Source organism: Adiantum capillus-veneris, chromosome 15 (assembly GCF_014529385.1).
Source record: "Adiantum capillus-veneris isolate H3 chromosome 15, ASM1452938v2, whole genome shotgun sequence".
Lineage (NCBI taxonomy): Eukaryota > Viridiplantae > Streptophyta > Polypodiopsida > Polypodiales > Pteridaceae > Adiantum > Adiantum capillus-veneris.
In genome coordinates, this window is record NC_140945.1 from 116,730,999 (window position 1) to 116,803,087 (window position 72,089).

At 43.7% G+C, this 72,089-nt stretch overlaps 1 protein-coding gene and 1 long non-coding RNA gene across 7 annotated transcripts; both read right to left on the reverse strand.

Annotated features, from left to right (window-relative positions):
* Positions 1–4,273: 4,273 nt before the first annotated feature.
* Positions 4,274–15,805, reverse strand: LOC147441337 (uncharacterized). 2 transcript variants are annotated; one of them, XR_015184313.1, is made up of 4 exons: positions 15,683–15,805; positions 5,027–5,216; positions 4,803–4,832; positions 4,274–4,607 (listed from the first exon to the last, which is right to left on the reverse strand). It is a non-coding gene; the product is annotated as an uncharacterized LOC147441337 (long non-coding RNA). The 2 variants fall into 2 exon arrangements; XR_015184312.1 differs by having other exon boundaries at positions 4,274–4,832.
* Positions 15,528–46,928, reverse strand: LOC147441338 (protein TIC 20-v, chloroplastic-like). Of its 5 annotated transcripts, none has more exons than XM_086483007.1 (2): positions 46,188–46,928; positions 15,528–15,807 (listed from the first exon to the last, which is right to left on the reverse strand). In XM_086483007.1, exon 1 carries the CDS (start codon positions 46,860–46,862, stop codon positions 46,206–46,208), a length of 657 nt encoding a protein of 218 aa, XP_086339133.1. In that variant the 5' UTR covers positions 46,863–46,928; the 3' UTR covers positions 15,528–15,807; positions 46,188–46,205. The 5 variants fall into 5 exon arrangements, with proteins under 5 accessions (XP_086339133.1, XP_086339131.1, XP_086339134.1 ...); XM_086483005.1 differs by having other exon boundaries at positions 15,528–15,810; XM_086483008.1 differs by having other exon boundaries at positions 15,528–15,817.
* Positions 46,929–72,089: the final 25,161 nt, after the last annotated feature.

Genomic DNA, 72,089 nt, shown 5'->3' on the forward strand with positions numbered 1-72,089 from the left:
GCCCACCTCCTTGTTGAACATTTATGTTCAACCACAAACAGGCTTATTCCACTAAAAAAATTGCCACACCAAAACAAACTCTCTGCACACCACAAAACCACCTAACATATGTACAAAACCTGGCATCTGTCACCCGCAACATTTGAGCCTGCACGTTGGCCAACCCTCTACTTTACCTGTCCTTATCCGCCTGGGTCGAACACCATGTACTGGTCTCTTTTGTCCACCTGTAACACCCTTGCATAGTGCCATACCAAGGCACATAGCCAACTGCATACCCACACCGCCAGTAGCATACTTCTATTATTCCATGCACCCCATGGCATACTTCCCGCTCACAATAAAGCACCTCCAAGAACACCAAATAGAGCACCATCGTACTCACCATCCAAAGACATACCTGCACCATCGCTCGCACCGAACAAACCTGGTATACCTAACATACTTAACTAACCCTCCCAACCATGTAAAGCTACATCCTCATCAAGCAAATCTTGTACCTGCTCAACATCCCACTACACAGCTGCATTTATCAGCATCCCCTTCAACCACCATTCACAAAGCTCCTTGGAAATCTTAGACACCGCCTTGGAATCCCAATCACTTGCAAGAGATCAAACTCATCATACCTTGACTAGGAGGACTCGGTCTCCCAACTCGTGTCAGCGTTCATAGAGCTACTATCACTTGACCCAGTCTCCCCCCTACATATTTGCTTCGAAATGCCACCTCTAGGGCTTCACAATTTGTCTTTTCTTCATTGCATAGGCCATCGAACCATAGCCTCGCTTTACCACGAACCAGCAGCGGGAACACCTGTACCGCACCGTCTTCTTTCAACAAACCGCTTTCTAGCACGAACAACCCATAGTCTTGGAGCCAGGTCTCTGCATCTTTGACCCTAGTGAAAATGGGAAATCCCGCCCAAGCCACCACTAGCAGCACTTGCTCTTCAAAGGTCGCACCTTGGCATCACCAAAATCACCGCTTCGACATCAACTAGGAGCATCAGACAACTCCTCAGTGGGGGCACCAGAAGATGGAGAGAGGGAATGGAGAACACACCCGACACACAAAGAGCTGCCCCTATATAGCTCAGGGTATTCACAGCACCCCTGTCCTCTCAAAAACACCTTCAAAACAAACAACTTACACAAGCAAGGCCTAGTCGGCACTTTGCCCAATGCACTCACGACCTACACAATTGCTAGACAGCGATCACACCGATCCTGTCCGCTTCCAGCTCTTCCACAATTGAACACCTCTCTCTCTTTCACACATACACACACTAGGGGCCCGGGGGGATGCACACGCTCACACACACCAGCACCACACACCTTGGAGACAAGCAAAGAAGAAAGGGGGAAAGGGGGGAGAGACGATGCCAAAAAATTGACAATGACAGCTTCTTTACACACCATGTACAAAATTCATATGTCTTGCTTTGGGTCGCACCATGGCCATCACAAATCTATACTAAGAGGTATACACATCCCTCGCCACTGGAATCCGTCGGCACACACCTCGACAGAAAAATTGACTACTGGCTTTGCTTGCATAACAGCTCCTCCTCTTGGTAGCCCTTGCTAGCTTCCTTTTCTATAGAGCTCTCGCCCTTTTGAGCCTCTTCGCAAACAACGCATGACGGCCTCGATCGTTGAGCGCACAAAGATCTCCTTCTTCTCCCAATTCCCTTTCGATCCAAAAGAAAAACCCCCCCGTCGAAAACGGTTCATCCTTACTTTTTTCTTCCTTCCCTTTTTCCTCACTTTCTAAAAACATCCCACTTAGCAATGGCACCAGCGCCACTACCTCTTGAATGAAAAGAGTTCCTCTTTTTTTATCCTCAATGAACTTTATTTCCCTACTCCATCCACTTTCTTTCTTTTACATTTACAACTAAAGGATTCTTAAGAAAGCATTTCCCACATTATCCACGCCCGAGTCCGATGATTTTGTAAATTTCCAAGGAAGCTCACTATGCTCTCGCCGCATCTCGGCTTCTTTGTGACCTTGAACAACGAGCCCAAAAGTTGTCGAAAACCACCCACTTGCACTAGGTGGCCATGACTCCAATCATTGAACCATCAATTTGGGCTAACTCCCCACCTCCCATGCAATTTTCCAGAATCTTGGCGAGCTCAAGGAAATCCATGTCAACGCGCTTACCAACATGGCCCGGTGAGCACATACCCGATCCCTGGCAAATATTCCACAAGCCCGTAACTTGCACATCTGAGCTCCAAATGGCAATCTGAAAAGATCGGCATGCTCCACAGCTCAAGGTTACATGTGTATCCATTGATCCCAATTTTGGCCACCTGTCTGTACCTGCCTTGTCTGTCGGGGATCTACTATCACCTTGTGAACTTAACTGCTAAATTACGGATTTTATGTTTACTATGTAGCTCATTTGCATAGAGAAAGTGTAAACATAAATTATAGATACATGCATTGTTAACATAAAAGATATCTACTACTTAAGCCTATGTAAATTGTTAATCAAGAAACCTTTGGTTGGATACTATAACAATAGGGGTCAGATGTGGTTTCAAATACCAAAGAAATGTCTTAACCAAATCATTCCCAAGAACATGATGTGGACACAAAGAAGTAAAAATTGGCTCCTTGTTTGACCTATTTCTAGTGATGATGAATGTTTACTGCACAGGATTTGTGAGGCTAAAGAGGATTTGTGAGGCCTTTAGCCTGGGGAGTTCACTAAAGTATATGTAACATAGCACATGTGTTTAACAAAAGGGATTTTATATTCTTGTAAAGTTACAAAAACATGTGTAGATAAGGCCTATAAGGGGTGCTTTTAATCCATTTTGGTTAATGCACATGATATAGGAAAATTTTACATAGTGAACGCTCCGGACCTTTGAACATAGAGCACAAGGGGGGGGGGGGGGGGAGGGTTGCTCTAAGTACATCAAACACTACACCTCTATCTCATGGCCATGCATTCAAAAAAGCCCCTATTTGTCATTTTAAAGCCCTAGGGAACCTCAACAAGAGGGAGGCACAAGGGTGAAATGGCCAAACAGAGACCCTATTTGGCCATTTTGTGCGTCCTTGTAGCCCCTCTTGTTGAGGGTCCCTAGGGCTTTAAAATGACAAATAAGGGCATATTTTAGTTGTTTTTCCATCCCTTTACCAAGACATTCCCAAGAACAGGGGGTGGATACAAGGAAGTAAAAAATGGCTCTTTGTTTGGTTGATTTCTAGGGGGATTTGTGAGGCCTTTGAACACATAACAAAATGGGGGGGGGATAGGGGAGCTCTTGCTCTCTGGACATCTAACATTACATCTTTATCTCATGCTCATATACAATAATTTTGTAAATTTTTTCCATGTAAAGGCTCCTAGGGCGCTCAGCAAGAGTGGCCACAAAGGCACGCGAAATGCCCATCCAGGACTTTTAGATGGGTATTTCTCGCGCCCTTGTGGCCACTCTTGCTGAGGGCCCCGGGGGCCTTTACATGGAAAAAATTTACAAGATTATTGTGTATGAGCATGATACAAGGTTTAGGTTTTTTTTTTTCAAGCGTTGAACTTTTAGGTTGTTTTCAACATCTTCTAGCTTCCAATTGGCTCTGAATCTGTCTGAATTTGTTCATCTCGTCGCACTCTTCGACCATCGTGTGATAAGAAAAAATCATATCTTGCTCAGATTCTCCAAAAATCAACGTGCAAGTTGGCAATTTGTTTAAAAATGATGTAAAACAGACATTTCTTACTTTTTCCTTAATCTACGGGCTCCAACGAGCATTAAAACCATGGAATCTAAAGATACTCAAAGAACCAATGTTTTTCATTGTGTTAAAGACTGTATTTCCTACATAAAAGACTTTCCCAAAATTTCGTCTTAACACCTTCAAAAGTGGCTTCCAAGGAGTGCCCTCGATCAAAATTTAAAACTGAAAGAAAACAATCAGAATGAACTCCTAGACTGTTGAACAAACTTTAAAACAACCAAAATTTCCTTCAAAAAAAGGTTATTGCTAAAAACTTGAAAATAGACCTCCCTTCCACAACGATAGAAATCTAAGGGTCCAAGGAGAGGTATGGTGTCACAAGTGCATGGTAGGAATCTCATCGAGATTTATTCCGTCGAGATCTCTTGTACTTTATCATGTCTTCTCATGTACAATCTTACCAAACAAAAACAAATTTACACTTTAAATGACTACAAATCTTATTTAACTTATCAAATAATCTAAAACATGGTAGACCTAGAGTGCTCTTACACATCAACAAACAAAAAAGTCCAAATTTCTTCTCATTAACTTTGATAAACATACATTCATGAACAACTTCCAAGGGGCAGTGCGGTCATAGTTCTTACGTCCATTCCATGACATGGTATGCTCATGGGGTGACCTATCACATAAAAATATCTTTGGTGGGGGTGCCCTCAATTTACGAAAGGGTGTGTTGCTGATGAAAAGCTGTTGTATTGTCCTACTAGGGATCTCTCCATGTTAGCATAATGATTTTTGGTATAGTGGGAGCCACATTGATTGAGAAGAGCTTTGTGCCACCATAAAAGCTTCATGTTATGCCAGTTCCTTGAGCCATTCTTGCAAACAACGCCACTCAACTAGCATAGTAAGAGGTCACCTTGTATCATGACGTGTTAGAGACATGTTCTTCAAACAAAAACATATATGAATTCAACATTTGCAAGCTATATAATAAGGAAACTTGTTAAGCATATGATGTACAAGTTTGCAAGTATTTCCATCCAACTGGGAATAAACAATCATAAACTATACATTAGGATGAGATTACCCACCTCTAACAAGCATGGATTTGAAGCACCTACCTGCAAGATATAACAAAGAAGGTTGTTTTAGAGAAAAAGTGGTGACACTTGACCTCTCTAACATGCCGCCTTTCACTATTTGTGCACAAAAGCAACCTTTGTGTCAAGCACTACAAAACAAGTGGAGGCAACACCTTATACTTCAAAGTCTATGATAAGAAAAACACAACCAAAAGTAGAAAGTATATTGTTACCTTGCACAAAGGGGTGTTTCTTTCAAATATGTGATGGTATTGACGAGCTTCATAATGCATACATCCTTTTCCTCCAATTGTTGTTGGAGAGTTTCAACCTCCCTCTTCGAAGAGGCAATACGTTCTTGTAATGCCACTATTTTGAGCTGAAGAGCTTGACATTTGTGCATCCACGAATGCAAAGAAGCACCTGCACCCATACACAACCAGTTGCAATAACCTAACAAGCCTACTTCTCCCCTCCCAAGATATTGAAGAGCCATCAACATTCGTCTCACCAATGGTACGACGTTCCTGGGATGAACTCTACTCACCCTCATGTGTGGCCTTCAGTGCAAACGTCGAGAACAAGCAAATATGTATTCTTCTATTGTGCGTAGTACATGGTGGTGGAGGCATACAATTTGTGATGTCCGTGAGCACCATGGCACTTGTTGCGTGAGGAAGCAAAGGATGAAAAGAGGGAGGAGGGAGGGAGGGAGAGGAAGGAACATGGGAGAAGAGAAGGGGGTAGGGGGGGAGAGAGAGAGGGAGAGAGAGGGGAGGAGGAGGAGAGAAGGGGGTAGGGAGGGAGAGGAGAGGGAGGAGGACAAGAGAACAAAAGGTTGTTTTCTTTTTGGGAGGATTTTTTTTTTTGAAAGGTGGACTTTCAGTGCTTGTAGGTTTAAAAAAAGGTCAAAAAATGATTTTTTGATATGTATATATGTTGAGGGGAGTTTTAAGTCAATAATAAGTAAAAATAATTGTTTTAAAAAAAGCCAAATTTTGGCTCTTAGTGACCCACGTTTTTACTGATGTGACCACACCCCTTTAGTCCCTTCACTTTCAAAAGGATAGAGAGAGAAAGTGACCTCTTAGGTCCACATCTTACATGTGTTTAAAGAAAAGGCTAGAAAAGCCTACTTAAAACTAGCTTCTTGAATGCCCTTGTCTCCTAAACCCTACATAACATTAGCTTTAATTCCTAAAAGTTAGGATTCCTTACAAGGCCCGTGCAAAGTCCATATTTCTCTTAATGAATGAACCCGTAATGCCCTCACTCGATTCTAAAGACAATCTTGTAGATGTCTCGCTTTGCAATCCTTACTTGGTGGTAACCACTCTTCAAGTCAATCTTAAAAAACATGATAGCCCCATTGAAATGCTTCAAAATGTACTCGATGCGAGACATAGGGAACTTGTTCTTGACTATCATCTTATTGACAGTTAGCATACGATATCACAGGTTTACATTGTTGAGACAAAGCCCGAAAATCCTCCTTCGATCGCTTCAGGTACCATGGAGGCAAGAAGCAAGTCTTTAGATTCTCCTTGAACTCCTCTCAACTAAGCTCGAGAGGGGAATGAGGAGAGACTTGGCATGGTCTGTGCGGGTGTCCTCCTCCATCCACTTATCCTTCCACATGATAGCATCACCCATGAGATGCATGGAGGGCAAGAGAACTTTGCTATTATCAGACTTTCTAACACGACAATTGCATCCATCTTTCCATTATACTTATTGAATGTATTCTTCTCAAGAATTGCTTCTTTGATGGTTCTTGTAGCATTGGTCGCCTCCGGGATGATCTTGGCAAGCTTCTCATAGTTTGGCTTTGATGAGGAGGAATCAGTTTGAACAGCAAGAGAGGTGATGAGATCATGCACATGGTTGCCCTCGCCGGCCGTCTAGCCTTTGTGTCTACCTCACACTCCCATCTACAAGCTTAGGCTTTGGCTACCAATTGACATTCCTCTCACTTTTTTGCTTCCACAAGCTCTCATTGACATGCCTCATCTTGCCACATCATCATCTCCATCATCATCAATTTATGGAATGCATGGGATTGGGTGGCAAGGGTAGAGGAGTAGGTGGAGGATTTGGTGGAGTATGGGGAGGATTTTTTGGAGGATCCAAAGAAGAAACTCGCTCGCCTTCTAGATTGTGACAGGTCTCCCTACCGCTACGAGTCTTGACCATGCAAGGATTTTCGTCCTTGTGCTCAAAGAAGGTTGCAGACTATTGTCCTACACGGAATGGCAAGCTTGTTGTCCCAAGAGTGAGAGGATTGTCCCGAAACACTTCAAAACACAACTCAAACACAAGACAGAAATAAACTTTTTTTGGGATTAGCAGATTAGTGCAAAATTTTCAAAGCTCTGATACCAATGTCAGGTGCAACGGAATTGAAATGTTCTAAACTTTACAATTTCACAAATCTTTACTTCTTTGCTTGCTTGAATATATGCTACTTAGCATGCATGATGGTTCCTTTTAGGTAGATAATGAGAGAGAGATAGAGATGTGTAGAGAGAGAGAGAGAGAACACCCCTTGATGGGGTCTCGACTAACCCTATCAAGGGCCCCCCACACCGTTATCGATGTGGTATTTGCTTTTGATTGTGTATATAGAATATACACACATGCAATACCTCAAAAGCAGACTCTACTGACTCGAAGGGAGAAAAGTGCCACTTGAATTTCCCTCCCAATGGGAGAGGAATGAAGGGTTGATGGTTGGCTGCAAAAATTCAGATATAGCTGCAAAAACACATCGGATTTGGCGCGCTTAGTAGGGCTAAAAACGCAACTGATGATGGAGCAGATGATGGACAATGATGAGAGCACTCGATGCAGTGAGGGAATGGTCCTGAAGAGGGTTGATGGGCTGCCAAACTGTCTAGGCTACAGTGGAGAACTAGCATTCGCAGATGCATGGCCTTTCCGACGGGAAACTAAGTCAAAACACCTATAAAAAAGTTGGATAGATCTGCAACTTGTGCCAGGAAAATTGATGAAAAACTGTAGACTGGGTGCTCCTTAATATTGACTTTATTGGTGACAAGTCAGGAAAATGTGTGCACACCTGAAACCATTTGACGAAAGAGCAAGACCGACACATTTCTCTAGCCTAGATCTACATCCACGTTATCACAGATGCCCATCGAAGTGTATTAACATCTGTCAAAATGTGTGCACAAACCATTTATGCAAGAGGGTTCCAAAACTAGAAAACATAATCTAATAGACTAGTCCAAACATGCAATACCTACAAGTGGGCTCACAAAAATTGCCAATATGAATCCTCCTAGGATTCTACGCACTCCTATCTAGAGATATGTAAAGAAAATGCTCTGGAAGTCAATGAAGCATGTCCACATGTTACACATAGACATTTTCACGTGTGACAAGATCGTACTTCATGTAGAATGGAAATCCAATCCTCTTTCGAGTTCGACTAATTGAGATCCACCTAAAATGATTTAAAGTTGCTCTATCTTTAGATAGTGTTGACCTTTGTTTGAAAAAGAGTGTTTGTAATTTATTGGAGGAGTATTTATGTGTTGCGTACACATGTACCCTCTCAACAATGCAAGCTACAGCATGTGAATCTCATGGCCCAAGTATTCATTCGGTAGTTTACGGTTTTATGCGCTATGATTGCATCTGTAATCATATATGATACATCATCATGTGCCAACCATATATGCTCCATATTGGGTGAAACTACCATGGTATGTGATTTTAGTGCATCGACACTCATTTACAGATCAGTGCGATAGCTAACATTGCTATGCCAGAATATTGAGAGTTCGATACAGAATGAGAAAATGGATTGACCATCAGAATGACCCGCGAATTTTGAACTACTTGATTTGAGTTTTTGCAAGTCTAATCACGGATAACTACTTTTCTTCCAAGAGGGGGGTATTTCACAAGCTGCTGACGTGGCAAACCCTTAAGATCTGACCAACTTAGTGAAATTGGTTGAGGGGCCCTAAAACTTAGAAGCAAAAGAAGACCCCTATATTTACAGAGCCTAGCCAAGGGGCCTAAAGACTTAAGGGGGTTAGGGCTTTAAAAGGGGGTTAGGGCTTTAAAATACTAACTATACCCAACTTAAAAGTATTTAGCCAAGCGGCCTAAACTCTAAGTAAAAAAACACACACACACAAATTGCATGAAGGATACTTACGTGGCAGTCCATCCTACGATTCGCCGAGATGATGATGTGGCATAGTACATATTCCCATTTTTCCACTACAACCCTATGGGCACTAGATTTTGGTCAAAGGGTACTCTCTTTGACCATTCCACCTTGCGGGGAAGCATAGGAGAGTCCAAGAGCTTGTACCTTGTTAAAGCAATATAGAGAAATACTGAAAGGGGGTGGGCCACTGCAATTTGAGAGTGGAACTCCACCACTCTATGTGTCTCTCACATGGATTCTCTCTCTTTCTGTTTAGTTGTTTTCAAATGCTAGAAGGCTATTCTAAACCTTTTTTTTGGTTGGCACATGGTACCGTCTCGTTACAACCCGTTCGCACACTTCACGTTTTGCAATATAAATCTAGGCATCCGTATTGGTACGACGTCATCATATTTTGAGGTTACAAACTTGATTGACTTGATCCGACCACTCTTGGGCACTTAAAACAAGTCCTTTTTAGTGGAATAAGCAAGGTTCTCACTTTGTGAAAGTTACCACACTTTCTCATTCAAGGCTATTATGGACAATACCCATTTCACGTCATGAAGCATGTGAGTTGTGATGCTCTATTAAGAATGCAGTGGCATTGTCAGATTGATGATATCATTGCAATACAACCAAGGTGTCACAAACTGGTGAAGTGACAGCCCTACAAAGTTGTCCCAACTAATAGCCAAGTGACTAGGGGACCCAGAGGACACCTAGCAAATACACACGGCACGTTGCCCAGTTGTACGGATGTCAGAAATCACGCTGACATGGCAAGGCATACGAACTTCCGTGAATCACGTTGACTGTACGGACCTCGGCGTTTTGCGCTGACTGTACGGACAGTACGGATTTTCCGCAAAACGTGCTGATAGATTTTGGTTAGAAGCTTTTGGGAACTCTTGCTTTTAATTTTAGAAGCTTTTGGGGCTCTGCTTTTGGGCATCCCTTGTAAGAGTAAATAAGCCTCAGGGGCTCACTTCTCTGGGCATCTGGACGTAGAGATTGAGAGTAAGCACACGCGGGCTCTTGTACTTTGCACACAGATTAATATAAAAAGAAATACCGAAAGGGGCGCCAGTCTTTGGGGCCAACACCACTTGGCACGGAACTACACCGGGCCATGTCGTTTTTTTTTAACGTGAATCTCTATTGTGTCACGGTAGAATTTAGACTTGGGGTGTCCAAGTTTGTTACAGTAGTATCAGAGCACGGCCGATTTCTTTTCTACCGAAAAATTCGATCCTTTTCGCAACTTATGGATTCCAACAAAAATCATTCGACTTCTTCTGCATCTGCTAATGCGAGAAGAGATCACGAACAAGATTCAACCAAATTAACAGAGGAAGAGTACGGACCACCTCGGCCTACTCAATACGAACTTCAAGAGATGGAACGTCGACAGTAGTTGACGAGTGCACGAAGCAGATGATGAAATTTGCAAAGGACCCTCAATTTGCAAAATTTTTGTCTCAACAATGCATCATTGAAGTGCACACTCAGTGGCAGAAAGCCACCAAACTACCCATCAAACCTGCAATCAAGAAACCCCCTTCTCCGAGGATTTTTACAGGACAAGAACTACAAGAGGTGGTTCAAACTCAAATCAATCGGCTTTTGGATGCGAAAAATCAATCCAAAAAGCAAGTGAAAAAGCGCAAGCAGGGGTCTAACTACCCTGGTTATTTGGGCCGTCCAATCTTTTTTTGCATCGATAAGAAAGCAGAAGAAGCGTGTACGCTTTGAAGCACTACGCAGATCTTCTTCTTTCTCTTCTTATGACACTTCTTCTAGCTCATTTGACTCGAGCGAGGAAGACAGGAATGGCAAAAGCGAAGCAAAAAGCAAAGCTTCAGAAAGGGCAAGAAAAAGGCAAAGAAACCCAGATTTCTCCCAGCTTTTGACAGTTCTACAAAGGAGTCATCCTCTGACAATTCGGATTTCGAGGAACATATGTTTTATGCAAAGAAGAAGATTTTTTACAGAGCCAACCAATATGACTTCCTCGAAGACAAAAGCAAGAAAGCAAAAGAATTCAAAGAAGGTGGAAATTTGATTAAATTTGAATCCTTTTCTCGGTTCCGAGATGCTCCGAGGGCTTTGGCCTTCATCCAGCAGTTTGACATAGCCTTCTCTAGAGGGCATTACTCAAAGCACTCCAAGATTAGGAGGGCGGCATCTTTTCTTAAAGGAAATGCTCGAACATGGTAGTCCACCCTTCTTCTGAGGAAGGAAGCTCCAGTCAAGTGGTTGAAATTCAAAAGGCTCTTTATTTCTTCTTGGCTGACTCGGGAGTACGAACAGGATATACGAACCGCTTGGAACGATTATCGGGCAAAGAAAGCAACTTTGACAAATAGAAAGGGCCAAAAAGTTACGCTTGATGTAAAACTGAAGGCGAGTCCGTCTCTATTGCATTGGCTTCGACCATTTCCAAATTAATGAAATCCAATCTTTTTGTTTACTCGATCTTCTTAAAAGAGTTAAATGATGAACACAAAACGAACACGTCTAAACTTGATAGAGAACGCCAAGATTTTTTCCACACTCATGTCGATTGCTTCTCTGAGGGCCTACAAGGCGGGTTGCCCCCATCTCGTCCTGAGGATCACACCATTGATCTGGTTCCTCGAAGCACACCACCGAACCGACCACCTTACCGTGTTAGCCGAGCCGAGAATGAAGAGATTATGAACCACCTTCTGGAAAAGGGTCTTATCCAACCGAGTGCTTCACCCTACTACTCTCCGATGTTGTTGGTTTTAAAGAAAGACAAATCTTGGAAAATATGCATTGATTGCAGAGCTCTCAATAAAATCATCATCAAGAACAGATTTTTGATTCCAAGGATCGATGATATTCTTGACAGACTTCAGAGATCGTCTTGTTTAAGCAGGATTGATTTGAAAAGCAAATTATCATCAGATTCGAATCGCTCGGAGAGATGTCTACAAGACAGTCTTTCAGACGAGCTTTGGTTTGTAAGAATTTTTGGTGACGCCTTTTGGCCTTACCAATGCTCCAGCGACTTTCAACCAAATGATGGATAGAATTTTTCGAGAGTATAGATCATTTGTCGGCACTTTCTTTGATGACATTATGGTCTTCTCCAAGGATGAAGCAACACATAGACACCATTTGCTACAGGTCTTTCAAGCATTACAAGATCACGAGTTAGTTATCAATGCCAAAGAGTGAATTTTTCTTGTCGGGGATACACTTTTTGGGACACGTCGTCTCAGCATCAGGAGTATACATGGACCCGGCCAAGATTGAGACTATACTTGATTGGCCCGATTTGAAGAATGTTTATGAAGATAGAAGCTTCTTGGGTTTGTGTTCTTACTACCAGCGGTTCATTCGAAAGTTTGCACAGGTAGCTTACCCTTTGCACATTCTGACACAAAAAGGAGTCCCTTTCTCGTGGAGACCCACAGAGGTGACTACCTTTCAAACACTAAAAGAGAAATTGATTATTGGACCAGTATTGACTTTGTCGGATTTGCAAAAGTCTTTTGAGGTATATTGTGATGCTTGTGGTCATGTCTGGGAGCAGTCTTAATGCAAGAAGGCCATGTCATTGCTACGAAAGCCGATTGTTTTCAGGGTCAGAATTGACATCAAAGATTTATGAAAAAGAGCTTTTGACAATGATCCATGCTCTTACTCAGTGGCAACATTACCTACTCGGAGCAAAAGTCTTTTGAAGTATATTGTGATGCTTGTGGTCATGTCTAGGAGCGGTCTTAATGCAAGAAGTGCATGTCATTGCTATGAAAGCCGATTGTTTTCAAGGTCAGAATTGACATCAAAGATTTATGAGAAAGAGCTTTTGGAAGTGATCCATGCTCTTACTCAGTGTCGACATTACCTACTCGGAGCCAATTTTATGGTCTTCACTGATCATCAAAGTTCACGCTACTTCCTGTCATAGAAGCAACTTTCGGAAAAATAGATGCAGTGGGACAGAAAAACTTAGTGGTAGATGCTTTGTCTCAGAAGCCCCTCGTCTTGCCTATTTCCACGATTCATCATAGAAGCTTCGAGGCCATGGTCGATCAGTACGCCACAGGTCCGGACTTTTCGAATGTATTCACTCGAATACAGAATGGGGAGGTAGTAGCGGGATATTCCATACGAGATGGCTACTTGATGAAGAAAACGATGTTGTGCGTCATAGAGCCACCAAGAAAAAAGGTTCTAAATAAGTGACAATGTCCACCTTTTACGGGTCACCGCAACATCGACAACACCTTGAAAGGTGTGGAGCGTTACTTCTTTTGGCCGAGACTCAAGAAGGATGTGGACAACTTTGTACGCAGTTGTTTAAGATGTCAGAAAGTCAAGTTTGACAGGCATAAGGCATAGGGATTCTTACTGCCTTTACCCATTCCCACCCACCCCTGGATAAGTATGGCTATGGATTTCATTTTCGATCTCCCGAAGACTCAGAGTGGAGATGATGGCATTTGGGCTGTCATCGACACATTCGGCAAGCAAGCTCACTTCATTCCGGTGAAGAAAACAATCAAGCCGGATTATTTAGCGAGATTGTTCATTGCACAGATTTTCAGACTACATGGCATGCATGAGACAATAGTCTCCGACAGAGATCCCCAATTCACAAGTTTGTTTTGGAGGGCTATTTGGGAGAACATTGGCACGCGGTTGCAGTTCTCATCATCATTCCACTCGCAGACAAATGGGTAATCTGAGATTGCAAATTCAGTTGTTATGGATTTAATGAAGTCTTACATTTCTTATCAAAAGACTCAATGGGAAAATAATTTACCCTTGTTGGAATTTGCCTACAATAACACGATCCACTCTTTGACGGGGAAGGCGCCATTTGAGATCATTGAAGGTGCTCCGAAGGTTCCACCCTCCTTAGCACGAAAAGATGAGATTTTTGAAGCCGACCAGTGCACAAAGGACTTGGACACTACTTTTACCAAGATCCGGGAGGCTTTAACGAAATCTCAAGAACGACACAAGAAGGAAGCAGATCGACACCGTCGCGACTTGAAATTAAAGGAAGACGATTGGATGCTCTTACGTTTTGAGAAGGCACGCCTAAAAAAGAAAAAGAGAAAGGAGCAGCTTTTTCCAAAGCTTAGCATGAGATATTATGGATCTTTCCAGATAAAAGAAAAGATAAATGATGTTTACTTTAGACTAAAGTTGCTCGATACTTGGAAGATTCACAATGCTTTTCATGTGAGTCTATTGAAGCCTTTCAAGGCGATGTGGCCGATGACGAGGAGCCAGATGAGCCACCCGAAGTGTAGGAAAGAGGAGATACTCATTCCAGAACAGATTTTGGTACAAAGGACAGAAAGATAAAAGGTAAAGTGATTAGGTGGTTCTTGGTTAAGTTCAAGAACTATCTTGCAATGGATGTAAAGTAGATGGAGGAGGACCTAGCAGATACTCCTCATATTTTGGAACTTTACCTTGAAGCATTCGGTTTAGGATAGTCTACTCCGATAGAACCCCGATTCAACGAGGGTGAATCTAGTGCAACAGGTTTGCACAAGAGGGAAACGACTCCGCTCCTTTGTCAACGGAGTATCCTGATTTTGAATAGAATCATTGATATCCCCTTTGGGTTTCAAGGATACTAAAGGACTGAGTAGTATTCTGTTGTATAACTTTATAAATGAAAATCCCGAAAATAAAAATGATATATTTGTACTTGACTTGTTTGAGTGCATGAGTTGAAAGACAAAATGACTACAGCATTTCGGTCTCATGAATCTCTATAGACTTGATTGCAATAAGGATTAGTTAATCGGGCATTCACGAGGACAAGAATGGATCTAAGTGCAATTACCAAATATGTTGCCTATTGGTCATGGTCTACGATTTATAATGAATTTGTATGTGATTTGTAATGTGATGTGACTGTCATTTTGTACAAGTGCTAGATGTGTCGTGTCTAGTGCGTCGGTGCTAACAACCAGTGTCTATTCAAACAATTTATGACCTCTATATGTTTGCAGACGTAAACAAGGGTGATTACAATTCTTTCAAGAGGAGGGTATGTCACAAACTGGTGACGTGGGAGCACTACAAAGTTGTCCCAACTAATGGACCAAGTGACGAGAGGACCCAAGGATACCTAGCAAATAAACATAGCACACTACCCAACTGTACAGACATCAAAAATCATGCTAACTTGTTGACGTGGCAAGACATACGAACTTTCACGAATCTTGTTGACTATACGGACCTCCACGTTTTGCGGACTGTACGGACAATATGAATTTTCTGCAAAAAGCATTGACAAGTTTCGATTAGAAGCTTTTGGGAACTCCTGCATTTAATTTTAGAAGCTTTTGGGGCTCTACTTTTGGGCATCCCTTGGTAGAGTGAATAGGCCTCAAGGGCTCACTTCTCTAGGCATCTGGACACAGAGACCGAGAGAGCACCCGCGGACTCTTGTACTTTGCACGCATATTAATATGAAAAGAAAAACCGGAAGCGGCGCCAATCTTTGGGCCAATACCTCTTCGCACGGAACTATGCCAAGTTGTGTAGTCTTTTGTGAACTATTTATAAAGTGAATTTCTGTTGTGTCACGATAGAATTTAGACTTGGGGTATCCAAGTTTGTTACACAAGGCATATTGTGATACAGCACCGTGGAAAGTCTATCACGCTTCAAGCCAGACTCAATGAAAATCCTTCCTCATTACCTGATTTTTGATTTTTTTGTTCCTCTTCAGATAGTCGTCGTAGTTGTTCGAACTTCTTCAATCTTGACCGAGCTTGTTTGGGTCTATTTGAAATTTGTGTGTTGCCAGCGGCATGCTAACCATTCCTACTAAAAACTTAAAAATTGGTGTCATGATAATGTACACAAATGTGTTCAAGGACAATCACTCTTCTTTAAGAGAAATGTATGTGACAAGCTTGCATGTAGCAAATGACAAAACATGTGAAGTAATAACCGAGGCTAGGCCTCAATTGTAAAACAGAACGATGCGTTGCCAGACACATTTGTACACTTTCTTTGATCATAATAAATACCACCAGGAGTGCTCAACCTGAGGCCCAACACTCACACAGTCAGCTTTAAACTTGACCCTTAATCAATAAAGAAATAATGTGTAACTACTGCCAATCAGATGATTCAATCGAATACTTGAAACTCGGGCAGAAAATATAGAACTAAACAAAGGAGATCATACTTGCACTGTGTGGACGACATGGGAGAGGCAAGCAAAAAACTACCAAGCAACCCCGAGTTATCCGCCGCAGATTATGCCACATTTTGCAGGCCCTATAGCTCACAGAAAGGTCCTTTGGTTCTCAACCCTAACTACCGCATTATCTGATGCAGCTTCACTTGCACCATCCATGATTCCATGGAATTGATTGTGGGGCAACGGTTTGTCAATCTCTCTGCAATTTTGTAGCCAGCAATCAGTCCTAGATCCCTCTCACATCGGGTGGGCAATTCAGCCTCAGATATGCGATTAAGAGGCCATAGCCACATCAAGTTGAATGTATCGGCATCATCAGATCTTTCCCAAGGTGCTTCTTCTTGAAGAGTTGTCATGGAGGTAATCTCCCAATGAGTCGAATCTTGCATTGAGTTATCCTCTGTTGTATATGCTGTTATGCAATGGAAAGCAAATACCACTCCAAAAACGGGGTGGCGGGGGGCCTCGTGAGGGTTGGTTGGGACCCTATCAGAGTCTCTCTCTCTCTCTCTCTCTCTCTCTCTCTCTCTCTCTCTCTCTCTCTCTCTCTCTCTCTCTTGGGGCTACAATGTGTAGGCTATGCACACATCAAGGTGGTTTGTACGATGAGTGTAGAATGAACCACTGTGGGGGTGCATAATGCCACATGATGTGGTGATGATCACGACAGAAAAGAACTGATGACCTCGCCGATGTGTGAAGAAAGACACATTGACACTGCTCCGCTGCCTGGAGGAGCCGGCTGAAGAATCCCACTTGCTGCGAAGAGTATGCAGCAGCTCAGTCCAAATGGCTGTCAAAACGGTGGACAAAGGGGAGGGCTGTGGGCCCAGAATGTGAGCACAACGAGCCTTCCGCATGATCCATAGCATGATGCTGCATATCGTGATGAAAACAAAGTCGCACTGAAAGAAATCCAGCTGGTGACTTGCCTCTGGGATCCTCTGTATAGTGCCCAGTCTATATCCGAAAGGAGTAAGCATGAAGACCGGATCTACCGGCAAGCCCTGGAGAAAGGTTTCTGACCCTGGAAATTGCAGAAGGCATGCAACTGCCCCCCCACATCACGAACCCATCGTGCATGCCCACTCTAATCAACAAACAACAAACTGCCATCCACATTGGATGGCTGCGCATATGGACAAATCCAGAAGCAGTGCCGCAAGGACTCCGGCTCTGAAGTACATCTCTGACAAGTCAAATCATGACCAGAGACTGCTGACCAAGTGCCAACAGGCAATCCCGCATGTGCTATCATCCACATAAAAAAACATATCCTACGGCTGCATGACCAAAACTGTCGCTAGAAAGCTCGAAGGACCTGCCATACCTCTGACTGGTGTGGACATGAGGTGGGTGTTGGGTCCACATAAGAAGCCTCCTCCCAAGACAGACATTGTACTCGAAAAGGATAGAGGGCGCTCCACAAAGGTCACTGCCACTCACTAGGATCCTAGTCCAGCTGAACAAGGGGCTTGCCTTGCCAAATCCACAGATCATGTTTTTACTATTGGGGAGGCATCACTTTGGAGCTCAATCAAAATGGCTGTCAAAATGGTGGACGTAGAGGAGGGCCGTAAGCCAAGAATGTGGGCACAGCGTGGAAAAAACAATGATGTCTTGCTGAAAGAAATCCAGCCGGTGACTTGCATCTGGGATCCTCTGTGGAGTGCTCAGACTATATTCGAAGGGAGTAAGCATGAAGACCGAATCTACTGGCAAGCCCTGAACAAAGGTTTGTGACCCTGGAAATTGCAAAAGGCATGCAAGTACCCCCCACATCACGAACCCATCGTGAATGCCCAATCTAATCAACAAACAACAAACTGCCATCCACACTGGCTGCGCATATGGACAAATCCAAAAGCAGTGCCGCAAGGACTCCTCTGACAAGTCAGGTCATGACAAGTGACTGCTGACCAAGTGCCAGAAGGCAATCCTGCATGTGCTATCATCCACATGAAAAAACATATCTTGCGGCTGATCCAGAGGGACCAAAACTGTGGTTAAAAAAACTCGAGGATGCACTAAACCTGCCATACCTCTGACTGGTGTGGACATGAGGTGGGTGTTGGGTCCACAAAAGAAGCCTCCTCCCAAGACAGACACACTACTCAAAAAAGGATAGAGGGGCTCCTTCATTGCTCAACAAAGGCCACTGCCACTCGCTAGGATCCTAGTCCAGCTGAACAAAGGGGCTTGCCTTGCCAAATCCGCAGTCTCCAAAGTGATGCCTCCCCAATAGTAAAAAACATGACCTCTAGAGACAACCTACCACTCTAGAAATTTATTGATATCCAAATAGTATGATAAGCAGAATAGTAGCCGGACGCAATGCAAAACACATCAAAACAAGCCCATGAATAAGATGGTGTCTCCAATTTGCTTAGAAAAGTAAAGATTTAATATTTTTTTGTGGCCACCCAAGAAAGTGGCGGGCTCGACAATGTAAATACGTCCCAACGCGAGCAGACTGACTGAGTGGGGAGAGGCATGGAAACAACGCCATTAATAATGCTCCAGATTGGTCAGAAACCCCTGTTTCAACGCTCATTTTTTAGGTTTAAAATCTTCAATAATGAGTGGCCAATCCAATCTGAACACAATCAAATTTAATAACGTTAAAAAACTGACAGGTAGCGTGAGCCTTTTTATCTCCCACATGCAGCCCATCTCGCAGGGAACTCACTTGCTTGGCCATTTAGAGGGGTAGTGCTACCAATTCAGCCTCTCCCAACAATTTACACTCACACACATAGAGCTCTCTCTCAGCTTTCGGTTCAGCCCTCGCTCTCTCTCTTCTGTGTTTTCCTGCTCTCATTCTCTTGTAGGCCATGCAGAGACCACAAAGCCCACCATGAAGGTGAAAAGCAAGCATAGGAGCTACTTGTGTGCGTCCCTCTGGGGAATAGTCGCACTCAAATAAGCGCAGTACTCGTTGTCCACGCAAATTTTTAGCACTTTGACAAGTTCCAAAAGCGATTTTCACTCTACTCACTTGGGTATCCCCTAAGTGAGCACTTAACAATACGGACCTCTCCCTCTCATAATCAAGCACGCATGGACTCCGCAAAGGTTCAAGCTATTCAGAATGGCCACAGCCTATTTCGGTTCATGATATCCGAAGTTTTTGTTCCTACTACACACAATTTATTTGCCATTTTGCACATCGCTGCACCTCTCCATGATCTCACAAAGAAAAAGAAATCCTTTGTTCGGGAGACTAAACAGAAGGAAGCTTTTGAAAAGCTTAAGTACCTTCTCACCCATGGACCAATCCTGTACTTGATCTACAAAAACCATTTGAAGTACAATGTGATGCTTCAGGCGATTGCATTGGCTGAGTTGTTAATCAAGAAGGCCACGCAATAGCTTATGGAAAGTAAACGACTTCGTGATGCGGAGCTTCATGCTCCCATCTATGAGAAAGAACTCATGGTAGTTATTCATGCTCTCTCAGTTTAGAAGCATCACCTTCTCGGAGCAAATTTCACAGATCATCAAAGTCTTCAATACTTTTTTTCCTCCCGCCTCCAACAACGGTCTCGATCCATGGTGGTGGCGCGTTGTGCCTCTTGTTGGAGCATCATCTCCATCATCGACTTGACCAAAGTCTCCTGTAAGGTGCAGCGGAATGAATGTTGTATTTTCTCAAGATTAGTGATCTTTATTGCTCAAGGTTCCTTTTAGTTCTTAGGGAAAGAGAGAGCTTTCTGTAACAAACTGCTGACGTGTCAAAGCCTAAAGAATGGAGCCAACTTACAGATGAGAGCAGAAACCCTAACCCTAATTTTTGCCAGAAACCCTAACTGTTGAAACCCTAACCCTAAAACCTGCAAACCCTAATTCTAGAAACCCTAAGAAGAACAAGCAACAGAAGAAGGAAGTCCTACCAACTTAAGGGGATCCCGTCCGATGGGGTCCCAAGTGGCATAAAGGCATTAAAAATAAAGCAGAACACACTCAAAAGACTTTGCACATCAAAATATGATGAAGTGGCACCTGTACAGACGTCCCGGAATTCGCGGCAGATTTTTAGGGAAATCCCGAAATTTTAGGAAAGTGAATTTTTGGAGTCAGCTTTTCATATTTGATGCTTTTAGGCTTTGGGCCTTTAAATATGAGCCTTGGGGACCCTCTCTGGCACTCTTCAGCACGCAGATTGCAGAGGAGGTGCTCCCCGGCTGTTGTACTTTGCGAATCAGCAGTAATATAAAGAAATACCGAAAGGGGCGCCAAGGTTTGGGGCCAATACTCTCTGGGGTGGAATTTCGCCACTCCGTGTCGCGTGTCGTCTCTCTCTCTCTCTCTCTCTCTCTCTCTCTCTCTCTCTCTCTCTCTCTCTCTCTCTCTCTCTCTCTCAGTTCAGTTGTTATTGAACAGTTGTTATTGAAGTGCTAAAAGTCTGTTCAGTCTGTTCTTTTCTATTGGCACGTGGTGCCTGCCTTGTGACAGTGGTATCAGAGCAGTGGTTACTCTCAGCACCTCCAAACGACGCAGGCTGCGGTCTGGGGGGCGTTTGGTTGTAAAAGGCCTCTATATGTCATGGCCCGGACCTTTTTAGGTTGTTTGCGGGAGGAGTGATGAGGGAGTCGTTGAACAGCTCATGGCTCGGACCTGGATGGTTATTTGCGGGGGGAGTGTTCATCGGCGGCATTATGTTTCTATGTCTTGTAACATGCATATGTGAGCATTTGTGTTGCATTGTGATGTGTCAACCACTGAATATTCCTAATTGGATGAGATTGCCTGGGTATGTAATTTTAGTGCATCAAGACACCCGAGGAAGATCAGTACGGTCTGGGTGTGATGGCTAATTTTACTACGCCGGAATATCAAGAGTTCCGATTTGGACGAAAGGAGAAGCTAACTCCTTGATCAAAACAGCCGATAGGAGCAGCTAACTCCTTGATCAAAAGAGCAGAAAGGAGAAGCTAACTCCTTATTAAAAGAGCAAACTGATTGTCCCTCGGAATGACCCTCGGAAATTTTTTGAGCTAACTTGAGTTGTTTTGCAGATATGGTGTAATCGCGGACGATTACTCTTTCAAGAAGGGGAGATGTAACAAACTGCTGACGTGTCAAAGCCTAAAGAATGGAGCCAACTTACAGATGAGAGCAGAAACCCTAACCCTAATTTTTGCCAAAAACCCTAACTGTTGAAACCCTAACCCTAAAACCTGCAAACCCTAATTCAAGAAACCCTAAGAAGAACAAGCAATAGAAGAAGAAGTCCTACCAACTTATGGGGATCTCGTCCGATGGGGTCCCAAGTGGCATAAAGGCATTAAAAATAAAGCAGAACACACTCAAAAGACTTTGCACATCAAAATATGATGACGTGGCACCTGTACGGACGTCCCGGAATTCGCGGCGGATTTTTAGGGAAATCCCGAAATTTTAGGAAAGTGAATTTTTGGGGTCAGCTTTTCATATTTGATGCTTTTAGACTTTGGGCCTTTAAATATGAGCCTTGGGGGCCCTCTCTGGCACTCTTCAACGCGCAGATTGCAGAGGAGGTGCTCCCCGGCTGTTGTACTTTGCGAATCAACAGTAATATAAAGAAATACCGAAAGGGGCGCCAAGGTTTGGGGCCAATACTCTATGGGGTGGAATTTCGCCACTCCGTGTCGCGTGTCGTCTCTCTCTCTCTCTCTCTCTCTCTCTCTCTCTCTCTCTCTCTCTCTCTCTCTCTCTCTCTCTCAGTTCAGTTGTTATTGAACAGTTGTTATTGAAGTGCTAAAAGTCTGTTCAATCTGTTCTTTTCTATTGGCACGTGGTGCCTGCCTTGTGACACTTTCCGTCTTATGGAGAGTGCTATCATCACGAACAAAGTGAGTGGATTGTGCGTGCAAGTGAATGAGACTGAGAGAAGGAGAGAGAAGAGATACGACACCGAGAGGTTGTAAAACCCTCCTCCGAAGGTCCCACTCTCGTCGGTGAGAGTGGTATACTTTGATTGCACAAAGGTGTACAATGCGTATGCAATGGACTGATGCAATGGGACTATGCCGATGATGACAACGGTGATGACGACGACGACTGGATGGCTGAATCTGTGATCTTCTTTAGGCTGAAATTCTTGGACTGTTTTAGGTCTGAAAATGACTGCTTTCGTACTGTGCTTATGGCTGAAAATGTATGTCCTTGTCAGGGCTTAGGGCTGAATAAAAACGCTGGCAAAAACCACGTCCTTGGCTGCGTTTTTGGGGGAAGTCCTTTGGCTGGAAAACACTGGACAGCAATGAGATTAGGGCTGAAATCGCTGGTCTATTGCAGGTCTAAGGGGCTGAATTCCTTACAGTGTTTAGGTGCTGAAAACGCTGCAAATCTGCAACTGAATGGTGGCGTTAGTAAATCCCTTTGCTACTGCCAATGAATAGCAAAAACGCCAGGCATGAGGAAGCATGGAGGCCGATGTCTGACTTGGGAAAACACCAAGGGAGAGGGCCTTATGGCGATGGCTGTAGAAGGGGAAAACGCCAGATGAGGGGAGATGGTGGCGATGGATCTGTTGCTGAGGGGGGGGTTTTGCTGAGAAGTTGCCTATTAAGCGGAAAGCTCCTGCTGCCTCTTCTGCCAGAAAGTGTGAACTTTGGTTTGCTTATATATTAACTTAGCAAAATTGCCCTACCTACTTTTGTTGGAAAGTCACTTAAAAATAATAAGTGAAAATACCAATAAATAGGAAAATAGGCTAAATGCACTGGAAAATTCCCCTAAATGATGCTAATGGATTCTGATGGGAATTCCGATGATCATGCTGTGTGCAACCGGAGGATATGCATCTATGCTAAGTGACTGGGCATCCACGGTCTACGAATAGACTCACATAAGTGCCAGATCACTGCTTATCTAGACTTGACTGAACTGACTGAACACTCCTGTGGTGTAGCTTGTCCACGGACACATAGGGTTGGGATGTGTCACGTGACATCCCCTCCTTTTCAAAGTGAGGTACTGGTACTGAACTGTATGGCATCGAGGGAGATCACCAGAGCATCCGGAATCCTGGAAGGGACTCTTCGCCGGCCCACTCTGATGTGTGGGTCGTGCGGTACTTGAACTTCATAAAGGTCTGCAACGCTTGCTTCTTTGGGCCGCGCCGAAAGCGACACAAAGTCTTCTAAATCTCCTTTCTTGCTTCAACTTCATCTAGAGTCATGCTTCTTTCATCTTCAAGAATCTCCATGGCTGAAAATTCCTGAAGCCATCTCCAACACAAAACCATGAACATACCCATTCCATGTAAAGTGAAGGAAAAAAATCTTGTCTTCTCTAAAGACTGTGTATGCAATGTAGATGAACATAGAGACGGAGTGACAACCCGTTCATCAAGCACATGCGAACAATGCGGTCGAATCTTTTTTGTTTGATCGAAATCAATCAATTGTGGCAAATCACAATGGAAATGCCCATGCTTGGTGCTCATACTATCATGTGCTCGTTCAGAAACTGTGTCATGCCAAGGAAGAAACATGGAATGCGTCTTCCTAACATACAAACTTTTCAACTTTTCATGAACAATCCGCATACACCCGTGCTCATCCAGGAGAGAAACGTGCTCAACATACAATATGTCATGCCTAGGAAAAGGGATCACATAACGATGTTGACTAAAATACAAGACACCGTCACGAATGAAACACTCGAACAATGAGTGCGTATCAATCGTGCGAACACACAATACTTCCTTTGATGGTTCTTTGGACAAGGCTTGAGAGCCAAGATCGCTTCTTCTTGAATGATCGAATCGTCCTATGGGGGTTTCTTTGGACCTCGACTCGAAAGCCAAGATCGGATCTTCGTGATTGATCGAATCTACAACGAGGTTAGCTTCGCTAGGAAAAGTATCCACTAACACATCATCCTTGTGAACAATCACATCTTGTTCATGCAATTCATCATGCTTGTCTTTATCATCCAGATCATCATGCAAATCATGGTCAATCAAATCATCATCATGCTTCACACAATCACGCAAATCCTGTGTGTCATGCTGTCATGCTGTGGAGAAAGAGAGACGGAGAGAATCTCCTTATCCCGAATCCTTTCAAGCTTGTCCTGCATATTAGCAATGAGAGATGGAGAATGAGCAATGTCCTCTCCATGAATGACAATAGGAGAATCACTTTTGGCATTGAGAGTTATAGTGTTAGTCAGAAAATCCATGAGAGCGTCATTATCACGAAACCATCGAATGCCCAAAATCATCTCACATCCGGAGAGAGGAGAAACAACAAATCTTCTAGTGAAGGCAGTCTGTTTAATTGCAAAGAACACATCAAGGCATTCCTCGGTGATGACAGCGTCCATACCAGGACGAAAGCAAGAGACCTCGATAGGAGATCTCGAACTAACTTCGAGACGTGCTCTCTCAACAAGAGAGGAACTGATCACATCATGCATACTACTTAGGTCAAACAATATGACAAAACGGTGCCCCGACGTACGACCATAACATTTAATGAGAGAATCATCAATGGGAGGGTCCTGAGAAACTTTGGGCACAATCGTGTTATCATTCATTGCATTGACAGATGTAGTGGGTGTTGTGGGTGCTTTAGAGTCATTAGATTCAAGCTTAGGACATGTTCATTTTATGTGACCCTTAATGTGACAATGAAAACAACGACCTTCCTTAGAATAAGTGCTTTGTTCTTCCGACGTGATGTAATCTCCTACAATTCCTTGTGCTACCTTTTCATTTGGAGTAAGCTTAGGTTTAGCAGTTGTGTTAGCCTTACCCTTAGATTCATTGGAAGAATTCTTTGATGAGATACTGTTAGTAGATTGGTTAGAAGAGTTATCATTCTTACCATTCTTACCGTTCTGAGGAGTCTGTGAGGTACTCGTGGAAGTCTTGTTCTCCTTAGGCTTTCCCTTGTTGTGCTTTATCTCCTGTGCGAGAGCAATCGCTACCGCCTTGTTGAGATCGATTGGATCGAATACCTCGACATCGTACTTGATATACTCGTCCAATCCAAAGAGAAAAGCCTCTTTGCGCTCTTCATCCGACATGCGTAGTTGGGTACCTAGCTGCAAAACACGATTAGAAAAAGACATAACCGGCATACCATTTTGCTTGAGAGCGCGCCAATCGTCCTTCAATCGTGCGAGGTACTGAGGTGGCATTAACCGCGCCTTGAGCTTGTCTTGGAAATCAGCCCAACTAAAAGAGAGGGACGTGAAATCGTCGGCTACCTCTAGGTGCGCGGCTAGCTGTGCCTCTTGCTATGCGTGGTACCAATTGATGGCATCACCGGCAAGGTACATAGCTACCGTCAAAACTTTGCTATTGCTTGTCTTCTTAGTTGTCGCAAAATAAGCATTAAATTGATGCAACCAAGAATGAATAACTGTAGCATCCATCTTACCATCATACTTACTGAAAATCAACTTTTCTGTAACTGGATGGTTGGAATCCGCGTCGTGGCTTGCGCCACTTGACGAACTCCCACAATCTTTGGGTGGTTCGGTCTTCGAGGCTAGGACTTGGACAATCAATTCTTGAGTGCGTAGCTCTCGCCAAGCCTCACGCTAGGCCTCCAAGGCCAATCTATGAGCGGCACGATCGGCCTCCAATGCTGCGTTTCGTACTACCGCTTCTTCCTTCCTTAGTTCTTTTCTTTCTTTTCTTGTGTCGCGCTCTCGCGTTCTAAAGCAAGGCGCTTGTCTTCTTGTCTATCCATCATGGCCATCATTTGCTTCATCATCGTCTCCATAGGGTCTGGCGTAGATGGAGAAGAGGGAGGGTTGGAAAAATCTCTTGGTGGGGAAAATCCTTCGTCGCCTCTCTCATGCTCATCACCTGAATGTGAAGTATCCATGCCGCTTCGGGTGACGACCATGCACTATGATCTTGGGGTCTTAAGCTCGCGAGGAACTTGGGGTCTTGAGGGTCTTGAGGTTCTTGAGGTCCTTGATTCGTGAGAATCTTGGGTTCTTAAGGTTCTTGAGTCTTGAGGGGCTTGGGTTCTTGGGGTTCTTGAGGTTTTCTTTCGCTTGCAAATCGCGTTGGAGAAGGATCTTCTCTTCACACGAGTTCTACCCTTTTCTGCGGGCGCACCCCTTGGCGGCCTTGCGCTCACACCAAGGTTGCTTTTTCCCACCTCGCGTCGATTGGCCGGCCGCTAAGTGCACGGTCCGCTCTCAATGAGTGAAAAGAGACACCAGCGGAGACTGGACAAGCCCTTCTTTCTTGGGATTCCTATAACTCTTCAACAAAACACGATTAGGAATCGCCACGCCCAAGCAAACTTGGGTTCGAGCGATCGCAACAAGCAAAAAAAAATCTTGTGGTTCTTTCCTAGGGTAATGCAAAACACTTCCAAAGCTCTGATACCAATGTAAGGTGCAGCGGAATGAATGTTGTATTTTCTCAAGATTAGTAATCTTTATTGTTCAAGGTTCCTTTTAGTTCTTAGGGAAAGAGAGAGCTTTCCGTCTTCTGGAGAGTGCTATGATCACGAACAAAGTGAGTGGATTGTGCATGCAAGTGAATGAGACTGAGAGAAGGAGAGAGAAGAGATACGACACCGAGAGGTTGTAAAACCCTCCTCCGAAGGCCCCACTCTCATCGGCGAGAGTGGTCTACTTTGATTGCACAAAGGTGTACAATGCGTATGCAATGGACTGATGCAATGGGACTATGCCGATGACGACGATGGTGATGACGACGACGACTAGATGGCTGAATCTGTGATCTTCTTTAGGCTGAAATTCTTGGACTGTTTCAGGGCTGAAAATGACTGCTTTCGTACTGTGCTTATGGCTGAAAATGTATGTCCTTGTCGGGGCTTAGGGATGAATAAAAACGCTGGCAAAAACCACGTCCTTGGCTGCGTTTTTGGGGGAAGTCCTTTGGCTGGAAAACGCTGGACAGCAATGAGATTAGGGCTGAAATCGCTGGTCTATTGCAGGTCTAAGGGGCTGAATTCCTTGCAGTGTTTAGGAGCAAAACGCTGCAAATCTGCAACTGAATGGTGACGTTAGTAAATCCCTTTGCTGCTGCCAATGAATAGCAAAAACGCCAGGCATGAGGAAGCATGGAGGGCGATGTCTGACTTGGGAAAACGCCAAGGGAGAGGGCCTTATGGCGACGGCTGTAGAAGGGGAAAACGCCAAATGAGGGGAGATGGTGCCTGTTGAGCGGGAAGCTCCTGCTGCCTCTTCTGCCAGAAAGTGTGAACTTTGGTTTGCTTATATATTAACTCAGCAAAATTGCCCTACCTACTTTTGTTGGAAAGTCACTTAAAAATAATAAGTGAAAATACCAATAAATAGGAAAATAGGCTAAATGCACTGGAAAATTCCCCTAATTGATGCTAATGGATTCTGATGGGAATTCCGATGATCATGCTGTGTGCAACCGGAGGATATGCATCTATGCTAAGTGACTCGGCATGCACGGTCTACGAATAGACTCACAAAAGTGCCAGATCACTGCTTATCTAGACTTGACTGAACTGATTGAACCCTGCTATGGTGTAGCTTGTCCACGGACACATAGGGTTGGGATGTGTCACGTGACATCTCCATAGGGCTTGGTGCAATCCGTGGCGTAGATGGGGATAGGGGACTCGGGAGGATCGGGGAACAATCCTCAAAGTGTAGGGACTTCTCCTCCTCCAATTCCACTCTCATCACCTTCACGCAAAGTATCCATTCCGCTTCTGGTGATGATCGTGCACTGAGTACTTCGGTACTTCGGATACTTGAGTCTTGGGTACTTGGGTTCTTGAGGTACTCGGGGTTCTTGGGGTACTTCGGGGGTACTTGACTTGCAATCTGCGTTTAAAAAGGCAGTTCTCTTACCCAAGCTAAAATCCTTCCTGCGGATGCACCCCTTGGCGGCCTTGCGCTCACACCAAGGTTGCTTTTTCCCACCTCACGTCGATTGGCCTGCCGCTAAGTGCAAGGTCCACTATCAATGAGTGGAAAAAAAGAACGAGGGGAGATTGGACAAGCCCTTCTTTTCTAGGTTACTTGCCACTCTTCAAAAACACAGATTAGGGATCGACACGCCCAAGTGGTCTTTATGTGCGATCACAACAAGCAAGAAAATAAAATAAACAAATTTGTGGTTCTTTATGCTTCTTTCCTTGAGTGATGATACCGAACACTACCAAAGAGCTTTGATAGCAATGTAATGTGCAATGGAAGAAAATGGTGGTGTATGCTCAGGACGAGTGATCATTGAGTGCTTAAGGTTCTTGAAACCGGCCCGTAGGGCGGTAGGCGTTGGCTATCACCCGAAATTCTTTACTTAGACACACACACAGAGTACTTTGCAAAGGAGACCTGTAACGAGAATTAACACTTAATCACACACACGGCTCGGAAGCTAGAATGCTCCGAGCAGACGCCAACAACCTGTAGGCCCCAAAATTGGCGCCCCTTTCAGTATTTCTTTATTCTTTAGGAGGGTAAAGTACAGAGAAGAGTCCTGGGAATCCTTTGAATGTATCCCACTAGATATCGCCTGTTTTGGCCAAATTTCGGCAGCATGACAACCCCTAAACTTGCGCGAAACCAATTCCCCTGTTGGAACTCGCTTCTACCCTCTGATTCCTGCCTAAAAACAGTAAATTCAGCACGCTGTATTTACTGGTTTTTGCCCTGTTTTCAGCCCCAAACAGTCCCCTAACTATCCTCTGCCAGTGGGGCACGATTCCCAAAGGTTCTGGCGTCCGTATGGCTGAAAAACAGTAAAATTACAGCGCATACACAGCGCTGATTTTGCACCTGTATGGTGAGCTTATGACCCTCACCAGTGCCTGCTTTGGAGTAGCAGCTAGCTACCCCTGTTCCTGCTCAAAGAGGCTCTTGCCACAGCACAAAAGCATGAACCCACACAACTGTACATCAGTCAAATGAGGAGCCCTCTTGTGGGACATCACATAATTGCACGTAGGGGGGGGAGAGAGCAGTGTGTAGTGTGCAGGGCATCACTCCTAGCACCACACTGTACATGAGAGGGAAAGGAAGCACTCCATAGCTCTTAACCTGTGACAAATTGCAAATGAAGGCCTCTCCCAGCTTAAAAATCAGCGTCCATTTTTCTGTAGGAGGAAAGTTCATGAAAATGTGACACTTGGCGCATTTAGAAGCATTTTCCCGTTTCGGGTTCGCCGCTTAAAAATATCCTGACCGGTTGCCCACTTGACTTCGCGGCAGAGTTGTAAAATGTTCCCCTAGTCATACTGGAGGTAATGACGCGAACACATTTCATGGCCCAAAATAGCAGTTCCCTAAATTTTAGGAGATGCTTCCGTTGGGCTCCCACTGGTCTTCTGACCATCTATCCTCATTGGGACCGCATCCAAAAGTGCAATGTGGCCCAACTGTCGGATACTTTTTGTTGGTAGTCCCACCTTGACTTTACGCCTTAATTGAGATCATTTCCTAGTATCCACCAACTTGCTAAGTGCGACGGGGGGACCTATATGATCTTGCTCTGAGCGTAGACATCCTCTTACCATACGAATTCCAGTGCAGACCACTACCCATCTGCGGGTGAAACTACCGTTCACATTGGCCATGCAATGTCCGACCGTTTGCTACTTCAAGAAGAGGGTCTCAAAAACAAAACAAAACCCCTTGGAAAGAAACCAACAACTAAAGTTAGTAGTTGCCACGTCCTCGTGACATAGTTAACAGTTGCCACGTCCCCGTGACATACCCCCCTCTTGAAATCGCAAACGTCCTCGATTGCATACCATAAATACACGCCACTGATGATCTTGTGCTATTAACACTTTTTTATCATCGCATGTATCCGCAAGAAAGGTCATAACATATAGATACAAATGACTTAATGAGGCCTTCATACTTTTGTCATTTCCATCTATTACACTGAATTCATATTTACATTTGATGTATTAGCTCTATCATTACCCCTCCTTTGCACACGTTGGGTTGAGGCATAAGTAGGCTGTAACCCAAAGGCTTCAAGGTAAAGCTGCAATACATTTGGTGACTCTGACAGTTCATGCTCTTCCATCCACTTTGCATCCATAGGCGGATAGTTCTTGAACTTCACCAAATAGCGTCTTGCAACTTGTCCTTTAACTTTTCTGTCCTTATGTGCCAAAACTTGCTCAGGTACCACGATCTCATCAAGTTCCTCAACTTCTGGCTGATCCTCATCTGGCATATCTTCTGGCGCGTCACCCACGAAGGGTCTTAGAAGACTCACGTGAAACGCATTATGAATCTTCCATGCATCAGGCAATTTCAGCCTGTAAGCCACATCACTGATCGCACTTGAAAAGGCCCATAGTAACGCATGCTGAGCTTAGGAAACAGCCGTTCCTTGCCCTTCATCTTCTTTAGCCTTGCCTTTTCGAACCTTAACAATATCCAATCACCACGTGATAGTAGCAACTCACGACGGTGACGATCAGCAGCCTTTTTCTGCTTTGCCTGAGTCTTCTCCAAGGCAACTTTAATCTTCTTATACATCTCATCCACGTTCTCAACATATCGATCTGCCTCAAAGATCTTGTCCTTTGTATGCAAAATGGGAGGAACCTTTTTGCCACCTTCAACAATCTCAAAAGGTGCTTTGCCAGTAGACGAATGCACCGTATTATTGTACGCATACTCAAGCATATGCAAATACTATTCCCACTTGCCCTTATTATCTGACACATAGCATTTCAACAGATCTAAGACAGTAGAATTAGCCTCTTCAGACTGTCCATCAATTTGTGGATGAAACGAAGACGAGAATTTGAGCGTAGTATCCATGTTCTCAAACAATCCTCTCCAGAACAAACTGGTCATGTGAGGATCACGATCACTGATAATCGATTGTGGCATACCATGGTACTTAAACACATTGTACATGAACAAGCGTGCCATCTGATCAGATTTTATCTCCTTCTTGAGAGGGATAATGTCACGAGGACGTGGCAGTTATTAACCATGTCACAGAGATGTGGCAACTGCTAACCTTGGTTGTTGGTTTCTTTCCAATGGGGTTTATTTTATTTGTTTAAGACCCTCTTTTTGAAGTAGCAAACAATCGGACATTGTATGGCCAATGTGAACGGTAGATTCACCCGCAGACGGGAAGTGGTCGGCACTGGAATTCGTATGGTAAGAGGATGTCTAGGCTCAGAGCAAGATCATATAGGTCCCCCCGTCGCACTTAGCAAGTTGGTGGATACTAGGAAGTTAACTCAATTAAGACGTAAAGTCAAGGTGGGACTTCCAACAAAAAGTATCCGACAGTTGGGCCACATTGCACTTTTGGATGCGGTCCCAATGAGGATAGGTGGTCAGAAGACCAGTGGGAGCCCAACGGAAGCATCTCCTAAAATTTAGGGAACTGCTATTTTGGGCCGTGAAATGTGTTCGCGTCATTACCTCCGGTATGACTAGGGGAACATTTTACAACTCTGCCGCGAAGTCAACTGGGCAACCGGTCAGGATATTTTTAAGCGGCGAGCCCAAAACGGGCAAATGCTTGTAAATGCGCCAAGTGTCAACTTTTCATGCACTTGCCTCTTGCAGAAAAATGGGCGCTGATTTTTATGCTGGGAGAGGCCTCATTTCAGCTTTTGTCACAGGTTAAGAGCTATGGAGTGCTTCCTTTCCCTCTCATGTACAGTGTGGTGCTAAGAGTGATGCCCTGCACACTACACACTGCTCTCTCTCTCCCCTACGTGCAGTTATTTGATGCCCCACAAGAGGGCTACTCATTTGACTGATGTACAGTTGTGTGGGTTCATGCTTTTGTGCTGAGGCAAGAGCCTCCTTGAGCAGGAACAGGGGTAGCTAACAGCTACTCCAAAGCAGGCACTGGTGAGGGTCATAACCTCACCGTACAGGTGCAAAATCAGCGCTGTGTATGCGCTGTAAATTCACTGTTTTTCAGCCGTACGGACGCCAGGATCATTGGGAATCGTGCCCCACTGGCAAAGGACAGTTAGGGGACTGTTTGGGACTGAAAACAGGGCAAAAACCAGTAAATACAGCGTGCTGAATTTACTGTTTTTGGACAGGAACCAGAGGGTATACGACAGTGCAAGCGAGTTCCAGCAGGGGAATTGGTTTTGTGCAAGTTTTGGGGTTGTTATGCTGCCGAAATTTGGCCAAATCAAATGGTATCTAGGGGGATACACGTGAAGGATTCCAAGGACCTTACCTTGTAATTTACCCTCCTAAAGAATAAAGAAATACCGAAAGGGGCGCCAATTTTGGGGCCTACAGGTTGTCGGCGTATGCTCGGAGCATTCTAGCTTCCGAGCCGTGTGTGTGATGAAGTGTTAATTCTCGTTACAGGTCTCCTTTGCAAAGTGCTCTGTGTGTGTGTTTAAGTAAAGAATTTCGGGTGAAAGCCAACGCCTACCGCCCTACGGGCCGGTTTCATGGTTCCATTGCCGGGACCTCAATCACTTTTTCCTCAAAGAGTGAGCCTGGATTGTTCAGGGTAAAGGCGCACAGTGCAAGAACGCGGGGATTACACTATGGCCGACAAGGGGAAGGGAATTATGGAAGAAGGTTCCTCTCCAAAGGACGGGCAAGAGATTCCTATGGTTTTTGAGATTGGCGAGAGCTCACTGCCACGTCAGTCTGTACCTCCTGTCAACGTGAATGCCCCTCCAGTAGTACAGGGCTTTATGACAGGGCAACTTGAGGATGATGCGTTTAAGACTCAGTTAGTTGCCGCAGTGAATGTCTTTTCGCAGCTGGTGTAGAATCCGAGGTTTATGGAATTCTTGCAAGCGCCACCAGTGCAACAGCAAAATAGGCAACCTACGCCGCGTACGGAGCTTGTTGAAGCTCAAGCCCAGGTACTTCATGAGGCGCAGGAGGAAAGGGAACACTCGCATGTTGCGGAGTCGGGGGCTCCAAAGCAAGTTCCTCCCGTGCTTGAACAGGTGGCTAGAACGCCTATTCCACAGGTTATGCCAGTTCAGCCCGCCACCTTTCAGAGCCAGCATGCTGTCTTGAATGGACAGGGAGCTGGATACCAGGCTATGCACTCAGTTTTTCCACCAGCCACGGTACATCCTGGGTATTTCGGGGGTGGATCAGTGTTCCAAAGTATGGCTGGTTATGCGTCTGGAAGTCAGCCGTACATGCCAGGAACAGTGTTCGGGGGTATGCAAGGCATCATGACAAACCCCATGTATGGTACTATCGGCATGCAGCAAGGTTTCCACGGCAACCAGGGCCAGTTTGGGGTGCCACAGGGTCATTTTGGCATGGCTGGTTTTTCTGGACAGCAGCCAGATATCGCACCTCTGACGCAAAATGTGAATGGCCAACACGTGCCGATCATGCCTAGTACAGTGCCCATGTTGCAGACCATCCCGTATGACAACTTGGGGGCACTAGAGAAGCCGAAGGCTTACAAAGAAGGTGGTGCAGCGGTAAAGTTCAGTACCTTCAGTGGTTTCGAGGACAAGACCAAGGCACTCACTTTCCTCCAGCAGTTTGATACAACTTATGCGGGAGGAAATTTTACAGAGGCCTCGAAGGTCACGAAAGCTGCCACTTTCTTAAAGGACAATGCGCTTACATGGTGGGCGACATTGTTAATGCAAGGACAGGCACCCGCCACTTGGGTTTACTTCAAGCAAATGTTTGCATCTGCTTGGCTATCAAATGAATTTGAAGCCGATGTCCTGACAGATTGGCACCAGCTTACGGCAGCTTCGTGCAAGAGCTTGCTGGAGTACAATAGGAGGTTTTGTAAAGCATTACTCTCAGTGACCTCCTACAGATTTGTGCCATTGACAGAGCAGATAGAGAAGTATTGTTGTGGGCTGCCTAAAGGGCTTCGCGATTACTGTACAAAGAACAGAGTGGCCACTCTTACTCAGCTTATGGAAGTTGCGAACACTGGTCTTGCCTTGTTGAAAGGAGAAGACAGTGGATTTCCGAGCAGTGACAAAGGAGGGCAGCAAAAGAAAAATTCAGCGAAGAAGCCCTTTGTGAAAACGGCTCTTGATGTGTCACAGGGGTCAGAACAGGCCACCAAAGACATGGATTCAGCTGGGACTTCTGGAGCGCAGGCAAAGAAACAGAAAAGGAAGCCTTTTGTGCGCAAGTCGCTCGAGGAAAAGAAGGTCCTGATGGCTGAGAACAAATGCTTTATATGCGAGCAACCTGGTCACTTTTCTATCAATTGTCCACAAAGGAAAAGGCCAGCTGACTCAGAGGATAAAGAAGACCAGAAAGGCAAGAAGCCTAAACCCACGGCAGGTTTAGTGCCAGACATGGTGGGTGACAGGCCCAGCACAGATGCCAGTGAGTTATGCAGGGCATGGGGTAAAGTTAGAGATCAGACGGCACTCATCTTCTTTGATCCAGGTGCCAAAGCCAACTTTATCTCACCAGAGTTAGCAATGAAGCTCGGCATCAAAGCTGAAGAGATGGGGTACACAGCAGAGGCAGGGTTGGCATGTCCTGGCCACTCAGAGTGTGTTACTCCCATCATTGGAAAACTGCGTCTGCATATTCAGTCGTATGTGGACACTGAAGAGTTTTACATCATGCCGCTGGAAGGTTGTGACACCTTGTTGGGGATCCCGTGGATGTTCCGAGTGCATGGAGTCTTGGATGCCTACAACAAAAAGATCACTGTACAGCATAGGGGCAAAACTCACATCTTGGATGTAAAGCTTAGAGGAGAGTCAGTCCCTATTGTATCTGCTTCTGCTATCACTTCTGTAATAAAGAATCATCTTTCTGTGTACTTAATTTTTGCACGTGATGTCTCAGATAGTGATCAGTCAAATTTATCTGTATTAGATAAAGAAAGGTCAGCATTTTTGCAAAAGTTTAGTGACTGTTTTTCTGATTCATTACCGTCGCAATTGCCGCCAGAGAGACCTGAGGACCATCGGATAGATTTGGTGCCAGGGTGTAGCCCACCAAATAGACCTCCCTACAGGGTTAGTGCGGCGCAGCAGAAAGAGATTATGGGCCAGGTTGAGGAGTTATTAGAGAAGGGGCTGATTCAGCCTAGTTCTTCACCCTTTTGCTCCCCAGTGCTCCTAGTGCAGAAGAAGGATGGCTCATGGCGCATGTGTATTGATTACCGTGCGTTGAATAAGAATACCATCAAGAATAGGTTCCCTATTCCTCGCATTGATGATATTCTCGATCGTTTAGAGGGAGCTGCAATTTTCAGCAGGATAGACCTGAAGAGTGGGTACCATCAGATTCGTATAAGCCCAGAGGATGTGCACAAGACTGCGTTTAGAACGACATTTGGTCTTTATGAGTTTCTAGTGATGCCGTTTGGGCTAACAAATGCTCCAGCCACGTTCAACAGAATGATGGACCGGATTTTCTGCTCGCATCAACAATTTGTTGGAACATTCTTCGATGACATGATTGTGTATTCGAAGAATGAAGAGGAGCATAGGTGTCACTTGACCATTGTGTTCGAAGAGCTGCGCCGTCACAGGTTACTTGTCAATCCTAAGAAAAGTGAATTCTTCCTTGAAGAGATCCACTTTCTGGGCCACATAGTCTCAAAGGATGGTGTAAGAATGGATCCCGCAAAGGTCGAAGCTATCAAGACATGGCCAGACTTGAAGACTGTGCACGATGTCAGAAGCTTCTTGGGATTGTGTTCCTACTATAGAAGGTTTATCAGAAATTTTGCAAAGATAGCATCGCCTCTTCACGCATTGCAAAAGAAAGAGGTCACTTTCAGATGGACCCAAAAAGAGATTTCAGCTTTTAGTCTCTTAAAGGAAAAGTTGACTTAAGATCCAGTTATTGTTTTGCCAGATCTCAGGAAGTCATTTGTGGTCCAGTGTGACGCGTGTGGCAGTAGCATCGGAGCAGTGCTAATGCAAGATGGACGGGTAGTAGCCTATGAAAGCCGAATTTTGCAAGGGCCAGAGAGGACTATGCAAGTCTATGAGAAAGAGCTCTTGGCCGTGATTCATGCGCTTTCTAGCTGGAAGCACTACCTCTTAGGTGCTGATTTTGTTGTCCAAACAGATCATCAGACCTTGCGATACTTCTTGACACAGTCAAAGTTATCCGAAAAGCATATGCGATGGGCAAACATTCTTTCCATGTTCCACTTCCAGATTATGCATGTGGAAGGCAAGAAGAATGTTGTGGCTGATGCGTTATCAAGAAAGCCACAAATTTCAGCTGTGTCAATTCCTTATCATCATGAGTTAGATGACATGAAGGAACAGTATACTGCTGATGAAGATTTTGCAAGGATCTTTGAACAATTACAAGAGGGGCAACATCATGAGCACTACCTCCTCAGAGATGGTTTTATGATGATGCATGGCAGACTTTGTGTCACTAGGCCATTGCGACATAAGGTCATGGAAGAGAGTCATGTCCCACCGTATGCAGGGCATCGTGGCATTGATGCAACAGTTAAAGCGGTAGAGACGTTCTTCTATTGGCCTACCTTGAGGAGAGATGTGGATGCCTTTGTGCGAGCATGCATAGTTTGCCAAAAGGTCAAGTTTGACAGGCAAAAGGCACCAGGGTTGTTACAACCACTGCCGATTCCGGATAAGCCATGGGAAAGCATTGCTATGGACTTTATCTTTGATCTTCCAAGAACGCCAACAGGGAATGATGGTATATGGACCATTATCTGCAGGTTCAGCAAGCAGGCCCATTTTATCCCTGTCAGGAAGAAGATAAAATCTGATCAGATGGCACGCTTCTTCATGTACAATGTGTTTAAGTACCATGGTATGCCACAATCGATTATCAATGATCGTGATCCTCGCATGACCAGTTTGTTCTGGAGAGGATTGTTTGAGAACATGGGTACTACGCTCAAGTTCTCGTCTTCGTTTCATCCACAAACTGATGGACAGTCAGAAGAGGCAAATTCTACTGTCTTAGATCTGCTGAAATGCTATGTGTCAGATAATAAGGGCAAGTGGGAACAGTATTTGCCTATGCTTGAGTATGCGTACAATAATACGGTGCATTCGTCTACTGGCAAAGCACCTTTTGAAATTGTTGAAGGCGGCAAAAAAGTTCCTCCCATTTTGCACACAAAGGACAAGATCTTTGAGGCAGATCGATATGTTGAGAACATGGATGAGATGTATAAGAAGATTAAAGTTGCCTTGGAGAAGACTCAGGCAAAACAGAAAAAGGCTGTTGATCGTCACCGTCGTGAATTGTTACTATCACCTGGTGATTGGGTTCTCTTAAGGTTCGAAAAGGCAAGGTTAAAGAAGATGAAGGGCAAGGAACGGCTGTTTCCTAAGCTCAGCATGCGATACTATGGGCCTTTTCAAGTGCTTGACAAGATCAGCGATGTGGCTTACAGGCTGAAATTGCCTGATGCGTGGAAGATTCATAATGCGTTTCACGTGAGTCTTCTAAGACCCTTCGTGGGTGATGTGCCAGAAGATATGCCAGTTGAGGATCAGCCAGAAGTTGAGGAACTTGATGAGATCGTGGTACCTGAGCAAGTTTTGGCACATAAGGACAGAAAAGTTAAAGGACAAGTTGCAAGACGCTATTTGGTGAAGTTCAAGAACTATCCGCCTATGGATGCAAAGTGGATGGAAGAGCATGAACTGTCAGAGTCACCAAATGTATTGCAGCTTTACCTTGAAGCCTTTGGGTTACAGCCTACTTATGCCCCAACCCAACGTGTGCAAAGGAGGGGTAATGATAGAGCTAGTACATCAAACGTACATATGAATTCAGTGCCATAGATGGAAATGGCAAAAGTATGAAGGCCTCATTAAGTCATTTGTATCTATGTATGTTACGACCTTTCTTGCGGATACATGCGATGATAAAAGAGTGTTAATAGCACAAGATCGTCAGTGGCGTGTATTTATGGTATGCAATCGAGGACGTTTGCGATTTCAAGAGGGGGGTATGTCACGAGGACGTGGCAGTTATTAACCATGTCACAGAGATGTGGCAACTGCTAACCTTGGTTGTTGGTTTCTTTCCAATGGGGTTTATTTTATTTGTTTAAGACCCTCTTTTTGAAGTAGCAAACAATCGGACATTGTATGGCCAATGTGAACGGTAGATTCACCCGCAGACGGGAAGTGGTCGGCACTGGAATTCGTATGGTAAGAGGATGTCTAGGCTCAGAGCAAGATCATATAGGTCCCCCCGTCGCACTTAGCAAGTTGGTGGATACTAGGAAGTTAACTCAATTAAGACGTAAAGTCAAGGTGGGACTTCCAACAAAAAGTATCCGACAGTTGGGCCACATTGCACTTTTGGATGCGGTCCCAATGAGGATAGGTGGTCAGAAGACCAGTGGGAGCCCAACGGAAGCATCTCCTAAAATTTAGGGAACTGCTATTTTGGGCCGTGAAATGTGTTCGCGTCATTACCTCCGGTATGACTAGGGGAACATTTTACAACTCTGCCGCGAAGTCAACTGGGCAACCGGTCAGGATATTTTTAAGCGGCGAGCCCAAAACGGGCAAATGCTTGTAAATGCGCCAAGTGTCAACTTTTCATGCACTTGCCTCTTGCAGAAAAATGGGCGCTGATTTTTATGCTGGGAGAGGCCTCATTTCAGCTTTTGTCACAGGTTAAGAGCTATGGAGTGCTTCCTTTCCCTCTCATGTACAGTGTGGTGCTAAGAGTGATGCCCTGCACACTACACACTGCTCTCTCTCTCCCCTACGTGCAGTTATTTGATGCCCCACAAGAGGGCTACTCATTTGACTGATGTACAGTTGTGTGGGTTCATGCTTTTGTGCTGAGGCAAGAGCCTCCTTGAGCAGGAACAGGGGTAGCTAACAGCTACTCCAAAGCAGGCACTGGTGAGGGTCATAACCTCACCGTACAGGTGCAAAATCAGCGCTGTGTATGCGCTGTAAATTCACTGTTTTTCAGCCGTACGGACGCCAGGATCATTGGGAATCGTGCCCCACTGGCAAAGGACAGTTAGGGGACTGTTTGGGGCTGAAAACAGGGCAAAAACCAGTAAATACAGCGTGCTGAATTTACTGTTTTTGGACAGGAATCAGAGGGTATACGACAGTGCAAGCGAGTTCCAGCAGGGGAATTGGTTTCGCGCAAGTTTTGGGGCTGTTATGCTGCCGAAATTTGGCCAAATCAAATGGTATCTAGGGGGATACACGTGAAGGATTCCCAGGACCTTACCTTGTAATTTACCCTCCTAAAGAATAAAGAAATACCGAAAGGGGCGCCAATTTTGGGGCCTACAGGTTGTCGGCGTATGCTCGGAGCATTCTAGCTTCCGAGCCGTGTGTGTGATGAAGTGTTAATTCTCGTTACAGGTCTCCTTTGCAAAGTGCTCTGTGTGTGTGTTTAAGTAAAGAATTTCGGGTGAAAGCCAACGCCTACCGCCCTACGGGCCGGTTTCAGATAAAATGGGCCTGCTTGCTAAATCTGCAGATAATGGTCCATATACCATCATTCCCTGTTGGTGTCCTTGGAAGATCAAAGATAAAGTCCATAGCAATGCTTTTCCGGAATCGGCAGTGGTTGTAACAACCCTGGTGCCTTTTGCCTGTCAAACTTGACCTTTTGGAAAACTATGCATACTTGCACAAAGGCATCCACATCTCTCCTCAAGGTAGGCCAATAGAAGAATGTCTCTACCGCTTTAACTGTTGCATCAATGCCACGATGCCCTGCATACGGTGGGACATGACTCTCTTCCATGACCTTATGTCGCAGTGGCCTAGTGACACAAAGTCTGCCATGCATCATCATTAAACCATCTCTGAGGAGGTAGTGCTCGTGATGTTGCCCCTCTTGTATCTGTTCAAAGATCCTTGCAAAATCTTCATCAGCAGTATATTGTTCCTTCATGTCATCTAACTCATGATGATAAGGAATTGACCCAGCTGAAATTTGTGGCTTTCTTGATAACGCATCAGCCACAACATTCTTCTTGCCTTCCACATGCATAATCTGGAAGTGGAACATGGAAAGAATGTTTGCCCATCGCATATGCTTTTCGAATAACTTTGACTGTGTCAAGAAGTATCGCAAGGTCTGATGATCTGTTTGGACAACAAAATCAGCACCTAAGAGGTAGTGCTTCCAACTAGAAAGCGCATGAATCACGGCCAAGAGCTCTTTCTCATAGACTTGCATAGTCCTCTCTGGCCCTTGCAAAATTCGGCTTTCATAAGCTACTACCCGTCCATCTTGCATTAGCACTGCTCCGATGCTACTGCCACACGCATCACACTGGACCACAAATGACTTCCTGAGATCTGGCAAAACAATAACTGGAGCTGAAGTCAACTTTTCCTTTAAGAGACTAAAAGCTGAAATCTCTTTTTGGGTCCATCTGAAAGTGACCTCTTTCTTTTGCAAAGCGTGAAGAGACGATGCTATCTCTGCAAAATTTTTGATAAACCTTCTATAGTAGGAACACAATCCCAAGAAGCTTCTGACATCGTGCACAGTCTTCAAGTCTGGCCATGTCTTGATAGCTTCGACCTTTGCGGGATCCATTCTAACACCATCCTTTGAGACTATGTGGCCCAAAAAGTGGATCTCTTCGAGGAAGAATTCACTTTTCTTAGGATTGACAAGTAATCTGTGACTGCGCAGCTCTTCAAACACAATGGTCAAGTGACGCCTATGCTCCTCTTCATTCTTCGAATACACTATCATGTCATCGAAGAACGTTCCAACAAAGTGTTGATGCGAGCGGAAAATCCGGTCCATCATTTTGTTGAGCGTGACAGGAGCATTTGTTAGCCCAAACGGCATCACTAGAAACTCATAAAGACCAAATGTCGTTCTGAACGCAGTCTTGTGCACATCCTCTGGCCTTATACGAATCTGATGGTACCCACTCTTAAGGTCTATCCTGCTGAAAATTACAGCACCCTCTAAACGATCGAGAATATCATCAATTCTAGGAATAGGGAACCTCCCCCCCCCCCTTTAAGGGTATTCTTTATTAGGGAGAATCTTTTTACAAGCACAAGAACCGGAGAAAACCCCTTCGTTCTACATCTCTAACTCGATGGTCGTCCCTTCCCGTAAGGGAAATCCGAGAGACAAGCTCTCAATCCACTTTCCGTCTGTACTCGGAGTTGAGACTCCGCAGACAATTTCCGAATTCCGTTTCCGGAATTCCCAAGCATAGGCCGAAGTCTTCTTGCTTCTCCTTCGCGATGAAGTACCTACAAACACACACGCAAACACACGACAACAATTCGTATGGCGAATCCACAATAGGTACCTATCGCTCTTGCGCGACAAAAGCGACTTCCGTGATTCCGTGCTAGCACTGGCAACCTCCCTTCAGTGAGGGCATGTGGTGCTTTTATAGCTCCTTTACCACAGCGCGAATAGCTGCTCACGGAGAGATCGCGGCGGGGGTTTTTTTTTTTGTTTCTGTTCTATCCGAAATAGGGAGAGAGAATTCGCTGGCTGGTTTTGTTGCTTTATTTTCTAAGTGGCTGCCCACTTATTAAGTGGACGGCCGGCATATTTTTAAAATTGGTATGAATCTACACTTAATCACACACACAGCTCGGAAGCTAGAATGCTCCGAGCAGACGTCAACAACCTGTAGGCCCCAAAATTGGACCCCTTTCGGTATTTCTTTATTCTTTAGGAGGGTAAAGTACAAAGAAGAGTCCTGGGAATCCTTTGACTGTATCCCACTAGATACCGCCTGTTTTGGTCAAATTTCGGCAACATGACAACCCCTAAACTTGCGCGAAACCAATTTCCCTGTTGAAACTCGCTTCTACCCTCTGATTCCTGCCCAAAAACAGTAAATTCAGCACGCTGTATTTACTGGTTTTTGCCCTGTTTTCAGCCCCAAACAGTCCCCTAATTGTCCTCTGCCAGTGCGGCACGATTCCCAAAGGTTCTAGCATCCGTATGGCTGAAAAACAGTAAAATTACAGCGCATACACAGTGCTGATTTTGCACCTGTATGGTGAGGTTATGACCCTCACCAATGCCTGCTTTGGAGTAGCAGCTAGCTACCCCTGCTCCTACTCAAAGAGGCTCTTGCCACATCACAAAAGCATGAACCCACATAGCTGTACATCAGTCAAATGAGGAGCCCTCTTATGGGGCATCACATAACTGCACGTAGGGGGGAGAGAGAGAGCAGTGTGTAGTGTGCAGGGAATCACTCCTAGCACCACACTGTACATGAGGGGGAAAGGAAGCACTCCATAGCTCTTAACCTGTGACAAATTGCAAATGAAGGCCTCTCCCAGCTTAAAAATCAGCGCCCATTTTTCAGTAGGAGGAAAGTTCATGAAAATGTGACACTTGGCGCATTTAGAAGCATTTTCCCGTTTCAGGTTCGCCGCTTAAGACCGGTTGCCCAGTTGACTTCGCGGCAGAGTTGTAAAATGTTCCCCTAGTCATACCGGAGGTAATGACGCGAGCACATTTCACAGCCCAAAATAGCAGTTCCCTAAATTTTAGGAGATGCTTCCGTTGGGCTCCCACTAGTCTTCTGACCATCTATCCTCATTGGGACCGCATCCAAAAGTGCAATGTGGCCCAACTGTCGGATACTTTTTGTTGGTAGTCCCACCTTGACTTTACGTCTTAATTGAGTTCACTTCCTAGTATCCACCAACTTGCTAAGTGCGACGGGGGGATCTATATGATCTTGCTCTGAGCCTAGACATCCTCTTACCATACGAATTCCAGTGCAGACCACTACCCATCTGCGGGTGAAACTACCGTTCACATTGGCCATGCAATGTCCCACCGTTTGCTACTTCAAGAAGAGGGTCTCAAAAACAAAACAAAACAAAACAAAACCCCTTGGAAAGAAACCAACAACTAAAGTTAGCAGTTGCCACGTCCTCGTGACATAGTTAACAGTTGCCACGTCTCCGTGACAGTTTCTTTTGCTGACAAGAAAGGAGAGCCTTCCTTGACTTAATAAGAGATTGTGCAATGACCAAAACAAGAGTGGAAACTGTGAGAGAGTGTTGAGTGGTAGAGAGAGAGAGAGAGAGAGAAGAGACAACACTAGATGGGGTCCCAAACCCCCCTCCAAGGGCCCCCCTCTCTATTGCTAGAGAGGTATTTGCTTTAGATTGCACAAAGTCTGGTACAACGGTTCTAAATGTTGTGATGCTTGACATCGACGATGTCGACGACAATGTCGAGACTAATGGGCTGAAATCTGAAAACGCTAGTGGTGCTAATGGAATCTTGCTAATGCGGCGAGGCTACAGGGCTGATATGTTGTCGTCGGCGACGATGACGGCTGAAAACTGAAAAACCCTAACTGATCCGCTGGCTGAAATCTGAAAATGGTGTCTTGGCCACGATGGAAAAGGCAACCACGACGAGGGAAAGGCTCATCTGCTATGGTACTGCAGCGGGATGCCGATAACGAAGCAAAAACACTGCTGTGGCTGAAAACGTTGATACAAAACGCTCGGTACTGATGGGAAAAACGTTGATGATGATGATCACCAGGTACTTGGTGCTGCTAGCTCTAAGAGGCTCTTCTTCCTGCTCCTCTGGCTTCTGTTGGCGCCCCAAGGGCTGGTTATATAGGTGCATAGAATTGGGTCAGGCAACCTCCTAGCAAACCCCACGATTCTGGAATTTGAAAGGTCATTAATAATTATATTGCCTATAAGAGGTGGTTCATACGCAATTGGGCAAAATTGGTTTAGTGCCGTCAAAGTGCTTATGCTTGATGCAGGGTATTGATGCTAGTGTTAATGGGTTTTGCAATCAGAGGGTATGCAGCTACTCTAAGTGCCTGGACATGCACGTCCTGCGTACAGGACCACAAAGGTGCCAAAACACTTCCTAGGCTGACAAACCCTAGAAGTAGGTATAGCTTGTCCACATGCACATAGGGTTAGATGTGCATGTGACAACGGCCCTCTGAATCTCACATATGCATTCCAAACAAGTGACTACCTCACTAACTCCTCCACGCAAGGTGGGTGCCGATCAAAGGCATAAATCTCTCTCTCTCTCTCTCTCTCTCTCTCTCTCTCTCTCTCTCTCTCTCTCTCTCTCTCTCTCTCTCTCTCTCTCTAATTCATTATTTATTAAAGGGAATCTCCACCTCCACACATAGGTCTGCCTATCCCCACCGAGAGATCTATCTCTCGATACAAATCTCTATTAATTCTGAGCAAGGAACTATCATTAACGCAAGGTCGCATTAACTAATTCAAGGTTTCAAAAAAAATTATAATTATGTTACTACTCGAATCTGTCAAATCTCTCGATTTCAGGGCATCAAGGTCGAGAGTCAAGACTAGATGGTAAAAGTTGGGAACTTCTGCCTCGGAAACTTGAGAGGAACGGATGTGTGTGAGTTTTGGCTCTCAGATTTACCATCTAGTGAGTGAGGACCTCTTTTGTCCGAGTGTGAAACGCAAGGAGAAAGGAAAGAGACATTGGCACGAGAGAGAAAAGAGATAGATGGACAAAAAGCTAGCAAGCCCAATACCTACACATGGGAAACTCTGCGAATGATACAAGACAAAGGACAGAGAGCTCTCTAGGCCACATATATAATGAGCCAAGGAAAGGTCAAGCAAATATCTGTGTCAAATACAACCAACAAAAAAAAAAACCCTCATACTAAAATATGAAAACGGCCAAAACAAGCCTGAGATTGGCAAAGTGCTGGCGCAAACCCTAAATGTGCTGGTGTACATTGCGTCCATACAGTGTACGGTAGTATCCAGCTCGGTTCGGTAGATGTATTCTTAAATGAAGTGCTTCACCCACCCAAAATTCAATTAAGAGATGCATCCATTAAACAGGAAAGAGTAGCGTCACAAATCTCTTGGCTTGCCATTCTTCATGAATACTATTCCTTAAGAATGAATTATTAGGCAGGAAATACGCACAATCTCGACACGATCACCTGCAATACCATCTCTATAAGCATTTATGTCAATCATCTTACTTGACTGAACCCGGAATGAGCTAGCACACTTGCTACTTGAGAGCCCCCTCTTAAGAGGAAGATTCAACTTCTATAATCAAGTAAGACCAGGCAATCAACCTTGAATTCGGGCGACCAGCCCTAGCTAAAGTGGAGAGGAATGGTGATGGCCAAGACGCAAGTAAAACAATGGACCATCCCAAGAATAAGAGAAGTGTCTTACCCAACACTCCCAAATCATTGCTAGATTAACTATGCTTACAGACAATCAAGCCTCCATAAAATTATGACCCACAACAATAGTTGAGGGGGAAGTGAAAGGGGCATTTACTTCCCTTTGTCGGTAATCTTTTTTTTTAGGGATCACAAGTAGACAGAGCTCATCCATACGTCAAAAACAATGAGCAACAAGCATGTACACTACATCAACATGTGCACTATTATTACACAAAGTGCTAATGTGAAATCCATAATCCTTCTTTGAAACAAAACAATACTAGGCAGCCAGAGTGAATAGAACACGAGAGCTTCGAGTAAACACACTTTCCTGCAAAGCGAAAGTTACAAATAATAACGAAAAGATTAACAGCAACTGCGCCCCTGTTGAAAAGAGGAAACATGATCAACTACTTGGAATCGAAAAAGGAGCAATCAATAGCCGTTCAGAGTAAGCATTACGAGACCGTTTTAATGCTTCTTAGGTATCCTAGGATATTATCGAGGTTGATACCTTGCGGGCCTTCTTTCTTGGGAAGGACTTGAAAGGGAAACAGGATCGAAAGTTTAGACATAGGACAAAGTGACATCAAAAGCCCTCTTCCTACAAAATTTTGCTCACAAGAAGAATTAGAACATGAAAGAAGCACAAGAATGCACCTCCGCGTTATCACACTGCTAACTGCTTAAAAGAAGAATTAGAAATACGAAAGAAGCACATGGACGCATCAAGCTTCCTCTGCAATATCACACAGATAATTAGTCCTCAAAATACGAGTTCAGTGAAGCCAGGGCAATGACATGAGCATCAAAACAGAAACCCAAATACAATAAAATAAGTGTGGAAACAACTGGATATACTAAACTTGCAAGCACTATATTTTCTACTTTAAGCTGTTACATAATGTGTTACACAATTTCTTGTAAACTTACATGAAAGAATGGTGCACCTCACATGACCTGAGCATCTGCAGCATCTGCGACAAGAGGAAGACGTGGAGTCTTTCCAAGAAGGCATGACCCACTTCCAATAAGGAAGCAGGCAACCAGATAAAAGAAAACGGTATTGTAAAACACCACCAGAATCTCCAAGCCAACACCGCTCTGTGGATGATAAATGCCTTCTATAAGGCTCGGGAGAATGAGAAGTATATCCAACATGACAGCTTGCATGGTGTTGTAGCGTACATAGCGATTGAAGCTTGGATTCCGGACAACCAGGAAATAGAGGCCGAAGAAAACTGCAACACTTGCAAAAGGGGTGCTGGAGTAAACACGCAGGAGCGGGTAGAGAGGTCTAAAGGCTGCCTGGGCTTGGGGGAACTGTGTGAGAAAATACCGTCCATATTGTACACCATCCAGGAAAGGGAGAAGGTACGCAGAAGCAGCAACAATCCTTTCTGCTGTAGTTATGCCATCCCCACGCCGCCCTTCTGCATACACTGTCAGACGCAAAGGCCTGCTCTTGCTACCCCTATGAGAAGCGGAACTTAATTTCCTTCTTGATTGCTGTGAGAAAAATGATTGGAGGGAAGGTAGCAAGGGAGCAATGGACGAGGATGCTGAGGACGCCCTTGCCATGCCCTCACAGCGCACGATGTACGCCATCGCTCGTCAAAATATCCGGCCTATCTCAATTCATTTTAAGTGAACAAGGTGAAACCAGCAGAACAATACCAAGTCTTCATATCTCATTTCTTTTTAAGTGAACAAGGTGAAACCAGCAGAACAATACCAAACTCATACCAAAAAAAATACCAAGCCTTCACACGGAATCTATTCTTTAAATACACCCACCAAGCCTTTCGACAATGTTATTTTTATTTTTTGGGAAGTATGTGCTACCCATTTTGGAAAAAAAACTACAGATGGAATCTTGCGTGGATGCCTCGAGCGACCAGACGTCTACACACACACACGTGGGGAGAGCAACCAAAGGCAAGGTCGTCGATGCATGTGGCGTAGGTGTGAGCAGCAAGGCTGCAACGTCACCCTCAGCAAGAGGCGGCAGCGCAGAGGGCTTGGGAGGGGGTTGAATCTTTTTTTTTTTTATTACAAGTTCCTCTTGGGAGGCAACGAGTGTAACTTGCTCAGGTGGTTAGCCCAGCAAGCACTGACCTAATCTGTCCGAGTTCGAATATACGTAAGGGTGTTAATTTTGTTGCTCCATGTGCGTCAGAGTAAGCGAGAGAAGGAATCCACGAAGATTCGTGTGCAATTTAATATCGAAGCTGCCAATATGTCCAGAAGGATGTGACGGACCCATTTTAAAAAAACAATTAATTTGTGGGAATCATCAGCAGATACCACAAGTGAAAAAAAGTCTGATGTCAAGGGCTGACAAGATGGCCTTGGGAAGTGACGAGGGGCGGCAGGAGCAGAGCTAGGTTGATGCGAGGCAGATTAGTAAGAGGCATGGGGAGTCGGGCAAAGCATGAGAGTCGCATGAGGGCTCAGACGATTGAGCTAGTTGCTGCAAAATGCTTGTTTAAATACATGGTTTAGTACATATGTTAGAACCACTTGGATGGTAGGTTGGCTATGAGAGTTTCTGCAGAGCATTGGACCAGGCTGGCTACGCTCGATGCCTTCATTTGCCTTTTAAAAGGTTAGAGGGTAATTTTCCCTCCAAGGATGAACTCCAACGTTGAATTCAAAGGAATCTCTCAATGAATGAATAAAATAAAGGGTGAGCCAGTATGCATCTAGTCACTAACGAAAGTGAAACAGAAGTGATAAATTACTAACATTTTTGGCCCACAGGCAGCAAAATGTGTTAAAAAGCATGGAGCTGTTGGGAACAATTGTCGATCTTTAGTTAAAGCTTGTCGATGAGTGCCACATCTAATCCTATAGAAAGGAGTTCCAATAACACATGTCACCATATGCAATGTTCGGCTACTTTTCTCTCTCTCTCTCTCTCTCTCTCTCTCTCTCTCTCTCTCTCTCTCTCTCATTATGGAGTTTGGACTCTTATGTTTGCCTATTCAACATCAACTTTTTATCGCTTTCCAGTTGCCAACTTTTTGAATTGTGGCGAGTTATGTTTATTTGTGGCCCGCCGCACCAACGGTCTCACCCTCTCCTTTGTTCTACGCCACTAGTGTCCAGAGTCCAAACTCCATTCCAAGTCTAGACTCCCCCCTTCTCTCAATCCGACTCTTCCTTTCGGTGCACACATGCATCTCCTATGGTATGGTTTTAATGAAAAGTGTAGAGGGCCCACCACCAAGCGCTAATCGATTGTCTCCTTTATCGGTGTTATCAGAACTTGATATGCATAGAGTAGTCATTCTGCACCAACTGCTTGCCGTTTGGGTGAAATCTTGTAGCTCAGCCGATTTCATGGGATTGACTTCCTACCATCTCCAATTGGAGGTATTCACCAGGTATATGTGCATGCTTAGGGTCGATGGAGGGCGACTGATAGCATATGTATCATTGGTTCTTGATAGCATGTGTGCAACCTATCTACGTATGTGATGAAACCAGGTGCGCCTCCCTTTTTCTCTTCATGCAGGTAAAATCCTTGATGTTGCTACCACTTTCTTTGGGTTTGGGTCAAATATCATATGATAACCCTTCTTCAAAAGCTTACCTCTTCCCTTTTGCATTGCGTCCAGCATTATTGAATAGTTTTTCTTGGGGCTCGTGAGTTTCCTTTTAACTTCAAATACTTACATTTTCCTTCATGCTCATGTTGTGATGCTTATGGAAAATTCTTTCATTTATTAGCAAGGGTGCACGGCCTATGCCAAGCTAGATTTTTGAAGAGTATCAACTTATCAATGGCCAAAGATGGGGAGCGATTGATCAACAATTGAATCAAATAGTGCGGCACAACCAAGCAATCAGAAAGGAGTCTTTTTTATGCTAATTTACACTCTTCTCTAGTTTGTAGTTATTAGCGGGTCGGCATGATCGGACATATGTAGCATAGTTATCTGGCACTAATATAATATGTCAATACTCAGGGAAGTGAATTGGATGGGACACAGAGACTCTTTGAGGTTGTCAGTTCTCAAGAAGTAAACCTAACAAGTAAACCATCACTCCACGATCGAAAAATTTACTTATGTCCTTTCTCGCCGCTCTAGGTCATCACACGATTTTAGTGACTAAACTGATTCGGATCGTCACGAAACTTTAAGCGAAGCTTCACTAGGCCTAAAGGGACAAGTCTACTAAGTCTCATTGCATTCTGACAAGGTACGTGGATCGCGATCCATCATGACCCAAGTCACAGAAACTGTAACGAAACAGTCTGAATAGGTTTCCCTAAGGTCTAATAACGCTCTCCTATGGTCAAAACGTCAAAAAACACTGATTTAAGCACTCAAATATGAAGATTAGACTCGTAGATGCATAGTCACAAACCATAATAGAACTGACAATGCTTACACTTGAATGAAAGAGCAAAGATAGAGGAACACAACGCAAGTTAGAATCAAAAACGGTTTACCCAATCATTAAAAAGTCGATTACAACTTGTACTTGATCGATCGCTTGAGCACTTGTACAGTAGAGCTCTTTCTTCTCTAAAGATAAGCCTCATTTCACATTAAGGTTATCGACTTTTATACCTAGGGCTTTCTAAATGGCCAATGGCTGGCTCACATGGGTCTCTACATATATCATGACAGAATTACAACTCAGGGAACAATGTAGCTACACTAGCTCAAAAAAATAATAGAGTACAAATGTGGTGTCCGGCTAGGTGGGCGCTCGTATACTGAATCTGCCAACATTCCCCCCTTCCTAGCTTGTGTCGTCCCTTTACACGACCATGTGGAAGTTTGTCATTAGGGTTGTCTTCAACATTGTCTTTATTATTTAAGGTTGTTCTTTAGCTGTGAAAGTGCTTTGTCATTAATGACGCTTCCTTGAGTGATCTATATCTTTTGTGTTCTGGTTGCGAGTTATACAAATTGACGAGCGAGTATTTTCAAGCATTAAAATAATCGAGCAAGTCCTTTGAGAAAATCTCTGACAAGCATGAGGCGTACATATGGAATCAACATTGGAGGATACTAAGAACAACTAAAACCCCTTGTGGTTTTGAGAATGTCCTCTCCTCTATCCATATGCAAATCACTATCATCCCCATCATCTCTAGATGACCCAAACTAAGGGGTAATATGAAATGGAACCAATTCCAAAGTTGCCTCTTGCCTAGTTGTGTGAGCAACCATTTCATTCATTGACCCCAAGCAAATGTCTACGCTCTTTCTCTCACCACCATGAAGATCATTGTCATTGAAGTCCTCTATGGTTAACAGATAGCTCACTAAAAAGGGAATCATGAGCTATAGACGCTTTTCCTTTTCTACAAGAGCATCTCCCAATCCTAGGGCTACACACAAGTTTTCGAATAAGAAATAAATAACCCCTTCAATCACTTCACTTCTTAAATAGACAGTGAACTCTAGGTAAACAATAAATTGGATGCCTCCTGATATACTTTGGTTTGGATAGAGAAAATCCTAAAGACTTTTACATGATCAAAGCACTACAAAATTGTATTTGTTGAAGTTAAATCCAAGCACGTGAGCATCTTCTTGAAACACGTGCACACACGCATATAAACCATGTTCCACTTCATTCCCTAATGCCCCCATCTGAGCCACACCTTAATGCAACTCATACCCTCTTCTTAAAACAAAGGACCTTGAAACACATGCACACACGCATATAAAGCATGCCCCACTTCATTCCCTAATGCCCCCAGCTGATCCACACCTTAATGCAACTCATACCCTGTAATTTTCTTCCATGTTCAATTTATAAAAGACCATACTATGCTTACCAAAATTGCAACATGCTCATTTTCATGATCACGAACCAGACATCCCAACACAAAAAGGTAGACAATGAATACTAATCAAAGCTAATGCCTACCACAAAGTGTTAACCTAATAGCCGTCTACCCACACACTACAAATGTAGTTTTAGTGTGTTATTATCTAGTTTTGTATGAGGAGTACAAGAATTCATCAAATCACAATTGTGAAGTACCTTATGGTTACTAGGCGGTACAATAGATTATGGCACTTATGAGGTCTTCCTATATTACATACTATCGAAGTGAAGGGAAACCTTTAGTAGAGAAGTAAATGTCCAACAATGTAAATTACCAGCATAAGGTAAATCCCACAAGAAATATACAGAAATTTTCTTATTCTCGAGCTAATACGCTTTGAAAGTGAAAGTAGCATATGGTATGTTAAAGGAGATTCACTAAATAACTGCCTTAGTAATCATTGGACATGTAGATATGTACCATAATCCAGCTATCCAAGAAACAAAACTATACACTATCCTAATTAAGACAATATGATCCAAGAAACAAAGCTATACACTCTCCTAATTATAAAATCAAGAAAATATGATCATAAAAAGAGGAATCTACTTATTAGGGTCGTAAGATACTTATCCGTATGGCTACCAAGGGGAATTACAACACAAAGAGGTAGACATTCCATAATTGCCAAAGCTAATGTATACCCAATAAGCCAAAACCAAAAATCTTCATGCAAAAGAAAAAAGTGCCCTAGCTTGTCGATGATGTCGGCCAGCTGTCAAAATTGTTTTGCACCAATAATTCTACCCAAAAAGCCAAAACCAAAAAACCATGCAAAAAAAGCGCTTGCCACCTATGCCAGACAGCTGTTGGAACTATCCTGCACCGACGCGGAACAATTCTGATAGCTATCACGCACAGTCGGCAAGCCAAGGGTGCTCTTTTTTGCATGATTCCCTAAGGCATTATTATATTTGAATTACTTGTTTTTTTCATGATTACATAACGCAAAATTTCAAAACTCATTAGGCACCCTTTGAGTTCATTGGAGATTGTAAAACAAAAGAAGTAATGTATAATAGAAAACTATGCTATGTGTTGATTGCTGAAGTGTAAAAAAAGTGCTCCGCCTCGTGCTCCATTGGTGGCGCCATCAGTTGCAACAGCACGTGGTATGCTGCTACAACCAATCCACTCTCCCGCCCTCTAGATAGGCTAAGGTGTAAATTTTTTATTAAAAAAATGCTCCACCTCGTGCTCCGTCAGTGGTACCATTAGTTGCAATAGCCACGTGGTATGCTGCTGCAACCTGTGCGCACTGGACCTCAACGAGGTCGAAAGCTGATTCTTCTATTTGATAGTCAATTTCAAGAGATCAAGGTTGACATAGTTAAACTACATATTGTGTTTCAAAATGGAGATTTTTTTGTGCCCTAGCACATCTACTTTGTGTTTCTTAGAGTCTTGCGTTTGCACTTTGTTGCCCATGACATTGTGCATTGTTGTCCTTGAAAATGAAAGTTGCATGTAGAGATTTGCAGTTATTGCTCTGATTCTTTGATGATGGATTTGAGTAACAATTTCCTTATTGTGAGTACCTAATGTAGAAGGATTATATACAAGAAGATAGTGACAAGTGTTTCTAGATTAAGGTGCATACGAGATTTTTTCAAACAAAAGCATGCAGTGTGCAAGATGGAGTTGATGTGTGCTTCAAGGAACAAGTGTAGCACATGTGACATCAATGGATGTCACAATAACTTCCACATTTCCAAGAAGGGTTTTTGATGTAAAATCTTCTCCACTCATATCTCATTGTGCTCAATGTGTGAGTGTCTCACTTCACTAGACTTAAAATACATAGACTTCGACTCTTATGCTCACCTATACCAGCATGAGTGACACAATGTAAATATGCTAAACTCTTCCAGCTTGAGCAATACCTAGAATAGCTAAGACTCTTAGACCACAGAGAATATTACTTGAATCTTTGGACTAACGCCTCGCTCATTTAGTGGCTTAATTTCCCAAATCCAACGCTTATGCCATGTATTTTTAATGGTGACTTGGACGTACTTGTTCAAGGCTAGAAACCCAATTCCATGGGTTCTTTAGATTGAGACCTCTTTCACTATGTTGGTCTTGGGATACCACCATTTTTTCCAGTAGGTTGGCATATGTCACCTCTCTTACCATATACATGTGGTAGTGATATGTGTGAACACACTTAGGACCGTCGGGGCATTTTTTCCCTCACTAGGAGGTTTTTTCCCCCCGTGCATTGTATATACACCCATCACTCTAGGGTTATCTTATCTTTCCATTTCACACTAAGTAATACATTCTCTATTGTGTGCCTTGAGTTTCCTTCGTCTTCTCTAAGATGTGTGTGTTTCTCTACAACCCTATTTCCAACAATTGGTATCAAAGCAGGTTGCATCCTCTCGGGCTTAGTCGCCAGCACACACCTCCTCACTTTCTCAGATTTTATTGAGCTTCGGCAAGCATCATTAGGTCGACAAATATTTTGGGGAAGCTCGTTGATCTCAGTCTACTCATATTTTCCATTTGGGCTTATTTCGGCCTTAGTTTCCACTACATGCAGTACTACGCAAGCAATTTCATCCTTCTGTGCAGAATTTCTATTAGTGTTGTTTACTGCATAACAGGCAGTACTACGCAAGCAATTTCATCCTTCTGTGCAGAATTTCTATTAGTGTTGTTTACTGCATAACAGGCAGTACTACGCAAGCAATTTCATCCTTCTGTGCAGAATTTCTATTAGTGTTGTTTACTGCATAACAGGTCCCTTACAGTCTTCTTTGGGTTGTGATATATAGCATGCATTAGTCCTGCTTTGTTACTCCTCTTTTCAGATAGTTTTCACATCAGGTGCAGACATTTTCCATGGCTAACAACAACACAGATGTGTTCAAGATGTTTGCTGCTAAGGATGAATTGGATGGGGACAATTACCCAATGTGGGCTTACATGATGTAACATGTTTTTGTGTCAAAGGGAGAGCTGAATTTTGTGGAGGGCATTGATGTACATCCTAGTTTTGAGGATGTAGGCGATGTTGAGAATGTTGCAGGTTTTGGTGGCAAAATTGCTGCTGCTAGAGCTGTTTTTCCTATGACTGAGCAGGCTCCTTGGGATGTAAGAGATGCGTAGGCTCATGCATTGATTGCATTATCTATGAAGTGCACTATTATTACTCACATTCATTCAGCTAAATCTACAAAACAGGCTTGGGATATTCTGGTTGGTGGTCTTTATGCAAGTCGCAATAAGGCAAAAATTGCATTGCTGTGTAAAGAGCTGGAGTCAAAGATTATGCATGAGGAAGATGAAATAGAAACTTTCCTTACTGATAACAAGGATATCAATGAGCAACTAATTTCTGCACGCGAAGTCATTTCCGAACGTTCCCTTATGCAAGTTGTTCTTGATGCTTTGCTAGATTCTTACCAGACTTTTGCTAGTACTTGGAGACTTATGACCCAAGGAAATCCTAAAGTTGTAAAGTTTGATGCATTATGCACATGACTGCTTCAAGATTCACTTTCCAAAAGAGCAGGGCTAAACAGCGTACAGTTGAACAAGCCTTTACTGCTGTCAAAGAAAAAGTGATTACAGTAATGTAGCCACTCCTCATGGTTCTTCTGCGCCTAATGCTTTTTGTGGCAAAAATTCATCTAAAAATTCTGGTGAAAAGGGCAAAAGAAGATGCGTTGCCATTACTGTAAATCTAATGATCACTTGATCAAGCAGTGTCAGGAATTGAAGGAAAAAGAGGCTAAGAAGAAAAAGGCTCGTGCCATTATAAATGCAGCAACTATTGAATCTTTTGTGAAAGGAGATTGTGATATTGATGTAGATATAGAGTGGGCTCTTAGTGCATAGTGCACTTATGATCCTTCTGTCCATGATGCATGAGTGTCAGTTGCTACAAATGCTCATGTGTGATACTTCGACAGTGGCACTACAAAACACATTACCTCTCATCGTGACTTGTTTACCTCTCTCAAGGATGCCCCTCATGGGAATATTATCACTTGTGCAAACAATGCCTCTTATCCAATTAAGGGAGTTGGAAAGATCATGCTAACTACTATGAATGGCAGTTTTTTCACACTTGTTGATGCATTGTATATACCAGGGATCAAAAAGAACCTTTTGTCAGTATCTGCACTTGCTAGTCTTGGTCTTGTTGTGACATTTGTGGATGAAAAATGCACAGTTCATGATCTTAGTTTTGGTGATGAGATTGTTGCATGAGGCATCTTGTGTCATGGGTTGTATAAGTTGACTTTCTATGATAAGTGTGGGCAAAATTATGCAAATGCAGTTGTGGATTCAAAGGTTGTTTCAGATGCAAAGCTTTGGCATGCGTGTTTTGGGCATCTCAATTTTACCAGTTTGCTGCGTTTGCAAAAATCTAATATGGTCGCTTCTTTGCCGCCTCTTGAAGCACCTGTGAAGCATATTTGTGAAGGCTATATTTTAGATAAGATGCAGCGTTCAAAGTTTCCAAAGGATGGTTCAATTAGGGCTACATGCAGGTTGTAGCTTGTGCATAGCGATGTTTGTGGGCCCATGCAAACTCCGTCCTTGGGCAATTACCTTTACTTCATGACTTTCATTGATGATTACTCCAGACATGCATGGGTGTATCCTCTTAAAGTGAAGTCCGAAGTGTTTTTGTGCTTCAACCAATTTTTGGCTATGGCTGAAGGTGTCTCTATATGTACAATCAAGCTTTACCACATTCATTTTGGCTAGAGGCTATTATGTGTGCCACTTATGTACTTAATAGGTGTCCTACAAAAGCTTTTCAATCTATGACTCCATATGAAGCATGGCATGCCAGAAAGCCTTCTATTGAGCACATGCGCGTTTTTTATTGTTTGGCTTATGCTTTGGTGCCACAAACACATCACAAAAAATTGGATGATAAGGCTGTCAAGTTCATTTTTGTTGGTTATAGTGTTGAAAGCAAAGGTTACAGGTTGTACCATCCATAAAAAAAGTGTACCTTGGTTTCACAAGATGTTGTGTTTGTGGAAGATTTTGTTCAACCCTTTTTGTCATGTAATAGAGACAATAATGTAAGCTCACAGGACATTTACGACAGTTTCTTGCCTTTATCCAATGGTGAAAACTTGAATGTAAATTTAAATGAGGCAAATGTACAACCTATGAGGGTTTTTGAAAATGTTACAGATCGCCTATTACTGATGCAAATGTACATGATGTATTGATTAGGGAAGCGCTAAGAATGAGGAGGCTAGAGGTATGTCAAAATTGTTGGTGCATACTTTGCGTGACAGTAAATGGGATGCACCTTTGTCTAGTCGTACTCATTCAGGTTCTTGCTATGCATCTTATGCATCAGATTTTTACGCTTTGGTTGTATCTAGCTTATGTGATGTTGAAGAACCTCTATCTTTTGATAAAGCACAAAATTCAAAAAATTGGATATCTGTCATGCAATCAGAATATGATGCACTTATAGAAAATGACACATGGACTTTATGTGATTTTCCACCTCGCAAAAAGGCCATTGGTACAAAGTGGGTTTACAAGTTGAAAGGCAAGTTGGATGGTGAGATTGATCGCTATAAGGCTTGACTTTTTGCAAAGGGTTATGCACAACAAAAAGGCATAGATTACGAAGAGACTTTTTCTCCCACTTGTCGTGCATTTTCTATGTGCATTGGTAGCTCATTTTGGTTGGGATGTACATCAATCAGACAGTGTTACTACTTTCTTGAATGGTGACATATTTGGGGAAGTTTATGTACCATAGCCTCGCAGTTTTGTCAAGAAAGGATAAGAGGATAAAGTGTGTAAATGTAAGAAAGCTTTGTATGGGTGGAAGAAATATCCTCATGCTTGGTATGAGAAAGCTGACACTCATTTGATCAAACGAGGCTTCCGTAATAACAGTCCAACAGAAAGCACATTGTATGTAAAGCGTGAGGGCGATGTACTTCTCATTGTTGTTCTATATGTGGATGATTTGATAATCACTTGTCCGAATGAGGCATATATTGCTGAATTTAAGGCTGATTTAAATGCTATTTTCAAGATGACAGATTTGGGGTTGTTGCATCATTAGTTGGGCATACAGTTTAAGCACTGTGATGGTGGTATTTCCTTATATGTCAGGCAAGCTACTTAGAGACATTGCTATGTAAGTTTGGACTTGAGGATTGCAAACCTATTGCCACTCCCATGGAAATAGGTTTAAAATTGAGTCTTCGTGATGCTGGTAATCCTGCCGATGTCACTCTTTACCAATGGATGCGTATTATGTATGCAACACAAGGCCGGATATTCAGTTTGCAGTCTCACAGATCATCAGATTTATGCATAGCCCAAGGTCTAAGCATTGGTGGGCTGTAAAGTGGATCTTTCACTACTTGAGCGGCACTTTACATCTTGGGTGGTTTTATCCCAAGGGGGGATCATTGGCGGGCTGTAAAGTGGATCTTTCGCTACTTGAGTGGCACTTTACATCTTGTGTGGTTTTATCCCAAGGGGGGATCATTGCCGCCAAATTTACATGTTTTTTCGAACTCAAATTGGGCTGGTTGTTTTGACATGAGAGTGTCCACAAGTGGTTTTTGTTTCATACTCGGCAGTTCATGTATATCATGGTTGAGCAAGAAGCAACCTACTGAGGCCCCTTCCATATGTGAGGCTAAGTACAGGGCAATCTTCACAACTACAATTGAGTGTGTATGGCTTAGAAGCCTTATGGCTGATTTGGGTGTTAGATAGGACACTGCCAACACTATCTACATTGATAGTCATAGCGCATTCACAATTGCGAGGAACCCAGTTTTTCATGCTCGCACAAAAGACGTTGAGGTGCATTACCACTATGTCAGGGAGAGGCTCTAAGCAAGAGAGATAAGCTTGGCTTATGAGCCAACACATGACAACCTTGAAAATCTTTTCTCAAAGGCATTGTCTCATGAGAAGTTTGAAGCTTTTCGCAAAGCTTTGGGCTTACTCCCCTTTGTGGATTGATCATGTCCTCAAGGCATGGAACTTCCCTATACTTGTGTCAACTCTTGCTCACCGCATCACTCCTAGGGGAGATTTGTTACCATATACATGTGGTAGTGATGTGTGTGAACACACTTAAGACTGTCAGGGAATTTTTTCCCTCACTAGGAGGTTTCCCCCCCATGCATATATATGCCCATCACTCTAGGGCTATCTTATCTTTTCCATTTCACACTAAGTAATACACTCCCTGTTGTGTGCCTTGAGCTTCCTTTGTCTTCTCCAAGCTGTGTGTGTTTTCTTGCAACCCTATTTTCAACAGGCTCCTATTGCTTCGTTTATCGTATGTTGTAACTGCTTTGTTAAAGAGGTTCTATGATTGCAGTAGGCACAAATGGATTCTTAGCTTTATCTCCCATGACGTTGTTGTTGTTTGTGGGTGCTCTGTGCTTGAGTTTTCAATAGCAATTTCAGAACCCACCTTGTTGTTGTTCTATGTGTAAGTGTCTTTTGTATTTGCCCTTTTTGCTCACTCACTTGATAGACACTAGGATTTGGTATCCATATCTGATTATTACCATTGCAAAAGCCTTGCTTCTTTAGTTGAAGATGAGGTATCTATCAAGAGGTTGTAGCACCCTCAATTGTGATTGGCTTCTATTGGCTCTTGGTTGTGATTGCTTGCCTTTGGGTAGAGCCTTGTGCTGCATGATTGATCTTAGTTGTTCCAAGATGAGCTAGTACTTTTGGTAACTAGATTTGAGTGTTACCTTCATAAAATCCTTGTGCTTTGAGTAGCTTGATTGGAATTATCCATTACTTCACCTGTTTTTTTTGGGTAGATTGATAAAAGTTGGACTTCGGTACCCATACTTGTCGCACTACTCATTTCTTTGAAGGTCTCCTCTTTTGCCTTGGTTGTTGTTCTTTCTCCTGAGGTGTTTTGAGATGAGTAGGTCTAGGCTATTACCTTAGGATTTTTGGCCCAAACATTCTTGTTTCCTTGAAAGTAGACTTGAGCAGTGATTGACTCATTTGATGCTACCCAGTTGGTTACCTTCGGTTGTTGAAATCTGTGCTTGGTATATCCAAACTAGGTGTTTGACTTTGATGGATACCAACACTCGATTGATTCTTTTTTATTGCTTTTGGAGGATTTTTTATGAAAGAAAATTTTGTTGATAAGTTTTTGCTTCGATTTCCATTACATTGTTGATGGTTTGGCTTTTGATGTAGAGACTATGTAGGATGTTTGAAGGTAAAGTAGACTAGCGAGTGTTAACTTTGGTCATCCTCATTTTTATTATTATGGAGAGTCATTGAAGGTAAAGTAGACTAGCGAGTGTTAACTTTGGTCATCCTCATTATTATTATTGAGTTATGGGCCGGATTTGTTGGCTCCACACATGTATTCATGGGTGATCGTCGATGATAGGCACATGCCACATTTAGTAGAGAGAGAGAGAGAGAGAGAGAGAGAGAGAGAGAGAGAGAGAGAGAGAGAGAGAGAGAGAGAGAGAGAGCATACTAACTATCGGCCAAGTGTGGGCGTCCAAGTGTGGTTGGGATGACTCACATAAAGACTTGTGACCCTAACTCTTATCTTATTCTTGAATGTATGTTTTGCTTGATCTCTTTCTCTATAGCATAGACTCCTGTTGTGTGTGAGTGTTTGAGAGCATGTGTGTGCGAGCGAGCGACCTTACGATAGGGGCGAAGGCGAACTCCCTCTTCACGACGGTGCAAGATTCCTGCAATGACAAAAAACAAAGGTGAGTGACACACTTTTGCATTCCTGAGCTTCCCTGCACACGAGTTACATGTTTATAGCCTTAGTGGCTCACACACAGCGCACAACAAGTCCTTTGCGATACAACATTTTTGGTGTTGTTGCCGGGGAGACACCTAGCTTGCGATGCACCTGTTTATTGTCCTTTTTGTAGTTTTTTATTTGATACTTTCCAGATCTGTTGTTCGACTGAGGAAAGGTTAGGGTTAGGGTTAGATCTTGTGTTTATGCATCAAAGTTTTTCATTTTCTACAATTTTTTGTTGTTTATAGTAATTTTTTGCATTGTCTTTATTTTCAACAATTTGCGAAATGTAAAATTTGCTTTATCTGTAATTTACTACGTGGGATGCAAGTCTCTATATAATTCTACAGTTTCTTGCATTTTTTTTAAAAAGCTACAAAAAAATTTGACATAAGAAAGCAATCCAAAAACGAAAATAAATTTAAAAAAACTGTGCATTAAAAGAAGGATCAGGATCGGGATCATTCCCCAAGCCCCTAGGCCTCAATCCTCAGTTTTATGAAATTTTAAAAAATTGCTCATTAAAAGAAGGATCGGGATCAAGCCCACTTGATCGAGATCATTCCCCAAGCCCAAGCCCCAGTCCTCACACTTATGATATAGTATAAACTCAATACTATATATATAGTCTACTCCCCCAAGAGGAATGAGGGCATGTGGGATAAGTCCTCCTCCCCCCCCCTTCACACTTGCACCCTTGGACTTCTTTGAGCCTTGTGCCCAACTAGTAAAAGAATAGTTAAAGGATTTCGAGGACGTAAAGTAACCAAATCTAGAGCTGTAAAGCACGCCCGTTCCTTTGACCGAGACGCTTGTTTTGAGCTATCACACACTATATTCCATAGCTTGGCCAGAAAAAAAAACCAAAAAATTAAAAAATTTGAGAGTAAAATGGAGTTGCAAAACACTCAAAAAATTAGGTGATCGGCCTTCACAGGCACTCACCAACACTTCTAGGGTGCCAAGGTCACATGCACCTACGCTCTGGTTGTGTGCTAGAGCATGAGAATATAGAGAGGGCCTTTGCTTACATGGGCACCCATTATCCCTCCACATTAGGCTCTAGGCCCTCAGCGGGAACCCAGGGCAGTACTACTCAAGACCCCCACCTAGCAGCTAGTGACTCTTCCTTTGACTCAGACGTGATGGAGGGATCTCCTACATTTCAAGTCAAGACATACATGAAATTGCCCCACGGCACGGGTCTAGCGTGTTTAGCCGCTTAAAAGAGACCTTTAGTCGAGCCACTCGTTCGGAGCCCACAACTAGTGAAGTGAACGAGGCCAACGGGGAGGTAGATTCGCCTTTCAATTCCCATGTAGACCCTGTACTCCCCAAGGGTGACCATGTTACTCCACTCATTAAAGAGTCTACTGAGTCAACACCCCCTGAGGTTCTACTACCCGATGGTAGGAGTTTTGCCAAAGCGCAAGAAATCGAATGATATATGCAAGCAACGAGGGAGAGGGAAATTGAGAACCTATGAATGCTAGAACAAAGCCGAGCCATGAAAGCAAAGACCCCTATGAAAACAACCATGCCAGCTGAGCAACCGAGTGCTTCCAAGATAGTAGTCACGGAGGGTCAGGCGATGGGGAGCCATAATCCTTCCACTTCAAGGGGAACCTCCAGCATGCCAAGCTTAGAGGGGATATTTCTCATAGAAAATTGGGAGTATGACCTACAAACTGAGACATTGACCGACCTGTACACATGCTGCACATACCTTGTGGGGTGGTTAGAGGTGGTACAATCCACGTTTGGGGCCACAAGTTTAGAGGAGCAGTAAATAGATGATATGTGATGTCATCCATGGTGCCATCCAGTTAGGGAGGCAACTTGCAAGACCAGGAAATTGATATTCCTTCAATGGGTCCTACGAGATACTTGGATATGGGAAAGGCCAAACGACCAACCCTATCACAAATGGAGACTCCCTCAGTGAGTCCCATTGATCCTTCATATTGTTAGGAAATAAGACATAGCTAAGTAGATATTTGAGTAGCTTACTTAATGGAAAGAGACAAATTATCACACACGAGAGATTATAGAGTAGAGAGAGAGAGAGAGATCACACACGATATACGTGGTTCACCCAATGTAGACTACATCCACGAGAAAGCAGCCACTCAATGGCTTTAGTACTTCAAACAAGAAGAAGGTTAAAAAGGTATTATACCCTTAATAGAGCTCCCGCCTTGCTTCACTCTCACCACCTCACACCCACCTTGTTGCCTCAACTTCACACTACCTAATGTGTGTAGAAATGGCCTCCTTTTATAGGCCAAAAGGGCTACCCTCTCATGAGAGAGGGAGTCTTGTGTAGCCGCCCTTGTGTAGACAAGTCCAAATGGACTTTCCAATCCGCCAATGTGTGGCCGCCCTTGAGAAGACAATTCCGCCTTTGAAATCGGCCACTGGCCATTGAATTCGGCCACCAACCATTGACTTTAGATCACTGGCCACCGGGCATCGACTATCGGCAAACCGGCCAACCGGCTAAACGAATTACCATTTTCGGACCACTTTTCGACGGTCGTCCTGTTATAATATTACGGCGAAGCCAGTCTCGAGGAAAGCTTGAGACTAACCGTGAAAATTTTGAGGTTTCTGACGAGTGATTTTTCTTCACGCACGATGGCTTCTCCTCATAATGGGGGCCTTATAAATGTGCGTTTTTAATATAGAAAATTTCAAGGGGTAAATCAGGCTCCATACTTAACAATCTCCCACTTGGAGACTGATCTCAAAACCAAACCTGTGTGACTGCTTTCCATCCTGGCTTCTTATCCTTGAATGCCGATTGAAGATGAGCAGAAGCTCAACTTCTCCTTGTTGACCATCTTTGTAAACATGTTTGCAGGATTTTCACTTGTATGCACCTTTCCTAGGTGTAGTTGTCCCTCTTCCAAAAGTGTGCGTATGAAGTGATATCTCACCTCAATGTGCTTTGTCCTTGAATGCAAGGATGAGTTCTTCGCAAGATGGATAGTGCTTTGGCTATCACTATATAAGACACAATTGTCTTGTTTGAATCCAAGATCTTCTAAGAATGTGTGAAGCCACATAATTTCTTTGCTTGCCTCTGTCATTGCTACATACTCTACTTCCGTGGTAGAAAGTGAGACCACTTTCTGCAGCTTTGAAGACCAGCTTACTGCTGTGCCTCCAACCATGAAGACATAGCCAGTAGTGCTCCTTCGAGTATCTTTGTTACCTGCCATATCTGCATCACCCTTGAAGAAAAATATCAGTTCCTCCAAAATACAAAGCATTTGTTGTTGTCCCTTTTTATCCACTTCACAGCTTGCCAGTGCTCTTTACCTAGGTTATCCATGAACCTACTTACAACTCCCACTGCATGTGCAATGCCTGGCCTTGTTTAGACCATAGCATACATAAGAGAACCTACCACTGCAGCATATGGAACTTTAGACATATAGGCTATCTCCTCTTGTGTCTTTGGACACATATTCTTGGTTAGCTTAAAGTGACCAGCCAAAGGTGTAGAAACCATTTTTGTATTTTTCATTGCAAATCTTTCTAGTACCTACTTGATGTAATCCTCTTGAGATAGCTTCATTGTCTTCTTCATCTTGTCCCTTGATATCTTCATACCAAGTATCCTCTTTGCAGCACCTAAATCTTTCATTGAAAAAGACTTAGACAACTCCTCTTTTAGGTCTTTGATGTCGTGTATGTTTAGCACTTGCAATGAGCATGTCATCAACATACAACATTAGGATGATGAACTTCCCATCTCCCAAATTCTTTGTTGTGGATGCAATGATCCAAGTTGCAACTATTGAATCCATGATCCAACATCCATCAATCGAACTTCAAGTACCATTGTCTTTATGCTTACTTTAAACCATACAAGCTCTTCTACAAACCATTTTCTCCTTACCTTTTACTTCATACCCCTTTGGTTGAAGTGTGTAAATTTCTTCCTCGAAGTCACCGTGAGGGAATGCCGTATTTACATCCCCCGGGGGATTCACCATGGAAAACTTACCGCACCACGTAAGTGCAAGGGAGGGGGGGTTTTTTACAAGTTACATAAGCGTATAAGGTAGGGACGGGCCCCCAATAATTTATCTCCCAAGCTTAAAAATAAGGGAGGGGATATCATATTTATTGGTTGGGGGGGGGGGGGGGGGGGGGGGGGGGGGGGAGACAAGTGAGAAAAGGGAAAAATGAGAGGAAGTTTTTGTATTTCAAAATTATGGCTTCCCAAAAGAGTCTGCCCTTGAACTTTTGAGTCAATAGCTATAAAGATCCATGCAAGAACTAACATTGCTTTGTATCAATTTTTTGTTTTGTGATTATACTTCATTTGTTGAGGGATGAAATCTATAAAGAGTTTGTATAGATGCAAATTTACATGAAGAACCTAGCACAACTTTAAGACCATGTTTTTTGAGTAGTTTAGATTGGGTAGAATTGGACGAGTAGCTAGAGTGCAAGTTGAGCGGGTACATAGTTTGGAAGTCAAACTAAGACACATTGAGGGTATATCTAGTTATCAACATAAGTGGTTCCTTAGTATGTTGCCAGTCACTATCCTACTTGCTCTTTGACTAGTTTTACTCAGTTAGATCATGTGAGACCTGAATTTTATATGTAAGATAGGGGTATGATAATTTTTTGCGTTGATTGTTGTATAAGCGTAGAAAGGGGGATCGTATTCCCTAATATGAGTCGTATATAGGGGTTTTATCAAAGCTGTTCGCTCGAAGGTAGCGTCCCGTTATATATATAAAGTGAATCCCCCGGGTTACATCTATTTTCACAAGATTCAAATCATGAGTAGCCACAAGGCTTAAGACAATCCTAATTGAGTTCAATTTTACAAGAGGAGAAAATATTTCATTGAAGTCAATACCTTTCTTTTGAGAAAACCCTTTTACAACAAGCCTAGAATTGTACCTTTTCTTTCCACCTTCTTCTTCCTTTAACTTGTACACCAATTTGTTCTGAAGTGCCCGCTTACCTTTAGGCAACTCAACCAACTCCCATGTTTGGTTGCGATGTAATGAGTCCATCTTCACTTGCATGATCTTTATAAATTCTTCTTTGGATTCGTGTTGAACAACTTCCTTGTATGATTTTGGCTCTCTAGAATTTGAGATCAAGAGATGGTTGAGGAAAGGAATAAACCTTTCTCGAACCAAAGCTTGGCTGCAATATTCGCCTCCATTGTCAGATATGAGGCATTTAACCTTGGTATCTACTTCATTCTCCACAAAGGCTTTCCACCTTTGAACTATGGAAAACACATCGGATGTATTCTTCATGACATAAAACCATGTTTTTCTAGTTGCATCATCTATGAATGTTACATAGTACATGAGCCACCAAGGGATGGTGTACTTGCAGGACCCCAAACAATAGAATGAACCAATTCAAGTTTTTTATTTTTTCTTTCATTTCCTAATTTTTGAAATTTTACCCTGTTTTGTTTACCATAAACACAATCTTCACAGAACTCTAAGCTCACTTCTAGAAGATTCTTTGATTGAAGGATTTGCATTCCTTTGGCACTCATATGCCCAAGCCGATAGTGCCACACCGCACTATCTACTTCTGTAGTTGTTGCACAAGCTGAAGATTGCGAGCTGACAATACACAAGCAAAGTGCACCAACCTTTTCTCCTTTGGAAACCACCAAAGATCCCTTTGAGATCTTCCACTGTTTGTTACTGAATGCAATGTTGTGACCTTCATCGTCCAATTATCCTGTAGAGATCAAATTCTTGCAAAGAGAAGGAACATGCCTAACATCTTTAAGCTTCCATTCATTTCCGTTAGTAGTTTTGACACAAACTGTACCTTTGTCAATAATTTTACAAGCTTCATCATCTCCTAAGTATACATATCCAAAATTACCTTTGGTGGAAATGTTTCTTGTGTGGTGTCGCATGGAATGAAGCCATGGAATCTACTACCAGGAATTAGACACATTGTCTAATGAGAGAGTTAGAGAATCTTACTCTACTTTACCTGCCACATTGGCTTCCGATGTTTGCTTGTTGTCCTGAGACTCCGACTCCTTCTTCTTCTTGGACCAGCAATCCTTCTTGACGTGGTCCTTCTTGCTGCAATTCCAACATTCAAGAATTGACTTTGTGCGTGATTTGCTCCGCCTTGAGCGATCACTCTCCTTTTGTGTTTTTGAATCTCTCCTTAAGCCTTCCTCTTGTTTCCACTGACAGTGTAGCACTTGATGATTCACCTTTTATTCTCCTTTGCATTTCCTCGCTTAGGAGAACACCCACAACATCATCAAACTTAAGAGTATTTGTGCCAGAGATAGAGTTACTTACAACCATCACAAGGCTGTCCCAACTATCCGATAAAGACGATAGTATAAGGAGAGCTCGCACTTCGTCATCGAAATTGATCTTTACTGATTGAAGTTGACTTATATTGGTGTTAAAGTCATTTAGGTGTTCTGCAATTGAACCATTCTCTACCATCTTTAGATTGAACAAGTGCTTCATGAGAAATACCTTATTGGATCCGATGGTTTCTCGAAGAGGCCATCAAGTCACTTCATCAAGTCCTCCATGGTCTTCATCTCCGAAACATTGAAGGCCACCGTTGATTTTGATCAAGGAAAATCCATGCTTCATCTGCCATCATTGCAGGCTTCTTTGCAAGACCGCCTAGTGGCAAATAAAGGTCCTTCTGGTAGAGATAGTCTTCAATCGGCATCTTCCAGTGTTGGTAGTTCTTGCTGTTAAACTTCTTGATCTTGAGCTTCCCTTCCTCCGCCATTACTCCTACTCAATTCAAGGAATCCTTTCCTTGAGATACTTTAGCTACAAGCAAATCTTGCTCTGATACCAGTTGTTAGGAAATAGGACGTAGCTAAATAGATATTTGAGTAGCTTACTTCATAGAAAGAGACAAATTATCACACATGAGAGATTATAGAGTAGAGAGAGAGAGATATCACACACGATATACTTGGTTCACCCAATGTGGGCTACATCCACGGGAAAGAAGCCACTCAATGGCTTTAGTACTTCAAACAAGAAGTAGGTTACAAAGGGATTATACCCTTAATAGAGCTCCCACCTTGCTTCCCTCTCACCACCGCACACCCACCTTGTTGCATCAACTTCACACTCCCAAATGTGTGTAGAAATGTCCTCCTTTCATATGCCAAGAGGGCTGCCCTCTCTCATGAGAGGCAACCATGTGTAGCTGCCCTTGTGTAGACAAGTCCAAATGGACTCTCCAATCCACCCATGTGTGGCTGCCCTTGAGAAGACAAGTCCGCCTTTGAAATCGGCCACCGGCCGTTGACTTTTGACCACCGGCCAACCAGCGAAACGATCGACTGTTTTCCGACCACCGACCAACCGGCCAAACGATTGATCGTTTTTCGACCGCCGACCGGCCATAATATTCTGGCGAAGCCAGTCTCGAGCTTCACTCGAGACTGGCCATGAAAATTTTGGTTTTCGGCGAGTGATTTTTCTTCACGCACGATGGCTTCTCCTCATAATGGGGGCCTTACAAATGTGCATTTTTAATACAAAAAACTATAAGGGGTTAATCAGGCTCCATACTTAACACATATGTTGTTTCGCCTGGAGTCTCGATACCCTTTGAACCCACAAGCAATATTTTCACATTCCCAAATTTATCTCATCTTTCCCTCAAAGAATCTACGGCTATTATGCCCGTCCCACCAAAAAGTGCACCTTGGACCTCATTCGTGAGTAAAGCACCGCTACATAGTAGCACAATGCCCACAACAATACCTACAAGTGTACATCAATCATATGTATCTATGGGCCCTCATACCCATGTAGCTCCCACACCCCTAATTGTTTCAACAGCCTACACTCCACAACCACCCTATCCGAGTACTCATTCTAGTGGCTCGACCATACCAACTAGTATTAGCACGTCATATGCTATGTCTGCTATGCCTAGGGCCACACATATGAACTTTAGGCCACCATATGGTACAACATCGTACCCAGTTTCGTACCTGAGGATCACCCGTATGCCTAACACGATGCCAACCCCCATTCCACATGCAGTCACGAGAGCGCTTGTCCCCACATACCTGCTCACTTGGGTGACTTGGCAACATTTGCTCAAGCTATCGATCGATCTATTGCTGAAAATATGCCTAACATGTGAAGGGGATTGGAGATCAGAGAGCACCACAGACGGAGAGTGAGAAAGAGAAGGAGACACACGACACACTAATATGGGTAGGGAGACTCAAAGAGTGAGCAGCCCCCTAGACACTTATGCTATGTATAAGGTATACAAGTCAGTGGGCGCCCAGACTCTGGGCGACCGGGCAAGGCACATGCGCCTATACCCCAACAACCTCCCAGTTAAAGGCGACTGTGCCTTTACGCAAGGGAGCCTAGTCTAAAGACTACAAAAGGTGAGAGAAAATCGCTCTCAAGCCATGCCCACTGGCTGGCTGTGATCGTGTGCATTCGACTGTCTTGCTCCCGTGTAAGTCCATGCACCACCAGATGTACCGCACACGTACTGCAAGTATGTACGCAATACCTGCATATCTCCCATGTGCACTATGCCATCATCAGTCAACAAACGACTGACAACCCCAACTGCAAATGCTCCCACTGCAGCTGCGATATCCGGTCTCAAGATCAGCACCTCATACATGAGACCACCGAATGTCGATGCAATGCTAGCGGGCCGTGCTAGCTCTACGAAGCATGCATCAATATATATATCCCTGGCAATAGGCATCCCTGACTGACAAGGCATGTCAGCCACATGCATCTCGTGACTATCCGCAAAAGACGCATCAACCTGTTGTGCAACCTCAGAGCAAACCAGCTGCTCTAGGTGTCTGCTGGAAGACATATCCTGCACAACTATTTCCCCATGCTCACTATCGAGCATAGAAAGGAATGACTGCATAATCGCTGACATCTCAGCCTCCTCTGCAATCATCCACTGCAAACATGACCACTCAATATGTTGTGACTCATTAGAGCTCTCATGCTCTAACTCTTTATGCATAGACTCTTGCACAACGTCCTCCTGTCAAAACTCGCTAGAGCAAGACCGCTCTACATGTCTATCCTACATAGAAGTATCTCACACAACCGACTCTCTACTTTTCTCAGTCACTAGCAAAGCATGCATGTCTGATCTGTCACCTCTCTGTGTGATTGCTCAAGTCGTGCCCCAACTGTGTGCACAACGAGCTCACTACTCTGCACTCCATGCAAAGCACCCTACAACCCATGAGCAAAAGAGACTGTCCGGATCTCTCGCTCTCTGCATGGCTGTAATAAGATGGAGACTTGACCATCTCGCACTAGTACTACGTGCAATGGGTACCATGTGCCAACTCTAGCACCTCTCGCAACCACTAGCGAACCCAAATGCAACACAAAAGATCGCTCAAGCAGTGATACCCGACATCCACTATCCCGTAACTGTCTGACTGAGATCAAATCCCGTCTCAAATCTGGCACATAACGCACATGACGCAGGGTAAATCTCATACCACTAGGCAAGGACAAACATACGTCTCGTGCACCCTCAATGTCATACACAACACCATCAGCCATGTGCACACAACCAAGTCTCCCACTAGAAAACGTGCTAAACCACTCACGATGCGACGTGACATGGAAAGTAGCATCTGAATCTAGTAACCAATGTGAAGACAATGTGCAATCCGATATGCAATCCGTAGACATAAGATCGAAGCTAGATGTAAATGTGACATCGCCGTCACAAGCATACTCAGTAACCACCGTACTGATCTCATTAGCATTTGTCATGCCCAAATCTGCATCACGCATTTGTCGCCTCCGTTGTCTCAAACGCCTGAAACATCGACGCCTAATGTGCCCTCTATGTCCACAATGCCAATATGTCAAGTCTCTATGCCGTCGAGACTTGCGTGTGGGACCAATCTCTCCCATGGACATAGAAGTGGGACTAGACTCCCCTCTAGACATGGATGTCTCGTACATAGCATGTAAACTCTGCCATAAAGCATGAGTTGGAGTCTCCCTCAAGACCTGCCAGTAAACAGACTCAACTAGATGCAAACGAATCGTAGACATGGCTAACTCATCAAGATCCTACCAATCATCATCACGCATAGACTTGGGCTTCACCGATAAACCACGCAAGGGTTTATCCTGCCCCAAATCCGCCAATGCAACAAGCATATGCTCCTTCCAAGCAACAAAATCTGCACCATCAAACTGTGTCAGACCATAACGCTGGAAGTCAAATGAAAAATCAGCCATAATGCTCGTAAAAGAGCAACCAACAATAAGTAGAAAATGTCAACCAAATCAGCCCTAAACTGGCTCGAATCGCATCAACAAAAGTCTGCAAATATGGCTCAAAACTTGATGCAAAATTGCACCAATAACCGTGCAAAACCTTGCACAAAATCACAAGTCAATATGACTCGAATCCGGCTACCTAGCTCGTAGCCACACAAGCATACATCACAATATTCACTCTTGTGAGTGTGCCAAGATAACTGTACGCCTATCAAACCGTGAGCTAATCACCAAGCCCACACTGTGCGGTATCGATGCATACACACACACAAATCTCCCACCTGCAAAAAACACCACACGCAAATGCTGAGTGCAACCCGCAATCTCTACCTAGATCGCATAAATGATGCGCATAAAACTCTTGGGAAAATTTTGCCAGAGTTTCGACGCACAATGACTATCAACACAAAATAACCATTGTCCTGCAAGCTCAATACAGTGAGCAATCAATGCGCATCAGACTACACTCAATATACATGCATAAGCTTTGCAAACCTGTGTCCAATAAATGCTCACAAAGAGTACCACAGGTGACCATACATGTCATGCACAACCAATCTTTGCACTTGCTCACAAGATCTACTGCTCACCACATAAGCATACATAGAGCATTACTCGCTCAAAGACCATGTATGCAAGCCACAACACTGCAGAAGAACCACTCAACTGCAACTGGCAACACCTGTGGGAGTACTAGACTCAACCTGTACCTGGGAGTCAAACCCGATCTTGTAACACCTCATATGTGCCTGCTACCTGCAGTGTGCACGGGTAGGCTGTCTGCAGCAAAGAAAACAAAAGAGCCCAAAACTGTCCTGAAAAACAGTCTCTGTGTTTTTTTATTTCAGACCCACTTGCACTCCGAATCAGAAAATGATTCCTTCTACAAAGTCGTAGAGCTTGAAGCCAGCTCCGTTTTGAACCAAAAAGTTTTGGAATCGGAGCTTTGTAGCTCAAGTTATGAGCAAAGCAGTAGACTGCTGTCAAACTGTCAAAAACTGAACGACTTTCATCTGTGCTTCTTTTAGCTCATAAAAAGGCTCAAACTCACTTCCCACCTTGATGCGTGAGCTGAATGTATCAATCTCACAATGCTTCCATGTCTATGGAAGCTCCAAGATCCAATCTGTCGCCGATGTAGCCGTTGCAAAGCTTGCCGAGAAGAGGGAAGATGCTGTACACAGAGGGCTGATCTGTAGAGGAACTGTGGACTTATCTGTGAGCACTAGGAAGCTCCTGAGAGCTCTCCTGCAAGCCTCTGTATGGCTGTCCACAAGCCTCCTCTATTTCTTTGCTCAGATCTATGACCTCTCCGCCATAGCCGACGAGTTCATCGCGAAGCCGTCCATCTACGCTCTCACACCTGTCACTCTGATACCAATTGAAGGGGATCGGAGAGCACCATAGATAGAGAGTGAGAGAGAGAAGGAGACACACGACACACAGATATGGGTGGGGAGACTCAAAGAGTGAGCAGCCCCCTTCTGCTATGTATAAGGTATACAAGTCAGTGGGCGCCAAGACTCTGGGCGGCCGGGCAAGGCACATGCGCCTATACCCCAACAACATGCCTGATAGAGAACCTAGAAGTAAGGCAATACAAGTGGCTAAGCTCACACAAAAATACAATGGGGACGGGGATGCTAGAAAGCATATCAAAGTATTTGAACAAATATGCGATCCCTAGGAGAACACAACGAACTACATAAGAGCAATGCTTTAAGCCTGACTTTAAGTGGGAAGGCTGGGGATTGGTATAGGACCCTAAGGATGGAAGAGAAAATGATTTACCGGGATTTACCCTACTCTTAGGAGACTGTTCTTGAAAGAGTACATACAAGAAGGGAGTGCTTTGGGATGTCGCATCTTAGCTCCACGAA

Bases quoted from the DNA above. Each gene is read 5' to 3' on its own strand.
- LOC147441338 (XM_086483007.1), bottom strand. From the start codon at position 46,862: ATGGCGTACATCGTGCGCTGTGAGGGCATGGCAAGGGCGTCCTCAGCA.